This window comes from Cavia porcellus, unplaced genomic scaffold (assembly GCF_034190915.1).
Source record: "Cavia porcellus strain 051 isolate PalLab524CR breed Dunkin Hartley unplaced genomic scaffold, mCavPor4.1 scaffold_8, whole genome shotgun sequence".
NCBI lineage: Eukaryota > Metazoa > Chordata > Mammalia > Rodentia > Caviidae > Cavia > Cavia porcellus.
Window position 1 is genome coordinate 10,791,920 of NW_026947491.1, and position 70,337 is coordinate 10,862,256.

The window sequence follows — 70,337 nt, forward strand, 5'->3', positions numbered from 1 at the left end:
GCTCCAGATTTCCAGGCTGACTTGCTTCCTCTTAGGTCTTACTTACTGAGAAGTGCGGCACTGCTGTGTGCATGCTCAGGCCTTGGTACACCTTGCCGTTCCATTTCCTCCCAAGGCGGATGTGACCTCCAAGTTAGTTGACTAAATACGTAACTTGTGGCACAGTGGGTTTCCCAAAGGTGACCACAGGCTGTGGATCACTGTCTGGCTGTGGCACCACTGCTCTCCTAGCCACGATCCGCAGGTCCTGGAGTCAGGCGAGGGGCGGAGGTAGAAGACAGGCTGCGACACCAGTCACCCATACCGAGTTGCCACCTCCATCCTTGTGCTTTGTGTTCTCCTAGCGTAGCAGTCCGGCTTCAAGGGAGGGCCGCATGTACCTGGAGGCACAGCATGGAACGGCAGCTCTGGCTTCCACTTGGTCACTTTGAGGTCCTCATGTCTCAGAACCTGCAGGTGAAGAGGGAACTTACCACACTGCTCCTGACTGCCCAACCAAGTGTGGTGGTTTTGTTTGTTTGCTTGGTTTTTTACAGTACCGGGGACTGAACCCAGGGCCTTCACACCAAGTCACACCCTCAGCCGTTTTTTATTTTTTTGTTTCAAGACAGGGTCTCACTAAATTGCTAAGTTGCCCTGGTTGGGCTCCAATTTGAGCTCCTCCTGCCTCAGCCTCCCAGAATGCTGGGGTTACCAGAATTTATCACCATACTTGGCATAAATGCATGGTTTTTTTTTTTTCTTTTTCCTTTTTCTCAGTACCATGGATCGAACTCATGACTGCCTGCTTGCAAGGTAGGCGCTTATGCCACTGAGCTAAATCCCCAGCCCCCATAAATGCATGTTTTTAGCTCTCCAATTTGGGGGTTATTTATTAGGCAACCATTATTCAGAGCTACACATGAAGCAGCCTTCACAAATTCCCACTTTTATTATTGTATCAGCATAGACACCAGGTAGTATAAACTTGTGTATTTAGAATTATCATCCCCGGGAATTTTAAAGAATTCTGAATCATCCTTTTTATTACTTATTTTTTTTTCTTTTTGAGACAGTGTGTCACTATGTGTTCAAATTGGCCTTGGCTCACTTTGTACCCCAGTTGGTCACAAACTTGCAAGGATCCTCCTGCCTCAGCCTCCTGAGTGCTGGGATTACAAGTGTGTGCCACCATTCCTGGCTCCTGCTCCCTTTTTAACACAGCAAGTTGTCTTGTTTGACCCTGCAAACAAATAATCACAAGCCTTATTCTATTTTGTTTTGTTCTGTACTGTTTTGTTGTGTGGTTTATGAGATTGAACCCAGGACCTTTGCACAGAGCTATATTCCAGCTCTTTTTATATTTTGAGACAAGGTCTACTAAATTGCTCAATTCCCTAGACTGGCTCAAACTTGCAATCCTCCTGCCTCAGCCTCTCAGGGTACTGGGATCATAGGTGTGCGCCACCAACGCCCAGCCACAAACCAGCCTTGCTAACAAGCAGCATCACAGATGGAGGTATAGATGCAGTGTGTCCATGCTGAAGCAACGGAACTCAGACACCCTGGCGACTTAGGGTGATGGGTCTCGTCTGTCCTTAAACCCTCACCCCAGGGGGCCATGTTCTGCTCCTTCCCCATGCGCTGCTCTGCTTCCCCACGGATTCCCAGCATCACTTATGGGGCTGATGAGCCCCTGGAGTGGCTGCACTGAGGGAGGGCAACACTCATGCCTGCCGGCCTTTTGGACCCAGCCAGGAATCCTGGCCCTACCTGGCTGGCCTGTAAGGAGCCGACAAGTGTGAGCTCTCTTGTGCTTTACAGTCCTGGGCAGAGGCTGCAAGCTGCCTTTACCCCCTCCCTCCACATATGTGGAGCCAAGGACTTTACGGCCATCTCTCTGGAGATGTGGGCTAGAGCCCTCTGGATGGGTCTGCCAGGCCCCTCTGGCCCTTTCCATAAGGCCAATGCCAGGCCAGCAAGAATGATGCTGCATTGCAATAGACCTGGCATGGATCCTGACAGCTCATTTTGACAAAAGCATAAACCTCAATGCTTGGTGTTCAGCTCAGAACACTGTGGGAAACGCAGGAAAGAAAAGAGGAAGTTTAGATGTTAGATGTCCCACGCCACCCCTCCAAACACAGGTGGGCAGTAACTGTCAGAGTCACTGTGCTTGTCCCTGGCCCAGTACCCGACGCCAACACTAGGGGACAGGTTTATTCAGGCTCTTGTGTTGAGCCTCAGGTGGCTACGTCCAAGGCAGGAAGGTGGAGGGGTGGGGTAGGGGACTGAACCCAGGCCCTCTGCACTGAGCTACATCCCCAGCCCTTTAAAAACATTTATTTTGAGACGGGTCTCCCCAAGTTTCCAAGGTAAGTCTGGGCAGCAGCACTGATGGACAAATTTGAGCCTGGGTGTGGCCACAGGGCTGAGCAGAGTCCTGTCCAAGGCCCGTGCTCTGCACACCGCCCTGAGCATGGAAAGCCATCTTTGCAGAACCATGTCTGCAGAAGGAGCAGCACTTCGAACTCACAGACACAGAGCACAGTCCACGTGCATCACAGCAAAGCCACTGTCACATGGTCAACGTGGTCCCAGGGACCCAGTTCTGTAAAACTGGGGTCTACAGGGGTCTACTGTGAGGTTAAAGAAACAAATGCTCAGGGCAAGCCCAGGTTATGAGGTTTTCATTTGGTTTTTTTTTTTTTTTTTTTTTTTTTTTTTTTGGCACAGTACCACACTTGGTAGCTCAAGGTGGCCATGAACGCTCGGTAATCCTCCTGCCTCAGCCTCCTGAGTGCTGGGAGTTCAGGTCTGGATCACAATGCCTCACTCCAAGTTATGAGTTTTAAAAGTGCAACACAATCTCTTCCCTGTCTCACTGCAGTTTGGTGCCTGTCTCCCATTTCACTGGGTTTCTAGCATCAGGCAGGGACCCCAGAAATCTCTGTTAGTTGGCAGCTATTCAATCAGCCTGTTCCAAGGAGGCTGGGCTGGCAGCACTGTATTTTCTGGTTGGTGAAGGGATTGTCTGAGGTTTCTCTACCTGGCCTTATATCTGCCAGTACAGAGGTCACTTGCACTGGATTCCATTTCACACTAGCGAGGCAGTGTAACAAACACACAGACATTTATGTGCAACTTTTACAGGAGCTGAACTTAATTCAGTGTGAACAGAAATTATTATTGATTGCCTTAAATGGTCCTTATTGGTTACTTGTAATTTCTTTTTCTGAAGTAAGTCAAGTCCCTGGCATCCTTTTCTTGGTTGGTTGCTTTAGTTTCAGGAGATTGAAACAGGGGCTCTGTGCTGAGCTACATCCCTATCCCTTTCTATTTTGAGACAGTGTAGTCAATAAGTCACCCAAGGCCTGGGCTTCAACTTGAAGTCCTCCTGCTTCAGTCTCCCAAAGTGCCAGGGGATGACTGGTGTGGACCGCAGCAGCTTCCAGCTGTTACAGGCAGCTTCTAGAGCTTTGCTTTTATTCTCATCTGGTTAAAAGTTGTCTGGTTCCTCTCAGCACTTCCAGTTTGTTTCTGTAATGAAACTGAGGTTCAGTATCACAATGAAGATGGACAGCTCTCATTAAGGTGTAGCTTCTCCCCCACCCTGCCTGCTCCCAGACAGAGGGCTGTGATGGGACAGTGTTGCCCGCCTTCCCCACAGCCTTGCTCCTCCAGGCATGGAGAAGGAAGGATAGATGGGGGCAGCTGTTTCCTCTGCATCTGGTGGGGAGGATGTGGCCACCCTCCTGCATGCACTGTGTGTTGGTCTGAGATTCTCCTGAAAGGCCTGGTACAGGAGCTTAGGGAGCCCTTGAAGCTGGAGATTGATCACATGTGTGGGGCTAAAGCAAGGCCAGCCCTGCAAACTCAGAGAGCCCCAAATAAGCTAAGTAACCAAGTTGTTCCAGCACCAAGAAAGCAAGGGGCCCAGGCCAGCCATGCAAACAAGTTGCTCGGCAGGGGGTTGAAATTGACATCCTTCTTGGGAGTGAATAAACAAACTTGCTACAGTGGTTGAACAGTTCCTTCTCTCCCAGCAGGAGAGTAAGTGCTCCACCTGACACCAGCTTTGTCTCTTCAAGAGCTGCATGGGTCAGGGCAGAGGAGGCAGTAGCTAGTTCCACAAGCAACAGGTTTTGGGGGGGGGGCAGCACACAATGACAACGACGACACAGACTACAAGATCATTCAGCCCCTGCAGGCTGCTCCCTTGGCAAGGTTCCCTGTGACGTGTCCTTGGTGGCTGTGGAAAGTGACGTTCACTGTCTCTCTGCTCTGCTTTTCTGCTGCCTCAGGACTTGAACTCTTGAGGTCAAAGCTTCTCTGAGAAGCTCTCTGAAAATCACCTTCTTTCCAGAGAAGGGAAAGCACAATAGCACTTCTGCACCTCTCTCGGGGTCTCTGCACTTGCATCTTCATGTGTTTAAGGTGACTGGTGACCAAAGGCACCTGTCTTCTCTGTTTTTATTTTTTGTTTTTGTTTTGGGTAAGGGGTCAACTTGGTCTTTGTCAGAGCTGTGCTTCTCTTTATTTTCTTACTTTCTAGTTAAAGTTTTTTCCTTCACTCTTCTGCCAATTGCCTGTTTTAATTTCCATTATCACTAAAGCAAGGGCCCTGGCTAACAGATGACAGCTTTGGGAACCTTCAGACCCTTCCTCTGGTTTCAGGTGACTCTTGTTACATGCAACAGTAACACATATATGAGTCACTGTATCAGTTTTGAGGACCTTATATGTTTTATTAAAATTCATAACAATCCTATGAGAGAATACCATGCTTTAGAGTAAACTAAAGCTTAGAGAAAGTTTCTTGAGATCACACAGCAGCAAGTGGCACAGGTAGAATCCCAATTAGTGAGCACAGCGGAACATTTGACTTTCTCCGTGATACTGAGTCACACCAGAGCACAGAGTGGGCCCAAGTGAGGCGGGTCAGGCCCAGATGCCTGGTTTTCATTTAGTAGGTCTGTGGCATTAGAGAAGTAACTAACTTTCCTAATCTTGGGGTGTACATTTCAAGATTTTAACACCAGGCACAGCGAGTGGTGGGGAGGATTCATTGTTTGATTGGATTTCTCATCTTCTCAAAGAGAAAGGAGTCCAAACTGCCTGGAAGTCAAGCCCAAAATTATCATTTCTACATCATTGTTGAAGGTAGGGAAAGAAATCTAAATCATTAATTATTTCTGTCAAACATATTTAACACCTAGGGGTGGCCAGGCAGTCAGGAGTGTCTGCTTCGAGGTAATCAATTTAGCCCGTTGCCCAGATCGGGACTACTGTCCCTGGCCAGGGAACCCAGGGAGACAGCAGGTCAGCCTGGTGCACTGCTGGCATCTAACCACCCAACATCTGCTTTCTCCTGTGAGGAAAGGTGATACTGATGACACATAGCGTGCGCTGAGTATTAGCTATCAGGAGGGTTAGCAGTGCCCCACCCAGGCCACTTAGACCTACACGAGCTTGTGCTGGGTGGGTGAGCGGAAAGGGCGGGGGGAGGGGGTGCAAAGGCGGGCAGGAGCATGCGCACTGCTGGCCCGCGGGTCTTTTTTGCCTCAGCCGGAAATCGGAATCTAGAAGGCCGGGGGGCCGGAAGTGCGCGCTGAACCGCTACGGCACGTCAGGGTGGACAAAAGCAGTGCGCAACGGAGCCCTGCGGACCGTGCAAACATGGCGGCCTTCTCCGGTGCGTTGGCAGTTGCTGGGGACCGGGGTGGGGTGGGGTGGGGTAAGGGGGTGGTCGCTACCGGTCTCTGCCGGGGGTCAGCTGGTTGGAGGATGTGGGGGCGCAGCCGGCCGGAGGGCGTTGTTCCCTACAGACCCCTGGGGCTCCTTGTCTTGGCTGCTGCTGCTCTGGCAGCGCGTGGGCCAGTCTGGGCTCCACTGTACCGCCGTGTTCGTGACGCCGGCGTGCGCTCTAACACTGAGCCCAAGCAGGGGAATGCGGACTCCCGGGCTCATAGCCTAGGCTCGCTGGAGTCGGGGAGAGCGATCGTTGCGGTGCGTTCGCCTCCCCTACCACGTTTGCATAGCTCCACTCAGCCCGAAATGGGATAGGTTTGTAGAATAATCCCAAGTTAGGCCTGCGCTGTTTTAATGTTCTTAACCTGCTAAGATGACTTAGCTGCTGTGGAATTGAATGATTTTCGGTTTTCCTCTGTATCAATATTAGAAATTCCAAATATAATCATTCCAGCGAGCCTTTGGTACCCTTACATATTCCAAAAGGAGCCTTGCGCAAATCTGCTCAGACTGCTTGCTGGTTTTTATACCTTATCTCTCACCTAAACATTTTTAGAGCCAACATCCATAGAGTAGTTGGAGATTGTTATTTTATAGATTCCAGTGTTAGGGAATCATGCACATATTTCAAGAATATGAGCACTGGGGGCTGGGGATTTAGCTCAGCGGCATAAGCACCTGCCTTGCAAGTAGGCGGTCGTGAGTTCGATCCCTGGTACCGATAAAAAAGAAAAAGACAAAAAAAAAATGAGGACTGGAAGGAGAGTGTGATTTCATGAAATGGAGACAAAAGAAGAGGTGAAGAACGTGAACGTTACTGGTTTTCCCTTAACAAAAACGTTATACTTGAAGAGACATCTTTTCAAAGAAAACATGTAGAGCACCTGACCACAGTGTGGAATTTGCTGAAAGAAATCCATGGTTGCTGCTCGTAATAAAACAATTTTTTATAAAGCTTCAGCTCATAATAGTTTGCAGCCTATTTAAGACTACAACGCCCTTACAACTTTTGGGGGGGAGTTTAGAACGAATATGGTTGGACCATAATAGACATAAACCTTAGAAAAATCTGCCTGGTTCTCCCCCTTTAGTCTTTGATTGTCTATTTGTAGATTTTCTTGGGAATATTTTGGAAGTAGAGGAACTTTCTTTTTTGAAAGTGATGATTCTGCTCACTTCATGCAGGAAAATTTACTTCTGCAAAGAATGTAAGCCTTTTGTAGATTTGCTTTGTGCCTTTTCACAGAATTAGAAAATTTATGGGGCTTGGTAATATTTGAGTATTCTTCACTTTTTATAAGGATACATACCTTTACGAACAGATAGTGAATAGTGAAAACTGTATTTTATGAATGCAGGCTTAAAGATGACTTCTTTGGAGAAGTTTAAATAATCCGGTTAATGGCCCTGTGTATAGTTCATTTGATAAAATTAAAACCCTCTCTGGAGCAACCAGTCCTTTTAGACCTGGCCTCCAGCTCAAATTACTTATAAATATATGTGCAGTTAAAAAAAATGTACCCCTAACATTTCCAGTTTTTACCAGCTTTTTCCTTTTTTGGTGAACTAGAATTTTGATTACAGCCACCAGCAAAATGTGGTCTGTTAATTTCTCTGAGATCCTTGAGGATATTCCTGTGATCTCGGAAGAGCCAGATCACTTACCTGCTACATTACTACAAATGAAACAACTGAAATGCTGACCTGGAACCCCTGACTCTGGTAGATTTTCACTAGTTAGTCCTGTAATAGGTGCACAAGTTCTGGGGGTCAACACATACTGAGTGACAACTGTGTGCCAGCTGCATTACTCCATCATTAACTGTAGCCTTCTGTGTCTCTAGGAGATAGTTTCTGTGTAGAAAAAAAGCCAGATTTATGGCTTTGCCCAAAGTCACTTGCTAAGAAGTGAGAGCTTGAATTCAAATTGAAGTCTGGCTATAAAATATAAACTCTTGGACCACTGCCACATGCAGTAAAGCCCTTATATCTGAGCCTCCCTGGAGTCTGTCATTCCCCCCACCCCAGGCCAGGTCCCACTATTCTGTTCAGGCTATCTTTGAACTCACTCTGTCCCCACGCTGGCCTTGAACTCACGGTGAGCCTCCTGCCTCAACGCCCGAGTTCTGGGATAACCGGTGCCTCCACAGCTAACTTGTCAAAAGTCATGTTAAGAGTAGTGTAATTTATGGTGAGTTTAGTCTGTGGTTTTTAAAATTACCTTTTCTTTGCAGAAATGGGTGTTATGCCTGAGATTGCCCAGGCTGTAGAAGAGATGGATTGGCTGTAAGTACAAAGAAGCATACCTGTTTCCAAGGATGTTTTATGATTTAAGCAGTATGTCATGTTTTTAGTCTAGTAGGGTAAGCAAAATGGAGCTTTTCTGGTGACTTTACCTTATGGAATATTTTCTTTCTAACTTTAGCATGTTTCTAGCTTTAAAAAATTGGTTGCATTTACCAAGTGAAATTCTTTTTTAAATTTAAAGTTTAGCATGACTGAGTTAGGCTGAATGGTTTTCTTTCCTAACTGACAAAGTCCTTCTCCTGGTCCTCTCCCAGTCTCCCTACTGATATCCAGGCGGAGTCGATCCCGCTGATCCTCGGAGGGGGTGATGTGCTCATGGTATGTTCAGGTCAGGGTGCTGGGGAGCTGGGGCTGTGTCTACAAGGCTTGTTGTTTGTCACGCACTTTAGAATGCCCTGTGTATAACAGTGATTTTTTTTCCACATTGACTTTTATTTGTTCACCAGTGTTCATTGTACATGTACTGTGCCCAAAATACTAGAAGCTGTATTTGGTCTTTGCCTAAGCAAAGAGAGAAACTTAAGCCAGTAGGCAGTGGATACAGAGCAAAGACCTGCCTGGGTGATGCCAGGCACTGCAGGGCTTGGGTGGGGCCTGCCTAATCTTTGGTCAGGGACTGCTTGGAGCACAGGACGCTGGGAGAGGAACAAACAGAACAGTGTGAGCTTGGACTACTGCAGTCAGTTGTATAAAGTGTGCATATGTAGGTGGGAGGTGTGGCCTCGGGTAAAATGGGAATATTCAGTGGGTCGGATCCTTGGCAGAGGATGTGGGCGTCTGTGGGCAGCAGGTGTGTTTGCGGCCAGCTGTGCTCTTGTGGGGACCTGCTGGGAAGCAGTGCTGTGTGGCCCTGTGGGGCAGTTGGAAGCTTCCTGCGTCTTGATAAGAAGGATGCAGGATTCCCTTGGAGGAAGAAAGGACAGAGCAGGTGCTTCGGGGGTCAGGAGAGGTGACAGACTGGCAGCAGTGCAGCCAGGCATTGTAGATTTCCACATACTGTGTTAATTTGATTTCTTTATTCGGCAAACTGTGACACCAACTCTTCCTCCCATTCCAGGCTGCAGAAACAGGAAGTGGGAAAACCGGGGTAAGTAACAGGTTACAATTGACAGAATCTTCGAGGGCTGCATTTTAAAGTGTCGTTGAACAGAAGGTTTTCCTTTGAAATAGTAATAAAGCCACGGTAGAAAGTAGATGCTTTGCCATCACGAGTGAGATCCCCATTGCCAGCAAGCTGAAGATACACAGAAGAGGGTGGAGAGTTACGTATTGCTAGGGTTTATGAGAATTTTAAGGAGCATCTCTTATAACAAACATTGCAAATAGAGGTTGATGTACTGTTGGCATAACCTGGAGAAACAGTTTATTTTTCTTCTTTGGGGTTAATCCTTTTTTTGGTTCTTTGGAACACTATCTTAGTATGTGGTCCTGGCTGGCCTTGAACTCACCGTGTAGCCCAGGCTGGGCTTGCATGCATAATGATTGCCCTGCCTCAGCCTCCCAGGTGCTGGGATGACAGGCACGTGCCACCACACACGGCTCTCTGCGTTCATCCTATGATCTTACTGTTTGTGTTTCTAGCTGTCAACATCTGTGTTCCTCAGTCAGCTCACTTTGATCTTACTGGCATTTTGGATTTGGGTAAATGACATTGGAGCAGCCGGGTGAAGGAGGTGGATTCTCCAGTGTGTGTGCCTGACTCTTACCATTTATGTGGTAGTGATGATGTGATGATTTATTTTATTATTATTTATTTACTTTTGGTTTTTTGAGACAAATTCTCACTGTTCAAGCTGGCCTCAAACTTACTTGGTCCAGGCTGGTCTTGAACTCATGGCAGTCCTTCTGCCTCAGCTTCTTGGGAGAGAAGTCTTGGGATTACAGGTGTGTACCACCAACGCCTGGCTATAATTATTGTTAACTTCTGATGCTGAATACTGACCAGAGAACTTCTTTGATAGGCATTCAGTATTCCAGTTATCCAGATAGTATATGAAACTCTGAAAGACCAACAGGAAGGCAAAAAAGGAAAAACAACGATTAAAACTGGTGCTTCAGGTAATTTTTCTAAATTGGTGTTTCTTTTGTATGCATTGGTTGTTCTCATTCCTGGCGTATGGAAAGGTGGATTTGGATAGACCTTTTTTGCTTGCCTGTAAGTAGGGGTGGCATGGGCCCAGGGATGCTAAACGTTGAGAACCAGTGGCCCCTAAAATAGGGATAGTGTACTTTTGAGGAAACCCTGGCATTTTAGAAATGATACTGATTTTAGGATTTTCCTTAGCTGTGATGCTTTATACCTAATAGAGATAAATTGGCACATCATTTTGCAAAAGTACCAAGAAAGGATTTTACAAATAAAAGCACATAATGATGGGAAGTACTGTATTGCCCTTATGCAGATAAAAGAGGCTCTTTCCTGTTAAGGTACTAAGAGCCTGAAAAGTTAAAAATACATTGTAAATTGTAGAGTAAGTTTCTTATTTTCAATCTAATCTACAAAGAGATTGGTCCTTTTAGTAGGTCTCAGATACTGTCTCTATCATGAACCCTCTTACATGAGTTTCATTTTTAAACTGTTGCTTTTGTTAAATGATTTCTAAATCTTAATGTGTGGTTTTGCTACGTTTGGACACAGTGTATCTCCTGTAAAGCTATCCTTGTTTGAGATACAGGACTGTGACAAAATAGCAAGCTTCCAGGGGACAGACACTTGTTGCCAAGTGTTTTGAAATAATGTTACATGGTTCATAAAGTGAATTTACTTGTGAATGAGTTGTGAGGTAATGGCAATGCCATTCAGACTTGAGGCATTGTAAAATAATTTCAAAATTTATAATTGTCTGCCATCAGTTACAGAGCTGATGATGAAAGACAATGCTTTTAAAGGCTGATGACAGCTGTGAAAACCAGGCTGTCTGAAGAATAAATACATAGAGGTGGAAAAGAAGTACAAGAAGATAGCACAGCTATTGACTTGCTGAAGAGGTCCGGAGAGGAAATAATTGTGCTGGACAGCAGGACAAAAACCAGTCGAAGTGATGTAGATGAAGACTTCTGTGTAGTGTACATACCTTCTAGTAGCCCAGTGGGGGCTGGCAGGAGGAGAGAGAACCTCAGGAATGTTTTTTCTCCAGATCCATTGGTGGCGGGTATTTCTGCACCAGAGATGAGCTGGAGAGGGTTTCTACTTTGAGTGGGAAGTTGGGCTTGAAAACACGCAGGGTTCTCTTAAACTATTGCAGTTCTCTGATTGTCCGTACCATTAGGATGCTTCAGAACGGGAAAATGCCAGTCCCAGGAAGTTAGGAGGCAAAGATGTATGACTTTCGATTAAGATTCTGAATGACGGTGGAGGAGTCACTTTCCTTTCAGAATGATTGAGGTCCTTGGTTGGACTTCGAAATGCTGGGCTGTTTTTCCTTTGTGGTTAAGCTCAGGCTGAGTGGTGACCGGTAGTGAAGGGCAGTGACTGTCCCCTGTGCCGAGCGCACTGAAGGGGAGCAGGGGACGCTGTTCCACACAGCCCGGAGGTTGTGATCCTGACGTTTTAGTCCCAGTTTTCCAGTTTTGCTTCTAATCTAGGCAGCATCACTTTATATGTTTGTTCTAAGCAATGTGTGAAACCATGTTGATTCTGCAGTATTGGCTGTCATTTTTCTGACGCATTTCCTGTGTTCAGAGTAACTTTTCTTATTTTAATTTGTATAGTGCTCAACAAATGGCAGATGAACCCGTATGATAGAGGCGCTGCTTTTGGTGAGTACGTTGGTTTCCCTGCTTGTTTGTAACTCAGAAACTTTAAACAAATGTAAGAATACCAAGACAACGATGAAAAAGTCTAGCAAATGGCATGAGGTACCAGGTGTTAGAATACAGTCTGGAAGGCAATAAACAGAATAGTAAAGTGGGGATAGTGGGATGTGATGGAAATCAGGGTGAGTACTTCAGGTAGTTGACACACAGGAAAAATAGTGTTTGTTTCAGTGGGAAAAGGAAGATTTATTCAGTAAAGGGTGGGTGTGGTACAAGGATGAGCGTCTGAAACAATGTAAAATTGACTTTTAGCTCCTGTTATAATTGGAAATAAACTCCATGCTCATTCAGATTTAAAATGTGTATGTATATCTGTATATGTAAAGACCATTAAACGTAGAAGATGATATGTACATTTTAGCAGTGTCCTGAAATGGGCAGAGTATTAGCAGGCAGGTGATGGATGAGCAAATCCACGTGGTCACAAAGCACTTAGTGTTCAAACCCAGGGCAAAGGAAAGGTGGGAGTTCAGGTCACGGTGAGGCTCGCTCTGGGCCCGTCTGAGGTACCAGGTGATGGTGTGAGTCACTTGGGGGGGTGACAGCCATCAGAATAGCTTGGCCTCGCCTGGGCAGTCAGTGTCCAGCAGAGGCTCGCTGGTAGGGCCCAGTACACACACACAAAGCTGTTGGCCACCCTGCTGCCTGTGGAGAGACTGCTGGGACGTTGGAACTGCAGCTCGGGGCGGCTGTGCAACTCAGGGACCTCCCAGGAGTGCTGAGAACCGTCCCTGAAGGAGCCTGTTTATTTATAAGCCCTTCCTACTTTTCCATTCAGGTTTCTGGATTGGAGAACAGGGCAGGCAGTTCCAGTTACGGCTAGGGCCACGGTGACTCCAACCCTAACCTAAGTGTGAACTCGGCAGGTGCTGTGTCCTCCCAGGCACCTGTTACTCTAAAGGCTTCTGCAGAATTGGTGTAGCTTCCGTTAGTGCAAGTCAGATGGGGACAGCGTTGGTTCTGAGACTGCTGCTGTCAGAGCTCGTCCTTTCACAGGTGACAGTACAGAGACCAGCGCTAAGGGAGCTGAGGATGTCCAGGGGATGACGGGCTATTGACCTCCAGGACATAGCGCCATCACCTCGGATCAACCAGATTCTCTCAGCCTTGAGACTCATACTATTGCTCAATCTGTGGAACTGGGTGCAACTCGGCATCCTGTGCATGCCAGCAGGTGTTCTGCTGAGAGACGCTGATTTCAGATGTGGTGTATGTGGGGCCTGTACTGAGAAGTTCTGTGTATTCTTTCTCAAACCCAGCAATTGGGCCGGATGGGGTTTGTTGTCAAAGCAGAGAAGTAAAGGAGTGGCATGGATGCCGAGCTACCAAAGGACTGATGAAAGGTACTGGGCTGTGTCTGTGCTGGCGTAGACCCGAGACCCTGGGGCGGTGCATGTCTCTCCCTGAAATAGCTTTAAACCCAGGACATGAAAGGTCTCCATGTGGGACATGCAAGGGTGGCTCAGAAGCAGTGGGAAGCAATCATTTGGTCAACGGATTGTGCATTGTGTGACTTGTATGAACCAGACGTGTCTTTTCTTTAGGGAAACACTACTATGAGGTATCTTGTCACGACCAAGGGCTCTGCAGAGTCGGGTGGTCTACCATGCAGGCATCCTTAGACCTTGGTGAGTGTTTATTATTTTGGAAAACAAAGTAATAGAATTAACCATTAAAGATTTCCATTGCATTCTGTGGCCATAAAAGTAATACTTAGCTGTACCTCTTTTCTGGGAAAGATTTGAAAAAACTCACCAAAAAAAAAAAAAAAAAAAAAAAAAAAAGCATACATACTTATATTTACATATGTATTTTTTAATTTTATTTTTTATTTTTTTGGTACCAGGGATTTGAACTCACAACCTTGGACATGCCAGGCAGGCACTTGGTGCCACTGAGCTAAATCCTAGCCCCCAAAATACAATGCTGTGAAGTTGGGGGGAATAAGGTTAAGAATAAAAGCTGAGTCAGGTATACTAGCTTTCCGTTGCTGGGGTACAATCCCTGACAGCCACAGCTTAAAGAAGGAAAGGTTTGATTTGGTTCACTTTTGGGGAGTTGCGTCCATGGGTATCCTGTTCCCAGGAAGCAGCATGGCAGAGGGGATAGAGGAGGAAAGGGGCTCACCCTGTGGCAGCCAGGAAATTTCCCTGCTTTTTTGCTTTGTTTTTTACATGGAGCTATAAAATTATTTCTTGCTCTGGGCTTTTAATTTTCCATCTATTCTTACCAGATCACTGCTTTTCACATGTAGGTACTGACAAGTTTGGATTTGGCTTTGGTGGAACAGGAAAGAAATCCCACAATAAACAGTTTGATAATTATGGAGAGGTAAGCTCTAATGGAAGGTCCTAAGCATAGAATTAGTGTTTTTTCTTGCCTATTTGAGAACTGAGGATGTAGAAATGATTCACACAGACAAGTGAATTTTCTGTATATTTTCCACAGAAAATTCAGATTTGGATTTCAGTGGAGAAACAGTACAACACCAGATAAATAAATATGTTGTAGTTATAGTTCTTTTTTTGTACCATTTATTGATCCCTCCAAAACATACTGCTTTATCTTTTATTTTTGTACTGGGGATCAAACTCATGACCTTGCACTTGCGCTTATGCCACTGAGCTAAACCCCTGGCCCACACATTGTCTTTCTACTCTTCTAGTTTTGGCTTTGGCTTGTAGAAATGTTCCTCTCGTTTCTTACTTTTGGTCACAACGGCTATAAGGACAGTTGTTCTGCGAGTCTGAGGCCACAGTGTGGAGCCTGACTGAGCCGATTCCGAGGAGTCTCAGGCGTCCATTGCCCTGTGTTGACTGCCCTGGCAGGCACTTTGCCACCCAGATTACCCCCTGGAGAGATTCTCTTGAAACATTGGCTCCTAACTTCATGGAAGGTTCTGTTTTCTTTGCACATTTCTAGGAATTCACTATGCATGATACCATTGGCTGTTACCTAGATATTGAGAAAGGACACGTAAAGTTCTCCAAAAATGGTAAGCTTCTCAGCACAGAGATGTGCTCGCCACCTGTGATTCATTCACCCCTCATCCTAGTCCTCGTCCTCCTCCTCCTTAGTCCTCTGTCCCACCCACCCGCCTTGGATTTGAGCAGGTGTTTACCGAGTGCTTGCTCTTTGCCGGGTGCCCTGGTGAGTGCTGGGTGTGTGGGTGAAGGCAGGGCTTATGTTTGGGTGGGAGGCAGGCCTGGAAACAACACTGTAGTTGCTAGTAAGGGTCTGGAAGAGCACATGAAGCAGGGGTGGGGCAGACCTCGGTGGCAGCAGGGGACTGCACTTTGTGCAGGACAGTGGAGGACTCTGCTGAGGTGGCACTGAGCAGGATGGTGTGCTTCCTGGAGGAGTTCCAGTGGAGGGCACAGGGGCTGCAGGAGGCCCTCGGGTGCCTGAGTAGCTGGGCGGGGCCACAAATCCTGCGCTTTGTTTTGAGTGGGATTGGGGCAGAGGCATGACGTCCTCTGTCTGTAGCTACCGTGTTGTGGGCAGATTGGGGAGGGGCGAAGCTGAGACACCAGGGAATGACGAGTGGCCAGGGACAGGACAGATGAGAGCTGAGCTGAGGCTGCTGCAACACTAGAGCAGGAGTAAGGACAGGGAGACGCAGGAAGAGGAGGCATCTCCAGGACGGGGGAGCATTTAGATGGCGTTTGTGCTGCCCAGTTAGGTGGCTGAGATCCAGGAAGACCAGATGAGCACCAGTGGCTTGTGCAGCAAGGGGAGAGGATCCGAGAGCAGTGGGGTGGGCAAGCAGAGCCGGCTGGGATGGGGTGAAAGGAAGTAACTGAAAGCAAAGTCGGCAATCTGCCGTGAAAGGAGAGGGAGGACAGGACTGCAGAGGTAGCCACGGGAGTTTGCTCAGGTCCTGCTTTGGGGGGCGTTGGAGAGCTCAGGAGGGCTGTGGCCGTGAGCTTGCATGTGGGGATCAGTACACATGGAAGGGGACCAGGATAGTGTTGCGTCAGGAAGAGGGGAGACTGTTCTGGAGAGAATCCTGAGCGCAGAAGGCAGAGGATGTCAGGGGTGTGTGTGTGTGTGTGTGTGTGTGTGTGTGAAGGCAGAGGATGTCAGGGGTGTGTGTGTGTGGCAGTCCTTGCCTGAAGTGGGGAGACTGTTCTGGAGAGAATCCTGAGCACAGAAGGCAGAGGATGTCGGGGTGTGTGTGTGTGTGTGTGTGTGTGTGTGTGTGTGTGTGGCAGTCCTTGCCTGGCTGTCTCAGCTTCTGTTTTCTTTTCACTAGGAAAAGACCTGGGGCTGGCCTTTGAAATCCCCGCACACATGAAAAACCAGGCCCTCTTTCCTGCCTGTGTTCTGAAGGTAATTCTGAGGCTTGGCACCCTGAGGTGTGTGGTCATCCTTTGGTTGGATTGGGCTGTTTGCTGCCAGATCAAGAATTTGCATTTTCTTCTGTGTTCAATGCTAGAATGCTGAGCTGAAATTTAACTTTGGTGAAGAAGACTTCAAGTTTCCACCCAAAGATGGATTTGTTGCTCTTTGCAAAGCCCCAGAGAGTTACATCGTCAAGTCACAGCACACAGGTGTCCCATGGGAGGATGTGGGGCTCTGGAACGGACAAGGGGAGACCCCAGGGAGCAGGCTTCCTGGTGGTGCAGGGCCATCAGCTCCTGGCCTAGTTTATAAGCTCTGGGTTTCTGGGTGGGCACTGGACACGTCTCAGTCACATGGAGGTCATAGAGAACGTGACACACAGCTGCCTCTTCCCGCCTTGTGGACAGGAAGCCTCAGGAATAGGGCCTGGGTGACCGACCAGAGGTCGGAGCAGTGGGCGGTAGAGCAGAACTGGGTTAAGACCCGAGCAGCTTCACATGGAAGCAGGCAGTCTGTCCCGTCCTGTTACCCGTTTAGTTACTTACGTTTCCTAGCTTAGTAGGATATGCCAAAACAAAACAGTCATTTTTACAGATGTGCTGATCACTTGCATTATTCCAAGTAGATTTAATTTAGAGGAATTTCATCTCCTTTGAGGATTTCTAACTCTTATTTTGTTTGACTACCTCCTTCCTTTTTGATAGTATTAACAGTTTGATCTTGGAACCTTTGTGTTCCCGTTTTACCATTGCCAGTGTGATTAAATGAGTTCTGGTTTTTTGCTCATCTTAGGTAATGCACAGGTGACACAGACGAAGTTTCTCCCCAATGCTCCAAAGGCACTCATCGTTGAACCCTCCCGGGAGCTCGCTGAACAAACTTTGAATAATGTCAAGCAGTTTAAGAAATACGTTGATAACCCTAAATTAAGGTACATCTTCCTCTGTGCTCAGATGTCTGTTGAAAAATGAGGTGGCCATTCAGTCATGTAACACGCACATGTAAGTGTGCAAATCCACTGAACTGCAGTGGATAGGAATTCTATGTGCCAGGTGTGGTAGTGCACACCTGTAATCCCAGCACTCGGGAGGCTGAGGCAGGAGATCATTTTGAGTTTGAAGGCAGCTTTGGCTACGTAGTGAGTGCAAAGCCAGCCTGAATGATTTTAACAAGATACTTTCTCAAAAAAGCAAAAAACAAAGCTGTATTTGTTAAGTAATTTTAAGACAATCAAATTGTGTTTTTTTTTTCCCTTGCATCTCTTACATGAAGTTAAACATCATTTGAATAACAATTAGATTTTTAAAGGGAGTGTTTCATTCTGTCTCAGATTAGTGTTATCACTTAATCTACCTAGGACACACTGCTCTGTTTCCATGGAAGACTCACTGGAGAACTCAAGTGTTTTTTCCCATTCCGTGACTTCTGTTTTCTCCCATTCTAAATCTTGTCCTTTGATGGGCTTGATTTCCTGGAACTACTATTTATCTGTTTCTTCAGCTGCTGGTTTTGGTCTTTCTCAGAAGGGCTTTGCCTGAACCAGAGTCTCCTGTGAGTTTTAGGTGCTGCCTGGAAGCCTTGACTCACAGGCAGGGAATTTCTGCGCCTGGTTTGAAGAGGGGTTGCGCTCAGTCTTGCTCATGTGTGATTCCATTTGTCCCAGCACCCACTGGTGAAGTGAGGAAGAGTCTGATGACATCTGAGTGCTTTCTGAGAAAAGCGATTCTTCTTTCATGTCCTCCTTCAAGTCCCAGGCATGGTCATGGAGAAGGCTTGCTGTCCTTTTTTTTTTTTTTTTTTTTTGTCTTTTGAGGTAGGGTCTCACTATGCAGTTCAGGCTGGCCTTGAGCTCCGGTTGTAGCCCAGGCTGGTCTCAAACTGAAAATGATCCTCCTGCCTCTGCCTCCCGAGTGCTGAGATGACAGGTGTGTGCCACCATGTCTGGCAAGATGGCCTTTTAAATGGACTTCCACCTGCTCTTTCAGAGATACGTGATGCTTATTCAAGTGTGCCCATCAGAGTAGATGGAAGCCAGGGTCAGAGGACTTTGAGTTAGCTTGAAGTGGAAGGCGTGGGGAGGACTAGCTTTCTCTGTTTGGCACTTCCTACACTTTCTAGTTATGTGCTGGGTGTGGCTGCTGGGAATGAAGAGCTGTTCGAGCCTTCCCGCAGCTTAATTCAGATTCTTTCTCAGTGATTTACTTAACCTTGGTTTCCACTGGAAAGACGTGGTTGATGACCCAGCAGTGTAGAGCAGGCCATCTGGGTTACCCCCACATTGCTGGGACACGATACCCAGCACCCACAACTCCGTGGCTGTTGGAGTCAGCCCAGTCAGCTGCTCTGCTGCAGGTGGAGAAGGTGGAGAAATGCAGCTCCCATCATGGTGACCAAAACAGAGCACGGAGGAGTAGGGACAGGAACACATCCTTCCAGGTCACACCCCAGTGACCGTCTCCTACTAGGCCGTGCCTCCCGCAGCACAGTCAACCCTGAACTCCTCCGCAGTGGATCCACCCATGAGCACGGTGCCCTATGACCTATCACTTTCCACACAGTAGACACAGGAGACACTGGAGGACATTTTAGATCCAAACTGGAACACAGACGTCAGTGTTGTGATCATTGTCTGGTGTTTTCTTTCAGGGAGCTTCTCATAATTGGAGGGGTTGCCGCACGGGACCAGCTGTCTGTTTTGGAAAACGGGGTAAGTTGTACTTCCAGTTCTTTTTTTTTTTTATCTTTTTATCGGTACCGGGGAGTACTTCCAGTTCTTAAAAAAAGAGTGTCCTGGGTCATCGCTTGTCAGTGTAGGTCCTTTTTTTCTAGGAGTAATCAAGTGTGTAATAACTGTGTATATCGGGCACTTAGGACACTAGACACAGGCTCTGTGTGCCTGGTTTGAATTATCACACTGTTTAACAGAGCAGACAATTGATAGGTGGTAAGTCAGGGCCACGTAGCTTAGGAGTGGTGGGATTCAGATTTGAGTCCTGGCTTAGTTCAGAATTCCTATAAACTCATCTGATTTTTTGGTTGGTAGAAATTGTATTTATTAGACTGTGCATATCAGTTAAGGTTGTCCAAACCTAATTGCTAAAATATCTCCTGTTGATTTAAACCAAACACAGGCTTACTGTATGGCATTATCTCTAGTCCTTTTTCATACGTTGAGCACTGACTTCTAACCGGTGGGAGGCATGTCCTAGGTGGACAGCCAGTGGTTGCCGAGCCAGCACCACAGTTCCCATGGAGTGCCTCTGCCATTTGCAGGTGGATATTGTCGTAGGAACTCCAGGAAGGCTGGATGACTTGGTGTCAACTGGAAAGCTGAACCTGTCTCAAGTCCGGTTCCTGGTCCTGGACGAAGCAGTATGTTGAAACACAGCCACGCTTTCAGAAAAGTTTGCTTATATTTTCTGAGGGAAACATTGTAAAGTGAAGAAAACCGTAACTAGGTCCTGGCCCCACGATTGGAGATTCCCACTGATACTAGCTCAGTTAGGTTCGTGCTGCTTTGTACCGACACAAGTACCGAGTGCCCTTTAAGCTGTGCATCCCACTTCCTGTCCTGACCTTCTTGTCTTTTCCCCTAAATGACACAGCACCTGGCGTCCACACAGCATGGGCACTTCGAGGAATCTGGGAATGCAGAGCCTTGGATAGGACCTGCACGGCTTGGTGCAGATACTGCTGTTGTAAGGGCTGTGAGCCTGGTGGAGTTTGGTATCAGGAGTCTAGAACCAGTGCCCCCTGGATATAGCATTGAAATAAAATCCCATAACTTTTTTGTCATTATTTGTGAACTTGGAGGCTAACGACCTATTACATGGATGCTTCCTGGCTTACTCAACTGCTCTGACTAGATATGTAGATAGGTCTGATTTTTCCTCCAAATAGTTGACTTTGTACATAAATTACTTTCACATACAAATTATTTCTTACTACAAATTATTTCTTTATGTCGGGTTACAAAATGCAGACTTGATAGGGCACAACTGTGTTTGAATCTTTTGTGATCGGCTTCCAAATTGTTTTCAAGATAGGTTGAACTAGTTTCCTAGCACTGAAGCTTTTTAATTTTCAAGTTACTCTTAATCTTAGGGCATTTATTAGTAAGTATTAACTCTTGTGTTAATCCTAGAACACTGGAATATGGTTTTGGATTGTTTATTGTACCTCTTTATGTTTTAATCACAACGGGTCCAAAAGTTGAATTGGTACCTGTGTCTGTTAATACCCCCTAAAAAATAATCCTTTTGAAATACATGAATTAGTTTTATTATCTTGGATGTCAATTTCATTTAAAAAAGGAAGTGTTTTTTCTTCAGCACTGGGGACTAAACCGGGCCTTGCACGTATAGGCAAGTGCTCTACCCCTAAGTTAAACCCCAGCCCTAAGAAAGGTTTTAAAGTAATGCTGGTTAAAAACACTATTCTCTGCTTCTTCTGCAGGATGGTCTTCTTTCTCAAGGTTATTCTGACTTTATAAATCGGATGCACAGCCAGATTCCTCAGATTACTTCTGATGGAAAAAGACTCCAGGTACTAATGATGACTAATACAGCTTGCAAGACTTGTAGGCAGTTGCCCTTCTGGGTATTTTCCCAGAAGAATTAAAAACATCATACCACAGCCATGTATGTGCATCCATGTTTATACCAACACAGTTTGTAATAGCCAGACCTTGGAAATAGCCCAAATGCCCATTAACCAAGAAGTGGATAAAAAGATGTGGTCTTTTTATACAATGCAGTACTACTCAGCTATAAAGAAGGCTTAACTGGAGACTTTTATAGGGAAATGCATGCAACTTGTAATCGGCAACTTGTGATAAGGGAAATAAATCAGACTTCCATGTGTAACCATCGTATTGTCTCTCTAGTGTAAAAAGCTAAAAGTAAGTAAGATTTAAAATGTATAATATTGTGAAATGAGAAGAAACTGTTTAAAAGGAAAGAGAAACTGCGATGGGGGAAAGGAGAAAAGGAAGGGAAAAAGAAAAATAAGTACATACACAAAATAGTTAAGATATACTACTAATTACTATTAGTTCATTGGAAAGAAAGGTTTGTGCCTATATTGTTTGATCAATTTTTCATGTGTCTTTTTTGGTGGGGGGGGAACTGGGTTTTGAACTCACAGCCTTGCGCTTGCCGGGCAAGTGATTGTGCCGTTATCCCCAGCCTGTCTGTATCTTGTAGTGTGAGCAACTACTTTGAAGATAACAGTATGCATTGTATTAACCAGTTACTCTTCTACAATCTTATTTGGAGATTTTGTGCATTGTTTTTTCTTCTCTAAAAAAAAAGACTTAGGGCCTGGAGATTTAGCTCAGTGGCATAAACGCCTGCCTTGCAAGCAGGCAGTCGTGAGTTCGATCCCTGGTACCGATTCAAAAAAAAAGACTTAGAGATGGTTGTTACATATTAATGTAGAGTCAAGGCTTTTTGTATTTATTATCTTCTGATTTCTGCTTTGTAAAACATTTTGTTACTGACTGATACATACAAATAACACTCTCAGAAGCTGCTTTTAGAAGTAAAAGAAAATCACTTAGGCATTGGCTCTGATCAAGTTCTTCCCATTGGAGTGGTTGGCATTTATATTCTGGATTGTTAGTACTGCTTACTGTTTGAAGGGAAAATAACTGCAGACACTGAAAAACAGTTCCCTCCTGTAATTATGTCTTGAAATACTGCTCTTTCCTTAGAAAGCAATAGATAGGGAGAGGCTTTGAGAGAAAGATTAGAGGATTGTGATTTGGGATCTCTGTGTGTGACACGGGGAAGAGATGATGGGTTTCCTGGAGTGTGGGGACTGACAGAGCACACGGGGAGCTGCTGCCGCTGAGTTTGGGGATGACCTGTCTCTGTCCCAGCCCGCTGATTAACACTTCTTTCCTGCCAGTGTCCTTTACAAATGTGGGTTTCCTGTTCCCAGGTGATCGTTTGCTCTGCTACCTTGCATTCTTTCGATGTGAAGAAGCTGTCTGAGAAGATAATGCATTTTCCCACCTGGGTGGATTTAAAAGGAGAAGATTCTGTTCCAGACACCGTGCACCATGTGGTGGTCCCCGTGAACCCCAAGACCGACAGGCTCTGGGAGCGGCTGGGGAAGAACCACATCCGGGTGAGTCCTGGCCTGGAGTGCTGGCCAGGCCCGCAGGCTCCCCCCACAGAGCAAGTGCACACACTTGGCTTCCATGGGGCATGGGAGGAAAGCCCGACTCCATGCGGCATTTTTTTCCTCTATAAAATTTTTCCATCAGCATCCTTGGCACAGTTCTTACAAATGAATAATGTTATATGTATCTGCTTTCCAAGGCAATGGTTTCCATTTTTGGTGATACCTTAGTAGGGCCTGTGCTGTGCCTCAGTCTCCTATGATTCCATTTCTTGTGGCCATTTGTTGTTTAACCACTGGGCCTATGCTTAGTTCTATGGAATAAGGAAATGATTACTGTAATTAGGCAACATTCTGGAAACCACATTTGCATTTTTAGTATTACTTGTAAAACTTACTGCCTTAGACCTACAGTTCATATTGGGGTTTTTCTGAATCTGAAGAATGGTTTTGCCTAAAAATAAACGTTTAAAAAGCAATCTAAAGACAAATTTATCACTCCTCCTTTACAAAATAACCCATTGTTCTTTAACATTTCTCTCCCGTGCCTGTGATAGACTGATGATGTCCATGCAAAAGATAACACGAGACCTGGAGCCAACAGTGCAGGTGGGCATTGGGCCATCAGCTAGCGAGGGTGCTGGGGGCTTTGGGAATGAACCTGCTGGGTTAAGAGTATGCCCATCAGCTGTCACAGAGGATGAGAGAGGACCTGCCAAACTAGAATAGGAAATTTGAAAAAAACCAACACAAAGAAGTGGGGAAAACACGGATGCACTCAGCATATAGGAATGGTTATTCCTGAGCCTAGAGATCAGTGGGCCTCAGTCTCACAAGTGTCATAAACTAGGGGCTGCTCAGGGGTCCCAAGACACCAGCACATTCCTCCAGGGGCAGGTGTTTTACTGACCCTCAGTCTGCAGAAGAAAGGTAGACGAGAATACCTTTAATTACATCCACGAAAGTGCACAGCAGTGACCTGGCCTTGTTTACTGATGAGTTTTAGTGGTAAAATGTGCATAACATGAGCTTTGCTGTTCAGCTGTTTGGCATATGTCCCAGTGACCTTAAGTAAATTTACATCATTGGGCCGCTACCGTGATCCACCTGCAGAGCTGTCTCTTGCTCCTATGGCAAAACTGCACCCACTCGACGTTACCTGTTCTAAAAAGCCTAAGGTTAAGTTAGCATGACCCCTTCTGCACAGAGCCAGGGCAGCTTGGTTCATGCACACAGTGTTTGACAAGTTGGTGAAAGTGCAGTGGATGCCAGGACGGTGCCAAGACTAAAAGTGCAGTTCTTGAGCCCAGTGGGTTGCGCATGGCTAGATGTCCCTCGTGGACCCAGGGCAGTGTCAGCCTATGTTTGCTCCTTGGTTGAGCTTGCTGGTGTGTGTGGGACATGGGTCTGGAATGAGGATCTCTGAACTCCAAAGAGCGTTCCCTTGAGCTCAGTTTCCTGTCCAACTAGGTTTACACGGTGCATGCGCAGTCACGCTTGCTCTGGGAGAAGAACAGACAAAACCTGCTGTTCACTGTTGGGAGTGCATTTTCTAACATTGCAGCTTTTACTGCTTCCTGTGTTTTCCTTGTAAAGTTTTGCTTAGCTTATGCTACAGTCAGAGACACCAGAGTGAGGTCAGGCTGTATGTATGTCAGGAGCTGTGGAACAGCCTCATGGGGAGGGACAGGAGAGGAGGGGAGAGGAGGGGAGGGAAGGGGAGGGGAGGGGACTACTGGAAAGCTGCTGGCCATGTTCCATGTTAAGCTTTTTACCCTGTGGAATCCTCTGTAGATCTCCTGGTGTTCAGACTGAGTTAGTAGATTACTTTTAAGCAAAGTTAAAAGAATCAACATAGCAACTCCTCAGGAAAGCTGATGCTGGGGTGGCTGTGCCTTTTTGTCCTCCACAGTATATGTTCCAAGGAATGGCTATGTTTGCTTGCAAGAGGTGTGGTTGTCTTTGTGAACCCCACAAAGTAGCCTAAGAAATGGCAGAACGGAGATGAGTGAACAGGTTTACCCACCATGTCACTGTCTCTGGGCATCTTGCCTGTCACACTGAAAGCAGACTCTTAGGGGAGTCAGGCAGCAAGTGTGTGACTGACTCCGCTGGTGACAAAGCTCAGATGGAGATTCTGTGGGTGTCGCGCTGACACTGTGGTGCTCATGTTCCAGAGATGTGGTCTGAAGCTATCAAAGTCCTGAAGGGGGAGTACACTGTCCGGGCCATCAAGGAGCACAAGATGGATCAAGCAATCATCTTCTGCAGGACCAAGATCGACTGTGACAACTTGGAGCAGTACTTCATGCAGCAGGGAGGAGGTAACGTTTCTCATGGGGTGCATGTTGGGTCTTTTCCTCCTTTGTGGTGCTCACAGCAGCATGCCCACGATGCTGCCAGAAGTGACACATTGTCAGCGTCTGTGTTCACCGAGTTCTTTGCATGAGATCAGGCCCAGGAAGAGCAGAGAATTCTCCACTGGGCCTGCCCTGCAGCATGCTGAGGCCTTGCGTTGTTTGCAAGAAGTATGAGGTCCTTAATGCTAAAATGTGAAGTGGAATCAGTAACTAATAGAACCTGTGTGTCCTAAACCAATAAATGGGGACAGGGACACTGAGGGGAAAATCCCTAGAAAGGTTGAGGGAAAAGTGGAAGAGGATGGTTGGGGATTACAGAATAAGGATGGCCTGTGGGAAACTTCTACACATGTGAGTAAACACTGTTTCCCTTGAACAACGCCATCTGCTGGAAGGCAGAGGGTTGTGTCAGGTGACACTGAGCCGTGTTATGTCTACAGGGAACTTTCCTAAAACCAGAGGACAGGGAGACAGTGAAAGGAAAGGGATCAAACAGATTATTAAACTAGCAATGTGATTGGCCTGGCTGTGTCAGTAAGAGATGCCGTGGGTGGTAAGACAAATTACTGCCCAGCGTGAAGGGTCACTGGTGTGCCGAAACAGTCTGCTGTGAGGGTGTCATGACTGACCGTGTGCGTCTTACAATATTCAGTGTATGAGTCAGGGGGAAGTTGTTCTGGAAATGCAAAGTAAAGTCAGGACACGATGCCGCTGTACCCACTAAAGTAAAAATCACAATTTAACAAGGATGTGGAGCAACTGGAATATTCTTGCCACACTGAGAAGAATACATGATGGAACCATTTTGGTTATGTTTTGGTTTCAAGGTCTGTTACACAGTTAAACATTGCTGTCTTATGGCCTGGTAGTTCAGCCCACATTTACTGGATTTATGAATGAAAATATGTGTTAGCAAAGCTGTGTGCAGGAACAGTCACAGCAGCTTTGTCCATAGTAACTGAGAACATGTGAAATGAACAGAGAACGACACAGCCAAGAGTGCAGTGCACTGTGGGGTTCTCTTCGGTGTGGACCGAAGGGACACAGTGGCCTTGGGGGACCTCGGGAGCGTGGTGGGCAGGAGAACCGTGGGGAATCTGATTCTGGAAGGTTCTGGAGTGGTCACATTAATTAGCCCAGATAGAAGTCCGATTATTCTACAGAGCGGGGTGGGAAGAGAGGGGACAGAAAGGTCACTGGGCTCCTTTGTGGGTGATCCCTGTAGCCTGTACCTTGCTGTGACTGTCAGCGCATAGCAAACTTGAACTCAAGTGTGTGTGCTCCTCGTGTGCAGCCTCGCCCCAGAAGAGGAGCCAAGCAGGTCCCAAACTTGCTGGAGCTGGGCGCTGACGTGGATCCTTTACCTGTGAACCGAAAACACAAAGAGGAGGCGTGGGAGGGTGGGAGGCCGGGAGGCCGGTCGGGCAGCTGTAAGAAGTGTGAGGTGGTCTCTGTGCCGAAAGCTGGGGGCGGTGCACAGCCCTTCACCTTCCAGCTCCACCTTTGAAAACATGAAAGCTGACAAATACCTGCACGAAACAGCGACACACGCATGTGTTAACAGCTGAGGCCTGTTATCATGGAGGGCATACTCACACCCTCCTGCCTGTCTCACATGTGTACACCTTCAAAGAGGAACTCAGCGCCACATAAGGACCTCGTCACACCTTCCTCTCAGGGAATGGCACAGGAACAGTATTTTCCCAGGTCCAGTAAACACATGGCTGGGTCGCTAGCAGTACAGTGAGGGCTTCGGGGTGGTTTCTTCCGGGCAGGTTGTGAGCAGCGTCAGCTCTTACAAACAATTCAGGATTCAGGAGGAGCTCAGCTCTGCACCCCAGGAAGTTCTGTTCACTGTTTTCTCACCTCTGCTTACCTGGTTTTTGTGTTACGTAAGCCAGCACCTTTAAAACCGCTTTCTTGGATTCTCGGCATGTGGCTGAGCCTGACTCACCGCAGAGAGCAGTTTCACACTGGAACCGCTCTTCCAGGCTGCCCCCCGGTGGTGCGCGGGTTCTGTGGGGTTTTGGAAGCCCACCGGCCTCACTCTGGGTGTTCCTGCTCTGTGTTAGTATAGCTGCGTGCAGTGCTTCCTGTTAAGGCTGGCCTTGCTGCACTGGCCTCTACAATAGCACCTGAGCGCTCTTGTGAAAGCCGGATCCCCACGTCACTGAGACCCCTGAAGGGCACCAGGCCTGGTGACGACTTGTAGCCTGGGTGGTTCTTCCGAGAGTGATCTTTTATTCTTGGTGTAAAGGGAGCTTCCCGGTGTGTGCAGTGCGATGCAGTGATCTGCGTGTCTACTTATTGCGCGTGTTTCCTGCAGACTGGGAAGAGGAATTTAAAAGGCAATTTTGTTGCGCCCCAGAATTTATTTTAATGGCATTTTGCCTGTGACAGAAAGATGTTACAGTCGATGGCGAATTGGGGTGTACATTTCATTGAATTATCTGGCAGCTCAGAGCCTGAATTTCACTGGCTCTGTGACAGCCTCAGGCATTCTGCTTTCCAAGGTCCAACATGCAGTGTGTTCCTCACCAGGCCCTGACAAGAAAGGACACCAGTTCTCCTGTGTTTGTCTTCATGGTGACAGGAAACCTCACGAGAGGAAGCAGAACTTGGAAAGATTCAAGGTACCCACGCTCAGTTGTCTGCACTTCCTTCAGACCTAAGAGGAGAGTCAGTTCCAGCCTTAGTGCCAGTTACTACTGCAGAGGCAGCTCTTGACCTAGACATTCCAGAATATTCCTGTTGTGATTGGCCTATCTTCTTCATGGCAGGGATTAGGCAAGTTTGACTCAAATCCTGGGTATCGTGTTCTCTCAGCACACTATTAAGAATTTGAATTGGGGGCTGGGGATTTAGCTCAGCGGCATAAGCGCCTGCCTTGCAAGCAGGCAGTCGTGAGTTCGATCCCCGGTACCGATAAAAAGGAAAAAGACCAAAAAAAAAAAAAAAAAAAAACTTAAAATTTTTTTTGAATTTAAGGAAGTTTAAAATTTTTGGTAGGGATTTTTAGAAGTACCATTGGATGGATAAGCCTGGCCAGTGAGCTTTGGAAAGTCTGTAGTAATATCTATGGAGAACTTAACTTGTAGACGAAAGATAGATATTTTTCCTACTGTCTCTCTTTTATTTTCCTCCGTGTTTCTACTTTGGGCTTGACACGTAAGAGAATGAACTGATGTGTGTGATTGATTTTATGGTCACTGTGGTCTCGAAGTGCTCCGTACACTGCAGTTGTTTGGCATTGTTGGGGGTGGCCCTGTCAGACCTGTGCTCGCAGCCATGCGGGTCACTGAGCTTTGGCCTGGCCGGGGAGGCAGAGCTGCTGGGAACTGAGGGGTGGTGACTGCGCCGTGAGCCTGCGTCTTCCCCTGCTCCGTGGTCAGCCCAGTTCAGCTTTCCTCCGGGCAGCCTGGCCCCTCCCTCCTCCAGTCTGTTACTTTTGTGGGGCAGAAGACCCCCAAACCTTGCTTTTATTTTCTTGGGGAGCTCTAGTGGCCCTCCTTAAGCCCTCCTCTAAGATTTCAGCTGTGGTCACTGGAAATGTAACCTCAAAGAACTACATTCTAGATTTTCTCCTTTTTGGAGACAGGGTCTCCCTGTGTAGTCCAGGCTGGCCTTGAACTCACTTCAGTCTCCTGCCTCAGCCTCTTCGGTGCCACCACACCCGGCCAGGTTTATTTTAATCTGAGAGTAAAGACAGTGGTTATGTGTATGCATTTTGTTCTTCTTACCTTTTTCTTTTTTCTTTTCTTTTTTTTTTTTTTTTTTTTTTGGTCTTTTTCCTTTTTATCGATACTGGGGATCAAACTCACGACTGCCTGCTTGCAAGGCAGGTGCTTATGCCACTGAGCTAAATCCCCAGCCCCTTTACCTTTTTCTTGAAGTGCCAAAGATAATTCTAAAGATTGAGAATGTCTAAAGTTAAAGACCAGTTTAAGCATGGGTTAATAGCTTTGATGTCAGGAAGAGAAAAACAAGACTTACTCAGTCATTGGTGTATTTACCTTTAATGTCATGATGCATATGCATAAAAAGTCACAATTGGTCAGTAAATTATGGGTCTCTGAACCTTATCTGGTAGGAGCATTTAGTTATGGGGGTGTCAGATAGTGGGAAGGTAAATATTTGCTTTCATTCCTAACAGACTGCATTCCCTTTGTTCTCTTTAGAAAGGAGATGTAAGATTCTTGATCTGCACAGATGTAGCTGCTAGAGGGATTGATATTCATGGTGTTCCTTACGGTAAAAAGACTTTCCTGCTACAGTGTGAATTTTACACACTCTAAGTAAAGCTACCTCGTGGATCCTAAAAATTTAGAAACTAATGGCACTTGGTGACATTGCTTTTAACTTTAGTTATAAATGTGACCCTGCCTGATGAGAAACAGAACTACGTGCACCGCATCGGCCGCGTGGGAAGAGCAGAGAGGTATGGCCCTTAGCCCTTTTCCCTTTAGGCTTCTCACTTGGCAACAGTGTCTGACAAGGACTTCTCACCCCTCCAGGATGGGTCTGGCCATTTCCCTGGTGGCGACAGAAAAAGAAAAGGTAATCTTTCCAGTGTCCTACTGTCACCACTGTGTGGCTTGTGATTTCAAACGTTAGAAGGCTCTTTGGTTTTTTCCATTTAAATTGGAGTCAGTTACAAATGGAATAGAAGTGAACTTTGTATGACATCTTTTTCTCTGTACCTACTGACTAGAAAATAATAAGATGAGGTTTAGGGAAAAAACCAAAAAACCGTACGAACTGCTTTTTCCTAATGGTTTTAATGTAATTATTTTCATGACAAAATGTTTAAGTGCTCTGGCGTGGTGCCACAGAAGGCTGTGCGGAGTGAAGTAACTTGCTTTAACATGGTGGCAGGTTTATAAAAAAGTATTCCAGTGCACCTGTTTGCCCTGTTTGCTTGTTAACTTCTTATGGAGCACATTTCTACTTGATTTTTTGATTCAGGTCTTGAGGTAGCATTCTCTAGTACTGCCTTGCACATCTTTGCTTTAGCTGAGCACTCCTTTCTGTAGCTTGCGTCTGTTTTAGGAAAGTCTTTTAGTCTCCATAAGCTCAGCAGGTCCATGTAGGGAGCTGCGTCTCAGCAGTAGTGGCGGGAGAGGTTTATAGCCTGTTCTGGTGCCGTACTGGGTGAGAGCTTCCCGGAAGCAGAAAGCAGACCCCAAGTGTGCGGCCCCCTTACCCGCCCCGGGCGCTTCTCTACTCGCTGCAGGTCTGGTACCACGTGTGCAGCAGTCGCGGCAAGGGCTGCTACAACACCAGGCTTAAGGAGGACGGTGGCTGTACCATCTGGTACAACGAGATGCAGGTGAGTGCAGTGCCGCCGCCCTCGGCTGTGCTTGCCCAGTAGGTGGCAAGCTGGACTCTCCAGCTGTCCGAGTGGGGAAGGGGAATGTTGGTCCCATAGCTGCGGCTTGTAAATGGCATCCTGGGCAGGCTGACTTCTACACCAAGCCTCTGGGGCTCGTGGTCTCCTCTAATGCTGGTAAAGTGCAGCTCTGTCGACATGAACTTTCTGTTTGAGGATTGTTCACTTTCTGCCTTTTCAGTTGCTCTCAGAGATAGAAGAGCACCTGAACTGCACCATTTCCCAGGTGGAGCCCGACATCAAGGTCCCAGTGGATGAATTTGATGGGAAGGTTACCTACGGCCAGAAGAGGGCTCTTGGCGGTAAGCCTTTTCCGGCCGGGTGTGGGTGTAGGCTTCGGCTTCAGGGGATGTGGGCCCGGGCTGTCCTGTGTCAGTCTGTCCTTAGAGTCCGCCACAGCGCGCAGTCCATGCTGTCTCCAGCCGCCATTGTGTGGGCACAGTGGGTGAGGGACAGCACTGTAGCTGTTTCCCATCAAGTGTTTGTGTCACACAAGTACCTGAGCTGTGACTGGAATTGTGAGGGGCGGCAGCCTTTCACAGAGCTACGTGCAGCCTGGTTTCGTCCCCAAGCCCAGGACGCTGCCCGCTCATTTGCCCTTTATCATTTTTGATTCAGGATAAGCCGCTAGTTTGCAAGAGGGGAGGTGGGGGCGGGGGTGTCGGCGAGGCCTTGTCTTCCATTCACATTGAGACAACTGACAGGGCCTATGGGAGTCGGTGAGCCCCGCAGCGCATGCTTGGGGGAAGCAGTGTCGCAGTGGGGACCAGCCAAGTGTCGCCCACAAGCCTGCCAGGCTCATCCCTGTGCTTTGTGTGTGTGACGCAGGTGGAAGCTACAAAGGCCATGTAGACATCCTGGCCCCTACTGTCCAGGAGCTGGCCGCCCTGGAGAAGGAGGCCCAGACGTCCTTCCTGCACCTGGGCTACCTCCCCAACCAGCTCTTCCGGACCTTCTGAGGGGCAGTCTGCATGAACCCCGCCTGCCGTGGCTCCCCTCACATGCGCCAGGTACTGGCCCAGCCTTGCAGGTCAGGAGCTGCCAGGCGAGTCCAGTGAATAAAAGAAGCGCATTGTCACGGCTGTGTGTCTTATTTCACAGCTTCACTTCCACACTTTGCCTTTCTTTTAGGTCGGCATAAGCTCATGGTGCATCTTCTTACCTCTCCTTCCTCCATTTCTTGGTCCCTTTCTGTTTGCAAAAGGTGCATCTCCCCACTTCCTGTCAACCTGTCTTACTTTGCTCTCTGCTTACACTGAGTTTCTCATGTAAACCATGCAGTATCTAAGGTCTGGTTTAGTTCACTTACCATTCTGGTCTTACCCGCAGCCCTTCTTCATCGGCCGATGACTCTAGTTTGTGCTTTACAGTAGAGTAGTGCTCGCTATAAAACCCCATTTCCACTGCTGGCTCATTCTAAAATCCTTCAGAGGGCTGGAGGAGCTTTCGTCAGGAGGGGTTTGGGACCCCAGGGTGGGAGAGCGGCGTGGGGTGTGTCGAGGCCTAGACAGTCTGAGAGGCAGTGGCGAATGTGGAAGGCCAAGCAGTGCCTGGAGGATAGCTTCCTCTCCAGATGCCATAACCAGGGTAACAGGATGACTGTGGGCCCCACCAGCCCTAAAACCAGAGTCCAGTCAGTTCTCTGGAATATACTTTCTAAAGATTGTGTTGCCTTAAAAACCACAGGGAAAGAGGAAAACTTAAGTACAATTGCACTCTTTTGTTCCTTTTGATTCTTAGTTTATAAGGTAGTCTTTTTTGAAAATTACTCTTGCCTGAAGATTTCATAAGGGCATAGGCGGGGTGTCATACACCTGCTGTTCCAGTACCCTGGGGGGCTGAGGTAGGAGGAGCTTGAGTTCAAACCCAGTCTAGGCAACTTAGCAAGACCCTAGCTCAAAAAAACGAAAGAGCTGAGGCTTAGTTCAGCACAGAAGCCATCCATCCCTGGCACCTAAGGAGAGAGGCACGCAGGCTGCTGTGATGTGTGATTGTCTTCAAGCCCCTTAGCGCTAGTCTCCAGACACTGGACAGCAGGCAAGGATTGCAGTGGCAGAAGCAGCCCTGCTGGGTGCGGTGCTGGGCGAGGCCACAGCCCACAGGACACCTGGTCTGTGAGGACGCTGTCTGAGGCTGGCGGTGGCAGAGGTGGGCTGACAGGTGGTTTGGGGGTTTGCACTCCAGTTTCCAGGCAAGGGCCTGGATCAGGGAATGTGGTTGCACCTGGCAAGGACCAGGCACCCCGCTGGCCCGCGGCCAGATCGCACAGGACGGACCAAGGGGAGTGAGAGATATGGGACATAGCCTGGAGCGCCACCTGGCCCCTGGTGTCCCATTGCTGCATGGGACACTGGGATAAGCCATCCCGACAGGTGCAGAACCACTTTGCCAACAGCTCCCCTACCTAACTACCAGAGGGGCAGCTGAAATCTGCTTATATGGTAGCATCAGTTCTGTGATTGGGCCACAGTGGGCTTGCTGATTGGTCTAAATTCAAGATTGCTGATTGGTCTAACATGGAGCGAATGCAAGCCTTCTGTGGCCCAGACAGGTACCTGCCACCAGCGGCTGAGGGGTGTCCAGGACAGCTGTCAATCAACACGTGCTCTCTGCAGGTTGTGTGTGTTGGGGGGGGGGAGGTGGAGATGCATTTCTCTGTCTCAAAGACTGCAAGTCAGGGTTGCTCTGTGACCTAGTTTTAGACGTGATACCCACTCATCTTAAGCCAGGGTGCCCTCGGTGAGAGCCCAGGTCCACAAAGAGTCCTGGAGAGGCTCCCATCACACCCACCCTTTTGTTTTTATTTTGTGAACAGGAACACTCGGCCTTCTATCTTAGGGTGTGTGGAACTGTATTAGCGCCGGAACCCAGGGTCTTTACACTGAACTATGTTTTAACAGTTTTTTGTTCTGGGGTGGAGTTTTACTAAGTCACTAAATTGATCAGGCTGGGCTCAAAACTTGCAGATCCTCCTGCCTCAGCCTCCCAGGGTGCTAGAATGATTGGCATGCGCCACCACGCCTGGCTACAATAGTACCATCTCGCATAGCCATAGTTACAGTCGTGAAAGCCAGAAAATTACCACGGGCACTCAAGACAGCCCTGACTCAGTTTCCAGCTGAGGAACTGTGTGTGCAGTGTGTGTGCACTGAGTGCCGCACAGCTGCGCGACCCGCACTTTTGCACAGTTGCCCAGCGGTCGACCGTTCTCAGGCCTGCAGGTTTTGGGAAACAGCATCTGCGGGGCTTTGATACACTCGAGGGGAGCCAGTGCTGCAGTTCTGTGCTATCCTGCACCCCAAACTCTGCTCTAATACAGCCTGTGCCGCCCAAGTGTGCTCAGAAGAACAAGAAGCCCACGCCCGCTGCAGCCCTGCAAGGTGGTGCAGCCCTGGTGCAGGCACACTCTCCTCCACGCCAGCTACAGCCCTGCAGTGCAGCCAGGCCTGTCGCATGCGCACTCTTCCCCGCGTCCTTCACGTGGAGGTGGAGGACAGGATCCTCAGCCCTAGACCCGTGTGTCCAAACTTGGAACAGCACTCCCAGGGAGACTATACCGTTGGAGGAAACACGTCCAACCTCACGGCCCAGCAGAGACGAGAACTGCTAGGATGCTTCCTTTCACCGTGAAGAAGTCGACCAGAAACCCGTGCTGGTGAGCCGCGGGGAAAGCAGCCCTGCTCCACCGCTGGGAGTGTGGCCCACTCAGCCCCTGGGGAAATCAGTGTGGAGAGTCCCAAAACTAAAAGTGGAGGTCCCATTCAACCCACATGTGCCCCTTCTTGGTATCTTCCCCAAAGAGTTGAAGATATCACATTACAGAGACCCATGCACACCGTGTTCAAAGATGCACAGTTCTGCGTATCTGTCCATCAGCAGATGAGCAGACAAAGAATGTGTTTACACACCATGGAGCACTACTCTGCCAAGAAGGACACATGCAAGTCATCTGTAGGAAACAGGTGCTTGGAGACCATTATGCCAAGTGAAATGCAAGTGACAGCCAGCTTAGATATCACATGGTCTCTCCTTCTGAGAAGGAACTGTAAATAAGCTGAAGAGCAAAATACAAGACACAGGGAACAGGGAGGTAGATTTTTGCACATGGAAAGGGACCGAGAGATGGAGGAGGGGAGCGGGAGGAGCAGGGATGGAGTTCAGAGGCACCGTGATCATGCATGGGCTCCTGCCAGGAGTGCCTCCTTTGGTGCTATGGACAAAGAAAACAAAACAAGGCAGCTGGACAACAGCCTCAGACCTGCTGCCTCCAGACACCGGAGGGCACTGGCCCCAGCAGGAGCAGCCTGGTGTGGTCAAGGAGGCACAGGATGCTGGCGGCTGAGCCCACGTGCAGGGCACAGGGATGGAGCCTGGATAGGACAATAGGGACTGGCTCCATTATGTCCTATCCATCCCTCTTCAGCTACATGACCCAGACCCAGCGTAGCTCTTAGAGGCTCAGCTTCGAGACCTGGGGATGCAGACGGGGCCTCAATGGGTGCCTGGTGCAGCTGTTATTAAGGGCCATTCCTATGTATGAGGCGAGGCCTAGGACAGGCTCAGTTTGTAGGGGACGATTGTGTGGTACAGCTGGGTACATGAGGGAGAGAGCGCTTGAAATGTGGGGGCAGGAGAATTTCACAGATGAGACATCTCAGCTGGGCTTCATGGGATAGATAGGAGCTTTCCAACCAAAGGGCAAGGGTCATCCGGGTGGGTGGTGCACACCTGTAACCCAGTACTCTGGGAGGCTGAGGCAGGAGGATCGAAAGTCCAAGCCTAGGGCCAGCAACCTAGTGACATCAACAAAGCTGTGCTCAAAATAAAATAGAGCTGGAGCTCAGTGGAAAGACCCAAAGACGGGGCACTGGTGTGAGGGGTGGTGCAGGAGGCCCCAGAGTGTCTCTGGGACACGAGGTGGTTTGCGTGGTTCAGGCCGGGCTGGGCCAGGGGCTGCGGACCCTGTGCCACTCAGGGATCCTAGGCACTGGCCTTGTTCTGTGCAGCTGGATGGGACTCTGGGGCTTGGGGAGATCACGAGACTTCCCTGTGGTCACACACTGGCGGAGAAGCTGGGGGACACGAGCCAGATGTGCGGTCCGATGTCTCCTCGGCAGCTGCCGTCTTCTGGGCGCCTGTGACACCGTGGGGGTCACACGGGCAGAGCCACGAGTGGCCGAGGGTGCCTCTCAACCCCGCACCCGCACCAACCTGGGGTAAAGGGGGTGTGAGGTTCAGGCTCCAGGCCCAGAGCTGGATCCCTTGGACGCACCCCAGCAGAACAGTAATTCGCACTGTTCAGTGTTACGCTCAGCACACGAGAGACATTTGCGCTGTATTTTATAGCACTGGGTTTCCCTGAAAATAAGACCTAACCCGAAAAGAAGTGGGTCGTTACCATGGTGACGGCCAGTGTCCTGCGGCACAGTTCCACTTCCCTGAGCCCTAACTCGCTCTGTCAGGCAGGTGAGGCCAGGGGATGGGGCTGGCAGATCTGAGCTCCAGTTTTCAAAGCTGATTATTTTCCAGTTATGTCTTATTTTCGGGGAAATGCACTATTTTCCACTTAGCTTTTTCCTGTGTTACATATAACAGTGCAGGAAATATCTTTCTTCTGTCCTTTGGATTTTTTTTGCGTTACGGGTAGCCCAGACTGGCCTTGAACTTTCAGCGAGCCTCTTGCCTCAGCCTCCCGAGGTCCTGTACCACTGGGATGGCAGTTGTGTGCCAACACGGCCCTCTCAGATCTATTTTAAGTAAGTCTCGGACTTTTTTCTGTTTTCTTTCCTTTTCTGCTTTTCTACCGTTTTAGAGGTAGATGTACATGTGGCACTCAGGACTGCCCGGATTTTAAAAAGGAAGTGAGTGTCAGTTGCTGGCTAGTGGCAGCAGCAGGGTCACCAGCGCCTCGGGAAGGACCACGTGCTGCAGCTGGCGGGAGCCGCATGGGTCAGGCCCAAGGAGCGGGCTCGTCTCTGCCTGTGGATGTTGTGAGCTCTGGGCGACACCAAAGCTTTCTCCAAGCGTCCTTGTCTAGAGGAAAAGTGCAGGGCGCAGGACAGGAAGGGTGGGCGGTGGCCTGGGGGCCCTGCAGGCACTGCTGTTTCCCACTGTGTTACTTTGAGCCTTGCCTCATGGTCACCTGAGACCCTGGCTTGGTGACAGCTACCCCACCCCTCCCCTCATGGGTGTCGAGGGGAACTGGAAAGCTGGGGGCTGGGAGGCCTGGGTCACTGGGCAGTGGCTCCTGGCTGCCCTCGGCCGAGCCACATGTGGAGGCCATCAGGAGCAAGGGCCCAGGACCAAGCATGGTGACAAAACCCCCCACCCACCCACGCTCTGAACAGTGCTGCTCCTTACACAGCCTTGCTGTGCAGCCGGGCTGCATGGGACTCACTGTGTCCCTCAGGCTGGCCCCGATCTCAAGGCGATCCTCCTGCCTTGGCCTCCCACACTAGGATGACAAGTGTGTGTCTCCCTGCCCTGGGCTCCTGTACTCCTTCCCTCCAAGAAGCAGGGACGTAGAGGTGGGTGCTTGCTCTCCAGGAAGCCTGTCCTTTCCCAGCTATGGCTCTCAGACCACAGCGGTTCCCCTCGGGTCAGCAGCCCAGTCCAGGCCTCGCTGGGGTCACCTAAGGGCTGATGTGAGGACCCCACTCCCCGGGACCCTGAGATCTCTGTGCTGAGCAGGCCGCGGGGACCAGGAGGCACCAGATCTCAGTGGTCCTCAGTCTGGCTGCGGTTGTCATGTGTCCAGGTGAACACACTGGGCCTCCCAAACACAGCTCACTCATAAAAATATACCGGCTTGAGAAAGTCAGCTGGATGAAGATTATTTTGAAACTTGTGCCAGTGTGGTGTGGTGGCACACTCCTGTCATCCCAGCAACTTGGGAGGCTGAGGCAGGAGAATCTCAGAGTTCCCAGTCAGCCTCGGCTCCACATTGAGTTCAAGACAGCTTGGACTGCATGACGAGGCCCTGTCTCAAAAATCCAAAAACAAATTTTTTGAAAAGGGGAGTTTAGTTCTGTTGTTCGCCTACGTTTTTGCTCTTAAACTATGCCCCCCCCCACCGCCCCCGGCCCCGCCCCCGCCCCCCCGCTCCCACGCTTTCCTGCAGCGTCTGCTCCTAGCCTTTGGGTGAGGAGCGCCTCCTGTGCAGCTGGGCTTGTGCTTCGCGGTCCAGTCACCAGGTGGCGCCAGTGTCACGCCGCGGGCCGGCACAGTGGCTCCAGTGTGCCTGGACTACCGAGCCCTGCGCCCCTCGGTCCGGGAGGGCTCGAGGCTACAGCTTAGGAGTGACCTCGGGGGCTCGGCCCCACCATCTCTGACTTGACTCAGGAAGATTTCCACCTCGAGGGCTGGGAGCCAGGAAACAGCCCCTCTAAGCTGACTCGCCTGAGAGCCCAGTACTCAGGAGGCTGAGACAGAAGGATCCTAGGTTCAAACCCAGCCTGGCAAGCTTAGAGACTTGGTAAGACCTCATCTCCAATACAGAATAAAAAGGGCTGGGGGTACAGCTCAGGACCAAGACCCCAAGTTCCATCCCCCATGCTAGAGAAACAAAACCAAACACAATCTCTTGAACCTGTGACAGGAGCGCAACTAGCACTGTGCATGCACAGTGAGTCTGGGCCCCCTCAGGGCCTGCAGTGGCAGCAACCACCTTAACAAAGGACAAACTCGTGGGGGTGTAGGGTCCCCACGGCCTGACCCTGTCTCCCCATTCTTGGGAGCCTGGCTCCTCCCTGTCAGTCTTGCCTTCGGGTCTGCGTGGAGTGACGATGCTGGGGCCCAGGTGCTGTCCTGTCCGCCTGGCTGAGGAGTTCCAGCATCCGGGCCAAGCTCCAACGCACTGTGGCCAAGGTGGCAGAGATGGGGCGGCCTGTCCTGGCTTGCACACCACCTGTGACTTCACTGTGCCTCTTTCAGGTCCGAGCCGTGGTTTCTCAGCGCTGGCACTCGGGCCAGAGAACCCCAGCGATGCCCTCCTGCCTTCCTCCCTCTCCTCCACTTCCCATGGGGTCTCGGGGACATGGGAAGGTCACTGCATTCCAGGTGAACTTGCTGCTTGGTGGCTGCCCCAGCTGTGTCCCCCAGGCAGGGATTTCTGGCCATGTCACCAGACGTCTTGCTCTCCCTGTGACAGCGTTATCCCCCCTCTCATTATTTGCATTTCTTTGTTGGTTTTTGAGACAGGGCTCACTGAGTTTGTACAGGCAGCCAGCGTGACAAGCTTCCCCAGGAGAATCAGCAGCACCATGGTCCCCTACACCATCCTCAGGTGGGCCCTCCACACCCAGCGCCGTGCTGACTCAGTTCAGCTGGGGCTACCGGATGGCCGTTAGCTAATCCTGCACACTCGGCTGCTGGACTTGTTCTCCGGGGAGGAAATCAGACTAGAGACAAGCAGAGCCCAGGGTGGCCAGCATGTCTTATTGCTTGGCAGGTACAGGGTTTGCCTGGAAAATGGAAGCTCCATCAAGCAGGTATGCTGGTAGCAGCACATCATTTTAATGCTGCTGAATGCATGCTTAGAAGCACTAGAGATAGTTGGGCTTGGTGGTACATGTCTGTAATTCTAGCACTCGGGAGGCTGAGGCAGGAGGATCACCCTGAGTTCAAGCCCAGCCTGGGATACATAGTGAGTTCAAGGACAGCCTGATCTATATAGTTACACCTTGTGCCTCCCCCAAAGTCAATCAAATAAATAAAAGACCTGCTAAAAATAACTGGGCACAATGGTATAGCCTGTTGCCCCAATACTTTGGGAGGCTGAGGTAGAAGGATTGCAAGCTCCAGTCCAGCCAGGGCATTTAGAGACTTAAAGAGATGCTATATCAAAACAACACATGGGGGATTCAGGATTACATTAGGGAGCTGGTGAGAGAGGGCAGGGTGGCGGCGGGGGGTGGGGCAGGCCCCCTTCTGGAAACCCTGCTGTCTGGGCCCTGCTGTGGGCTGTGGCCACGCCCGTGGGTTCCCAGGGGACCCAGGCACTGTCCCTTCTGTGCCCATGCTGGGGGTCTGTGAAGGCTGCTCCGGTGGGCCTGGCAGCCCCCAGGATGCCGGGGCAAACAGGCAGGACCCCCACCTGGACAGGCGAGAGGCCCCGCAGGTGGATGTGCCGATAGCTGGGCAGTACTCAGCTCTGGTGCACTGCACACTTAACCTCACTAAAAATCATCAGGCCAGGTGGCGCATGCCTGCAACAGGGCAGTGTGACATGGAGATGTGACCTCCTGCCATGGGGACAGCTCCCTGGGAAGTCAGGGACCATGGCTCCAAGTTAGGGTCGGGGCAGCCTTTGTGGCAGCCGGAGATGCTGGGTGCCAGTATTTGTCCTGGCTTGTGCTGGGAGGAACTGGGGCTCCTCGGGAGGGGTTCATGTAACCAAAGAATCTGAGATTCAGGGAGAAGAGAGGCCTCCACGCATCACCTTTCAGGGTCTCTCCCCTGTGAAGTCCTTGCGGAATGTGCCTGTTTCGGTTTCTACCTAACACGTCCCCCCAAAAGTCTAACGTGTGGAAGGTGATGGGTCACGGGGCACTGTGCTCATCAGAGGATCCATCAGGCCAGGGCTGACAGTGGTATAGGAGGTGGGGCCTGGTTGGAGGAGGTCACTCAGCTGAGACTTGAAAGGATGGGTTCTTGTCCCCTGCTCCTCTCCTCTCTCTCTCTGCCCCCTGGTGGCCATGAGGTGAGCAGCTCTCTTCCGCCAGACCCTTCTGCCATGATGCTCCTTCCTAGGGGCATCACCATGGGCTGGACCCTCTGAGACCATGAGTCACACTACCTCTCCTCCTAAAGGCTGTGGGTGTCAGATACTTTGTTCACACAGTGGGAAGGAGACCAATACAGGGTCCCCTGCACTCTTCTCCGGACCCCACAGCCAGAACCCCTCACCTCTGCTCCACAGGAACTGAAAGCTGTGGTCTTGTCACTTTGTTTTGATTATGCTCAAAATGACCCAGATAGATGCCGCCGAGCAGGGTCAGGCTGGTATGGATGGAGCACCATCTTCTCCTCATGCAGCCTGGGGACGCCCATGGCTGGCAGCTATCAGGTCTCAGGCAAAGCCTGGTGCCCCTGCTGCCCCAGCTGTTACAGGTCCTGCATGGGGACAGGACGTGGCTCTCTGGCCACGCCAGAGGCTCCCTGGAAAGACTCTGCAGCTCCACCCATCCTGTTTCCAGCCTCTGTTTTCAACCACAAGGAGGACGTTGTCCTCGCTTGCGGCCACGTGATGGTGAGGGGCCACGTGATGGTGAGGGGCGCACCTTGTCTTTCAGGGGAGAAGCCTCGCCCCCTCAAATGGGGCGGGGCCTGAGCTCAGTGTGCCTTGCTGCAGAGCTGAGTGGATAAGGCCCCTGCGGGGAGAGGGTTGCGCCTGTCCCCTCCTCCGCCCCCTGGGCCAGGGTTGCTGTGTCGCCCACTCAGTGTAGGTGAGCATTCCCTCTGTACCCCTTCCTTCTTTGCATTTTTAAAAAATAAATAGATATTTAATATATTTAGTCTCCTTTCTCATAGTACTTAAATTTTCCCTTTTTTAGAGGGGTGTGCATTGCTATAAAAGAGAGCATTTCATTTGGAAAATAATTCCCCAAAGCACATTTGATCAATAGCCTGTCATAGGCCCTGATTTTCTGCTTCTCCTCCTCCTTCTTCTTCCTATTTTCTTGTCATCAGTTTTTAGATTTTGTATATCAGGGAGAACATGGGATATTTGTCTTTCTGAGTCTAGCTTATTTTGTCCAACATGATGACCTCAAACCATGGAGATCCTCCTGCCTCAGCCTCCTGACTGCTAGGACGCCCACCGCAGTCAGCAGCACTTTCTCAGTCCCCTTCAGTCCTCCCCTGTGCCCATGGGCCATGAATGGGCTCGGAAGATGGGACGGGGCAGGCAGGAGTGGTTAGAACCCAAGCTGTCTGGGTCCCAGCTCAGGGACACTGGCTGTTGCCACCTGGAAGGCCCCTGCAGCCCTATTTACCACTTTTTCTCCCAGGGTCATGGACCAGGCCTTGTGGGCAGGGTGGCCTCCCCGGGGAAGCTGCAGGGAGGTGCTCAGCATCCTGTCCTCGGTGACGCGGATGTCCTCAGGGCCTCCCAAGCCTCAGCTCCTTTCCTGGGAGAAGCGAGGCTCCGCCCCTCCCAGGGGCCAGGGACATTGATGGCATTGCTAGCTGTGAGTTGGGCCTGGACCCCGCCCAGCCTCCTGCACCCGGGTCTCTCGCAGTCCTGCTCGTGCGGAGCCCCTGCTTCCAGCTACAGGGCTGCAGATGGAGGCTGCAGGGAGGGCGCTGACCACACCCTACGTGACCGGGGATGGTAAGGGTGGGGGTAAGTGGTGGTGGGTGGGGCTCAGGACCGAGACTTGGACTGTGATGTGCACCTGACTCTGCCTGAGTGACCTGGGTTGCAGGGCCACTAGTAACACGGGGTGGAAGCAACTGGACGGGGACCAGACATGCACCACTCCTGGGTGGTCCCAAGCAGGAAAGGATGTTCCCTCCTGCTCTAGCCACAGCAGTTCTCTGTACCCGTTTAAACTTCCTAGGCCAGAGTGAAATAGGTGTTACTATCTGTATAATTATTTGTTTTTTTGAGACAGTCTTGCTGTGTAGTCCACACTGGGTTTGAACTTGCAGCAATCTTCCTGCCTCAGCCTCCCGGGTGCTGGGATGGTGGGCCGCACCTCTGCTCCCGGCTCTGAAGGCCTGGGTTCTGGGACAAAGCCCAGGTACAGCTTCTCTCCTCACCCCGGGCCTGCTTTATCTGGCAGCCTGCATGCAGTGACCCCCGTGTGTGACAGCCAAGAAGATAGGAATGTCTCATGAAAGGCACCTGTGGGGGTCTGGCCAGCGTCCAGCTGTGGCCAGTTCCAGGTGGTCAGCACACACAGCGCTGCGGTGGGGCGAAGCCTGACACCCTGGGTCCTGGCAGGAGTGGGCAGTGTGGCTGGCCTTGGCTGTGTCGTTGGCACCGGGGGCCCTCGGGTCCCATCTGTGGCTGTTCCTTCTGGGTGACGCAGCTTCCCTGGGTCCATCCCTGCCGCCCTGCTGGGCCGTCCTACAGCTGCCCCATGGCAGCCCTGGCCTCGGCCCTTCCCCAGTCCCCAGCTCCCGTGCACCTGCGCGCTCGCCAAGTGACCAGCAGGGGTCGCCAGCCCAGCGGGAAACCCTGCATGGTGGCCCTTCTTGCAGCAGCTCTGGAGTCCTTTCCTGGCGTCTTTAGCTGCGCTGTCCTGGCTGCCTCGGTATCCTGAATTGCTTCTAAACATCTCCCTTTCCTGTTCATGGTGACTCAGGGAAGAGCCAGAAGTCGTCCGGTGACTGAGGTGGATGAGGACACAGCATCGTGATTTTACAAGCCTGCTTTTACAGTGGATGGTGCTGGGCAGCAGCTTTCGCTGTATTTTTGATCCCACCTGGTAAAGACCCTCAGGAAAGAGGACCCCAGAGCTGCTGCAAAAACAGCAAGGACGATGGGATGAGTGTTCAACGCGAGGGGCAGGAGTTTGAGGAGATTCATGGCGGTGTGTCTTTTACTGTCATTAATTTTTTTAAATGTAAGCATTCTTCCTGATGCTGGTTTCTTTACCTTGCTGGCTGTGTCCCGCAGAGAAGCTTCTCGCGCCCAGCACTCGGCCGCCCTGTGCTGCCCCGAGTCCAAGTCAGGCGCCCCCAGATGGTGCCTGGCGAGGTTCCTGGGGCTGCATCCGATCTCAGCTGACAGCCTGGCCGGGAAGGGGGCAGAGGCGCAGCACAGGCCGGAGGGCTGGGCCAGGTCAGTGCCTGCTTCTCAGCAGGTGCAAAGTGCAGTGTTTTATTTTTAGTTTTGGCACTGGAGCTTGAACCCAGGGCCTTCACCCTGAGCTGAACCCTCACCTGTATTTTTTATTCTGAGACAGGGCCCACTAAGTCACTAAATTGCCCCAGGCTGGGCTGTGATCCTCCTGCTTCAGCCTCCCAGGATGCTAGGATGACAGATGTGCACCACCATGCTCGGCTTGCAGAGTGGTTTTAAGCAGCTATTAGACCCCTTTTGCTTCTGGGAAAGTCAGACCGGCAGCTCCACAGAGAACTAACTGGCAGGGGATGTGGGTGACCAGGGAGAGGGAGGTGGGAAGGTTGCAGCACTCGGTGGGAGGGTTCCAGGCGGCTCCACAGGACTGAAGTCACCTGGGCCTATGCTGGGGGCCGGCTGGGGGCCGGCTGGGGGAGGAGGAGGAGGAGCTCTGCGTGGGAAGAGAGGCCTTTGCCTTTTAATCAGGATCTCCTCAGAACACTGTGTAAAAACTTGGGAGTCTGCTCCACGTTGCAGCACCCAGGGAGGCTGAGGCAGGAGTACAACAAGCTGCAGCCCAGCCTGGGCAACTTGGTGAGGCCCTGCCTCAGAAAATGAAAAAGGCCTGGTCACAGCGCAGTGTGAAGGCCGGGCTCAGCCCTGGGACCTCATTCATAGGCAGAGCCTTCTGAAGGAGCTCCGAGCGAGTGGGAGGGGCCTGGAGGCTCTGGGCCATGCTCCCGGATGGCACAGAGGGACTGGCTCGCTGCTGGGACTGAGTCCGGGTCAGCGGGTGTCTCACCACCTTTGTGTGCCCAGAACCCAGTTCACGCCGCGGCTGTTATTTGTTGAGTGCAGGAGTGATCACCAAACTGAAACCTGCGACTTCCGCTGGGCGCTGCAGAGGGGCATGGCTGTCTGCTTCCCTCTCACCCACGTTTCATTCTGACCTTGTGCTCCCCAATGCCTCCCTGGGGTCTGCAGTCTTCACCAGCTCCCCTGAGCTCCCTGCTTTCAAATGTGAACCCTAGGGACCCCACACCTCAGCCACGGAGTCCAATGACAATGGTGAAAAATAATTTCCTCTCTCTTTTCCTAATAAGAGAGGAAATGTTAGCGATGGTGAGGACTCTCAAAGGCCCCTGCGTACCCCTACTTCATCTGAAAGCCGCACTCTTCCTAGAAGCCGGGCTTGGTGTGTTTCTGATTACACGGGTGACCCTCGGCCTGGAAGCCCTTTATCCTCGACAACCTACTGATGAGCGAATGATCTAACAGATTTCACACCACATAAATTCAAGCCTAAGAAACAGCTTTGAATTCAGAGCTCCTCAGTCTGGGCTCAGAGCTGTGGACCCCTGGCAAAAGCAATCGTGTAGACGATTAATAAACCCGCCCACCACACTGGAGAGGGACCAATTCCAGTTCTAGTCGCCTGCCCCAGACCAAGCTCTAGAAAATAGAGATTTCCTGTGGCCTTTTGTTAGGGCAGGAGATGGAGCTGTAGGAAGAGGTCACAGGGCCATAATTACTGTCTGTCACGTCCAGTATAATCGCAACCAGCTATTGCTGCTTAACTACATGGCTGCTTAAATCTGTATTAACCATGTTTAAACATAATCCTGGCCACATTTCACAGATTTAATACTCAGGTGTTGCTGGAGCTCCTCACTTACAGCAGAGGACAGAACATTTTCTATCATCACAGAGCGTTCTCCGGCCCACGGCCGAGCTCTCAGGCCCAGTTCACTGCTGTTCTGTCTCTGTTGTCAGGAATTGTGCCTCTCCTGGGGCTGTTTGATTGCATTCATTTAGATAAGCAAAATAAAGTTCATACTGAAGAAAAGCACAAATTAATAAAGAAACCCTATTGTTAATGGGAGAAAGAGAAACTAAGTTTCCTTCAACTGTGGAGCTGTTTTCTTCAGGCTCTTTGCTATTTTGGGTGATATATTTACAGCTTCCGGTGGTGGACAATCTTGATTATTCAGAGCCAGAAAAGAAAACCTGCTTTTTTCAACCTCATTAGACAAATCCTGTCTAACTTTGCCCAGGGAAGGCATGCGTAAGAGGCTGCTGGGGCAGCAAGGTCCTGGACCTTCTGATGTCCAGGTCCGGGGTGGATGGTGAGGCAGGAACAGGCACTGAGCTGAACCTTAGACTGGTTAAGCAGAACAGCTAGCTCTGCTCAGCAAATAGTGCTCTGCCTCTCCTTCTGGCCCTTTAGCATCAGTTTGCTTAGCTAAAGGCCGAGAGGAAGACGGATGTCCTACCGTATGGCAAAGAGAGCTAATGTGACATGGAGCTGAAACAGAATCTTGTGGGACCTCAGAGGTCCTGGGAACTGTGGACTCTGATCTAAATTGTTGTGAGTCACCTCCAGAGGCGAGCTTTCAGCTTGTGCAGGGGAGGTGGGCTTTGCTGCATCACATAGGTGCTTCTGTGCAGCAAGTGGCACTCAGGAGAGACAGCCCAGAAGAACAGCAAATGCTAGCAAACCTCTGTGCACAGATTATGAAACTTCACAGTCATTCTAGTGCAGACATTGCCTATAAACCCTGGGCCTCTATAGCTTGCTACTTGTTAATGGAGGGTATTTTAAAGGCTTTTCAGGTTTTCAGTCTGTGGGTGTCTTTCCTGGTAATATGAGTTTCTTACAGGCAGCATATGGTTGGGCAGGTCTTCTTGTCCAGTCAGGTGGCCTGAATGTTTTCACTGGGGAATACAGTCCATTTAGATTCAAGGCCATTATTGGTAGGGAAAAACTGACTCTTGTCATTTTGGTAATTCACTTTGTTAGTTCTGGGTATCTTTTGTTCATGTTTGTGCTTTGATAGTGTACTGAATTGTTAAGATTTGATTATTTATTGTACAAAAGAAAGGAAAAGAAAGTGCTCTAAAGAATAAACTGCATATATATTTAAGTGTATAAGATAGACCATAGTACTGAGGTTTGTTGGATCATTGAGCAAGACTGCTTCCAGTCTCACTGTTTGAAAGTCCACTTTATATGCTTCAATTTTGTAACTTGAACAACTATTTCTAAGATAACAATATGTAATCTATTAACTAGTGATTTCCTACTGTTTATTTTTTCTGAAATTCTGTATAACTTGTACCCTTTTTCTGTTTTTTTTTCTCCTTAAATAAAAAAAATCCCACCCCCAAAAAAGATTGATTATTTTCTATTCCTCTTTTGTGCATCTGATATGTAGGGGGCTTTATACTTTAATGTATTTTCATGATGGTAGCAATTTTCCTTTTGTTTGTGAACATAGCGCCTCTAAGCACCTTTTGGCTGGGCACACACCTGTAATCTCAGCCATCTGGGAGACTGAGGCAGGAGAGTCCCAAGTGTGAGCCCACCCTGGGAAACTTAGTGAGATCCTCCTGCACAATCAACAATCTTTTGCAAGCGCTGTAGTGATGATGAATTCTCTTAGTTTTTGCTTGTCTTGGATGGTCTTTATTTTTGCTTCAGTCCCTAAGGATAACTTTTGGAAATTATTTTTCTACCATGTTTCTCTGAAAATAAAACAGCTGGAACAGCCACTGAGCAAGGGCACAGCAATAGCAGGTGAGGCAAAGATAGGCTGATCAGGGCTGGGATTTGGATCTCTAGTTTTCAAGGCTGATTCTTTTCTGGCTGATTCTTATTTCCAGGGAGAGAGGGTGTATCATTCCATTCTCTCCTAGCACACAGGTGTCTGTTGAGAAATCTTCTGTTAAAGAATGCAGCCTTAATGTACCTTGGCACACTTTCTTTCAAGTTTTAGAGTTCTCTCCTTGTCTTGTTATTTTGACAATGTCACTAGAAAATGCCATGGTGAGGGTTTTTGATGGCAGAGTCTGTTTGGGCCTCACAGGTTTCCTGCACCTGGATGTCTGCATCTTTTCCAAGATGAGGGAAATTTCCAGGCATCAATTCACTGAATCGTTTCCCATGCCTTTCCTCTTGGGCCTCACTTTCAGAACTCCCAAAATGGAAATACTTCCTCTATTTATTGATTTGTTTCATCTTGTGTTTGCTAGGCAGGCACTTATGCCACTGAGCTAAATCCCTGACCCTGGAGTTCTTAATATCTAAGATTTCTGTTTATTTCTTTTGCAGTACTGAGCATTAAACTAAGGGACTTTGCACTAGCTACATCTCTGCCCTTTTTATCTTTTATTTTGAGACAAGATCTTGCTAAGTGGCTACATTTGCACAGGTTTATCTTGATAATTTGGTCCTCCTGCCTCAGCCCCTATGAGTGCGGGGACTGTAGCAGTGTGCCACCACACCCACATATTTGTCCCTTTTTAAAATAAAAGGTATCTGTCTTCTTGCTGGATAGCTGATTAGTATTACGAATTGTTTTCCTGATCTTGTTTAATTGTCTGTCTGTGTTCTCTTGAATCTCACTGTTTTCTTAGTCATTACTTTGACTTCTTTTTTCTGTTTGTTTTTTTGAGACAGTCTTGCTATGCAGTTCAAGTTGGGCTTGAACTCACTGAGTTTGAAGAGAACTAACATTTGTGGCTCAGTAGCTCACACAGTCTCCATGGTGCCATTTTCCTTCACATTCTAACTGTATTCTAACCATCAGAAGGCCGAGGCTCAAGGAGGTTAATAAATGAGTCTAGGGTCACCAGGCCGGGCAGGGAGGCCTGCATGGGACCCCACGTTCACCAAGCCAGGATTTCGTCCTGATTCCAACACTGCCCATGGCTGGGGTTGCTGGAGATGATTTTGTTTGGAGCTGGCTGTGGGCCAGGCCTCTGACTTTACCGAAATGTCCTGCAACTTACCTGGAGGGATTGATCTTTGAACTTGCCTAATATAACACCAGCTGGTTCTCAGGATCATAAACGTATTTCTTACCCTAATTAAAGAAGCTCAGGCAGAGGATGTGGGTGGAGCTGAGATGTGACAGTTGGTCTACAGACTCCTCTCGGGGCAGGAGCTCAGCGACAAGAAAAGGCCCTTTACAGTCCTAGCGAGGGACCCAACCATGCAGGAGGAGATGTAGGAGGTAGAATTGTGGCTTGTAAAATCATTTCCAAACAAAATCAGTTGATGTGTTTTGGAGATGAAAAAGCACCAGCGCCATGCTCTGTACACAGGTAGCTTTCTGCAGTCAGAGGGGCAGGGTGGAAGGCATCAGAGGCTCAGCCACGGCAGGGCTCCCTGTGTCCCGTGCAGCTGCCTGTGGATGTGGCTCTGGGCTCACGGCCCTGCAGTAGCAGACCCCAGGCTTGGGATACCAGCACCAGTCTTCACTGGAAGGCTTGGGCAGCTTATTTATCCCACTGGGCCTCAGTTTCCTTCCATGGAAGATAGGGTGTATTCATCAGCTGGACAAAACACTTGCCACCCACAACTAACAAGAGAAGCTTGGTTTGGCTCATGGTTTTGGAGAATTCAGTTCATAGTTGGCTCCAAGGCAGAAACATGATGGCGGAGGAGTGGGAACAAATCAGTCTGGTGTCGGCATCAAGCCAGAACATCATGGTGGAAGGACATGGAGAATTCAGTTCATGGTCACCTTCAAGGCAAAATATCAAGGTGGAAGGCCAGGAACAAGTCAGTCCATGGTTGACTTGGAGCTGGAATATCATGGTGTAAAGGACAGGTAAGTCCACAGTCAGCTTCAAGACAGAACCGTGTCGTAGAAAGGCACGTAGAGGTCAGTCCATGGTCAGCTGGCTCCAAGGCCAGCTGGAATAATGTGGTGGAGCAAAACTTCTTTGCTCCTACTAGCCAGGAAGCAGAGCAGGAAGTGCTAGAGAAAGAGAGATGAACCTGATAGAGTTCCCTAAATCCATGCTCCACCCAGACACACCCAGAAGTGTGCTTTGCTGATCCCCTACGCCGCTCCCAAGACAATCAAGTTGACAGTTAAGCTTCTCCATCACATGGAGATAAAATAGCCCACATCACAGGCTTGTGGGGAGGCTAACGTAGTATTCAGATGTTCAGACAATGCCTGGTTGCAGGAGGGAGGTGCTTATACAAGTGTCCTCAGTTTTCATCCTGCTGCCTTGGCTGTGGGCTCCGACCAGTCAGGACAGAGCAGTGTTTCTTCCAGAACAATCTGCCCAGGGAGAAATTCAGGCCTTGACCCAAGGCTTTGGGATTCTTTCCCCAATTTCCCCAGCTCCCAGCACTGGTTACTCCCATCCATTATCCAACAACCTCTTTTCCAATATGATTCTTGGACCCACCTATGCCCTCCTCTCAAAATCTTGATGACATCCTAAGTCTTTTGGGCTGAAGTTCAAACTTCTGGGTGCTTTGGAGCCAGTTGATGTTTCTGGGCCACATCTAGTAGTGTCCTCTGCTAGTGTCGCCCTGTGTCAAAAGCTTCAGGTTTCCCCTCCTCCTAGACAAATGGAAATGCAGGAAATACTGCATTTCCTGGCTCCCTGGTGGTTGGCTGGGACAGATGACTGGTTTGGGCCAATGAAGTGTGAGCAGAGGAAGCATGCGGCGTGGGGATTTGTTTCTCTCTCCATAACAATGGGCAATGGCCCAGCCCAGGTACAAGAAACTTCCTAAAAATGCGTTCAGCCTGTGGTCCACTGTTGCCACATGAGAAGAATCCTAGATGGTACCCCACTGAGCCAGCAGGAATCTATTCTAATACAATTTTTATTTAAAAAAACAAAATAAGAAATAGATTGGATTTAGACTACAGGCTAAAGTTTGCAGACCAGGATTCTAGACCAGGCCGGCCAGCAGAACTCTCCAAAGTGGAAAACGGTCTGTGATGTCTATGCATCCAATATGGCAACCCAGTGAACAGCCTCACGTGGTCAGTGGCTTCAATACTAGATACCAATTCTGGATGGTGGCTGTTTTATCAGTCAGTGCCCTGGAGTGAAGACAACATGGGCAGTTACTGCTGACTGTTCCCCCTCCCCGCCCCTACCCCTTGTGTGAGAGAGGACAGAGCAGGAAGGAGGTATACAGGCCCTTACTGAGGGCACGGCAGGTCTGCTGAGGACACTCCTGACCTGAGGAGACGCTGGCAGCCTTCAGAAGCTTCAGGAACAATCACGGCCTTTTTATTTGGACCTAAAGGGGCGGGCAGAATAACATCCTGACAGCTGATAGGAGGATATTCTGCGCAGGCCCAAAGGGCGGGAGATTTGACTTATATGTTTGCAAAATTAACACAAGGGGGCGCTGTCCAGCAACAGGGGCAACTCCTACAGGAGGAAAACCCTATCACTGACCACAGTGGCCATGTAGTCTGATTCTTGGTACTATAACTGAGATTTGGGGATGTTTGTTACAATGGCAAGATATAAAACATTCCTGACTTCCACACTCCTCATCCAGTCATTCCATGTACATCCAGGCCTCTGCTCATGCTGCTTACCCAGAACGTCCTCTCCTTGACTGGAAAATGTAGCCTCACGGTTCAAAGTTCAGCTTGAAGGTCACAATGTCTTGGTGGTTTTCTGCTCACCCCCATACCATCTCCGTGGTGTAAGAATTGCCTGCAGTCTCCTTAGAGTGCTTTGCAAGTTCATCAGGAACAAAATGTAATGTGATCATTCTTTTTTCATGTTTTCCACTAGAGGGTGAGCTCTTGGGAGCCCCTGTCATACTTTAATCTTACCGGTGGGAATGTCAACAAATGTTTGTCAAACTGACCTGGGCCATGGGGTCTCAGTCCTCCCCTGACACTGGTTTCACTTTGGAGCATTTCATCATGTCTTCTTGTCCTCTTGCCCACAGTTTTAAGCTTTGGGCTTCAGAAATCAGGCAATGATATTTGTGAAGGATAAAGACAAGGGGAGAAAAGAGATAGCTATTAGTTAAACCTTATTTAAAAATATCAGTTCTGCCACTTCCTAAAAATGGGCAGCCATGACTCTAAACAGGGCAGTATCCCTGCTAATGGCTCCAGAGCTTTAGGAGCTACTGTCCTCAAAGTGGGTTGGATTTCAGAGACTGTAGTTCAAGGGCTTACTTCTGAAAGTTTTTTCAGTATGTGTGGTATTATGTTTTCTATCTATATGTCCCCCAAAGCCTAATGTGCTCATAGGTGGGTCTTTGGGGAGGTGATTGGATCATGGAGGTGAGATACTCTCACTGGATTTGTCCACTGATGAGTTGACAGCCAAGCACAATGGGAGGTGGGTCCTGATTGGAGGTGATAGGTCCTTGGGGAGCATGGCCTTGGAAGGGTCCATCTCCCTCCTCTTCCCTTGATCATTCTTTGCTTCCTGCCTACCCTACCATGGACTGTTTTGCCTCTGCAATGGCCCTCTGCATGCTGCCCTGCCTTGGACCCAGCTGACTAAAGACTGGAACTTATACAAACAATGAGGCAAATTAACCTCTCCTCCTTAGAGTTGTGGGCGCCAGATACTGTATCTCAGCACAGAGAGAACTAAAATGTAGCTTAACAAAAATTTTATTTTATTCTTTCAGTGTTTTTTGTTCCACATGGCAAAAGGATGAAGGAGATAAAGAAAGAACAATAAAAATACAGCTTAAGTCCTCTGACTAAAAAAAAAGTCGTTGTGTAATATCTCAATTATTTCTGCTACACCATCCTCTTATATTATTAATCTTCAAAAAGAGAGAGGAAGCTACGTTTAAACAGGGTTTGGTTCCTCCATTGAGACCAGGGCAGGCCTGGTATATATGTGCTATATATCTTAGCACTGACTTAACCAGTGACTTAAATGATCTAATGTTGGGTTTCTTTTAAAATGAGGGGGAAAGGATTTGTTACGATTTATATCTGACTCCCTTGGTCTATATCTATATCTGATCTCCTGCTTTTGGGAGATGACTGGGTCACCGGGTGGATTCACCCACTGAAAAAAATCCATAGCTGCCTTGCGGAGGCGTGGTCTGTTGGGAAGAGGCAGTCCTAGGGGCGTGGCCTGCAAGGATTGCTTTCCCTCCTCTAAGCCTCTCTTCTCTCTCTGCTTACTCTCCTCCATGGTGTGAACGTCTCTCCTCCTCCAGACCCTTCCACCCTCCCCTTCCTGCCTTCAAGCCAGCAACTATTGACTGAAAAAAAAATCTCTGAAAACTGCAAGCCAAAATAAACCCCTGCTCTTCTAAGCTGTGAGTGTCAGGTGTTTTATGCAGTCACAAAAAGTAACAAGACAGGATTCAGTGTGCCCAAAGGAAAGAACAGAATGAATGGGGTCATAGTATTCCACTTGGCTTGGGTCTCAGATCAGGGAGGGAAAAACCACCACTGTCACCTAGTCTTGGTTCAGCCACAGTGACTTCTCAAAGCACGCCCACCTGCGAGCACTTCTCCTTGTGTCTGCTTCCTCTCCGGGTCAGGTCTACCTTCTTTCTCAAACTCCAGCCACCCTGCACATGCCGCATTAGTGATTAAATGAGCTTGCGGTGGTGGCCTGTGTTCCTGCCTGACAGGTGGTACCTGGGTCTGCACACACCCTCCACAGCCAACTTGGAGGAAGCCACCATCCCCAGTGATGGGATGAGAAGGCAAGAAGGGAAAGTTCCCCCGGGCTCTACTCACCGACTTCTCATGGACACAGGCATGGTCCCAAGCCAGCCAGAAGTAGGGCTGTACTGTGTGCTTTGTTGGAAAACAATCCTCAAAGAAGGCAAAAAGGAAGAGAAAGACCCTAAAACAGGCAGAGTGGTTCATGCCTATAATCCCAACACTCCAAGAGGATGAAGCAGGAGGGTCACAGGTTGCAGCCCAGCCTGGGCAACTTAGGGACTTAGTAAGACTCTATCTCAAAAAATGGAAAGGGCTGGGGAGCAGCTCAGGGTGAAGGACTTCAGTTCAGTATTCGTATGCAAAACTAACTACTGTGCATTTTAAAGAAGTAATTATCTTTCACATTCACTCAGCGTTGTCATTGGTAAGACAATTTCACAAGCATGCCTATATTTGATGTTGATAATGATCCATGGTATGTGAAGTTCTAAAACAGACTGCACGTCCCTGTGCCTCTGGTGTGTGTGAATATGAACAGGACTGAGCTGAATCCCATGCCTGGGTGACAGGTGAGGCAGGAGATGCTGTGGCAGGTCTGCCTATCATGTGTGTTCTTTAAATTGGGGCTGGTATCAGACAGAGACGGTTCAACCTGAGGGATGCGTGCCATCACTGGCTCTGACAGTGGAGGGGCCCACATGGCAGGGAGTGCACATGGTCACTTGGTACAGCATGTGACCCTGGATGGTCACTGGCCAGGGAACAGAGGCCTTAGCCCTTCAGCTACTGTGAGCTCCAGACGGACCCTGAGGTGTTGCGGTGAGTGTGTGGCCAGGCCAGGGCTTCATTTTGGCCTCTGAGAACCCAAGCTTCCTGCCTTCAAAGCAGGAAGATCATATGCAAGTGTTGCTTCTTGCCACTGAGCTTGGAGTAATTTGTTACGCAGTGGTAAACAATGTATTAGCTTCCTAGGACTGACCTCACAAGTCATCCCCAAGTGGATGGCTTTAAGCAACAGAAATTGATTCTTTCAAAGTCCTAGAGTCCAGAAATGTGAATTCGGGTTGTTGGCAGGGTCACATTCCCTCTGTGGGTTCTAGGGAAGAACTTCAGGTTTTATAGGCCCTGCTCCCCCAGTTCGTCGTCTATGCAAGGCCTTCTCCTCCTTGAATGTTTGTGGCTTCTCTCTCATAACTACGTCTGCCATTGGTTTGGGGGTACACCTGGATAAGCCGGGATGATGATCTCATCTTCACAGCCTGTGTTAGTTAAGGTTCTCAAGAGGAATAGAATCAATATGAAATATGCATGCACATATAAAGGGATTTATTGGTTGGGCTTATGGGGTCAAAGCAGAAGAGTCACAGCAGCTGTCTGTGGGAATCCACAATGGTGGCCTTCCAGCTGGAGAGCTGGGGGACCCAAGGGAGCTGGAGGCAGAAGGACCCCTGGCATCACAAGTGTAAGTCTACATTGCAGGGCTGGAGTTTGTGTGGGGAGGTTGAAGAAATGAGCTCAGGGTCCAAAGGCAATGGTAAAACTTGGAGTTTTTGAAAAACAAAGGGAAATGCTTTCTTTTTTCCCTTTTCATTCTGTCCAGGCTCCAAGCACATTGGCTGGTACCACCCACATCTGAGGCAGGTCTTTCTTTTTTGTTTGCTGGCTTACACGTCAATCATCCACCAACCCACTCAGTGTTTACCAGTCTGCTAGGCGAAAGGGTTCTTACCGAAGTCAAGTCTGTATATGACAACTGATGATCACACGGGCTTAATTTAATCACCTCTGCAAAGGTCTTCTTCTTTTTTTGTTTTTTTTTTGTTTTTTTTGTCTTTTTCTTTTTTATCGGTACCGGGGATCGAACTCATGACTGCCTGCTTGCAAGGCAGGCGCTTATGCCACTGAGCTAAATACCCAGCCCCAAAGGTCTTCTTTTCAGATAAGTTTACATCGACAGGATCAGGTCGTGCGGGTGTGGCCCTGCTTCTCTGGAGTCTCCTCCAACCCATTCCAGTGACTCATAGCCATTGGTCTCCTTACCATTTGTATCTTTTAGCCCAGGGGAAACTACAGAGCGAACAGACAAGGATAGGGTTCCACACTGTCTCGCAGAAGTCTGTTTCAGCATTTAGCACAGCGCTGTAGAGAGGAGTGCTAAATAAATACTTGTTGATTAATTGAAATTGCAAATTAATCAGGGGTGAAGTCGCACCGCATTCAGAAAAAGACTCCCTGCTAAGGGGAAATGATCTCTTCTGGAAATCCTCTGAATCCATCTACAGAGGCCTGCGTTGATGAGTATTTCCGTTCTTGATTAAAATGATTAAGGTCCTTGTGAGTGGAGGGTCTTGGAAGCTATCCAAGAGACACTTTCCCAGAAGGGTTAGGAATAAGAAATGGTGGGGAGCTGCCCTTGTCTCGTAGAGTCTGGAGTCAGACAGCTCGGGGATAAAATCCAAGGTAACGTCCCAGCCAGGTGGTGCTGTGTAAGGCCCTTAGCCTTTCTGAATCTGCTTCCACTGCCGGGTAAACATGCCCTTGTGTTCTATTGCCATGTGTCTGAGGACACACTGAGATGCCAGTGATAACAGCACCCTGCAATGTGGCAAACACTCTTACAGTGGTTTTACACGTGACGTGAACGTGCTTCTTCTTCTCCTTACCATTCCACAGATGGAGAAGCTGAGACAGGGAGTGGCGAGATCAAAGGTCAACAGCCGTCACGGGACTGCATTGCTGGGATCTGAACCCAGGCTGGGTGGTTCCAGACCTCCTCCTCAGCCACAGTGCTGTGCCAGGGTCCAGTAGGGCTCTTTGGGGTCACATGACGACAGAAAGTGATGCAGAAGGATTTGAGAAATGCGAATTAGGCTCGATGAAACTGTTGATGCTGAAAGCTGTCCACACGAGACTGTGTATGGCCTTGGCCTAGGCCTCAGCAGGCCAGGGGGGACAGGTTTGAAGTAGGAAGAGCGAGACCATGTTGGAACCAGAGTGAGGAATTGGGAACCTCTGGCCCTCACAGTTTCCTGTGAGGTTTGGAAGCCTGGAAGTATGGTTTGGAAGCCTGCCAGGGCACCAGGGCACCTGGGCAAATCAGGTGACATGCAGGCAATTGCATGCACAGCTGGACCTGCACCTGGCTGGGCTAAAGAGGCCTAAGGAGTCAAAGCCTAGGCCATGTCTGGGGAAAGGAATCTTGGAAAGCAGGGTCCAGCTCAATTAGGTGGACACAACACAAACTTTGTAGACCCTCAGAAACAAAGGGTCCTGAGAGCAAGCAGACTGCTGGCGTCTTCCCTTAGGCTTGGGGCATGTTTGTTCTTTTCTTTCCTGCTATTCTTGAAGGGGAGCAATGGATGTGCCTACCTGTGTGGAGGGGAGGCTCCAAAGGATCTAAGGATCAGGGCCGGGAGAGGTTAATGATGGGTTGAAGAGGTGGGGGAGGGGCATTAGGGTTCACTAGCAAACCAGAGCAGTATAAAATATAACTACATAAGGGTTTACTAGGTAGGCTTAAGGGTCAAAAGGAGAGCAAGCTCAATGGCTGTCTGTGGAGTCAGAGGCAAAAGAATCCAGACTGGTGGTCTGTGTGCTGGAAAGATAGAGAATCTAGCAGCAGTGGAAGCTCCCTCCAGCATCACCAGTGTGGGTTTCTGCCAAAGAGTCTGCACTGGAAAGCTGAAGAGTATGGTTTGGAAGCCTGAAGAACTGGAAACCAGCCTCTGAACAGTGAAGACCAGTGGGCTTCTACAGAAGAAACGAAATTCCTTTTTTCCCTTTTTATGCAACCAATGCTACAAACCTATTGGCTGGCACCAGTCACTTCTGGGGTGGGTCTTCCCCTTTTGGTTTGCTGGCCCACGTGTCAGTCATCCACAGACACACTAGGGTTGACCAATCCACTCAGCCATCTTTCTCAAGCCTTGTTGACACATCCCAATTAATGATCACAGTGAGAGACCAGATTTCCTCTATCTTCCTCCTCATCTTCTCAAATAAGCTGTAAATAGAGATGTTTCCCAACAAGTCTTTTAGTGATGCCTCCTTTTCTGCCACCTCCCCTTCCTGTCCTGGGCAGAAGTTCAGGGGACGTCGGCAGTGCACCTGGAGAGGGTGGTGGCAAGGCTGGGGACCCGACTTCAAGGTTCTGGCTTGGGCAGATGTCCTCCCTGGAATGATGTGGCACTGGGAGATGAAAGTCTTTAGTAGATGGCATGGGGGTGGCAATCCTGAAACAGTGCCTAGATGAGATGGCAGTGAGCCAGGAAGGTACACGTGTGTGCAGATGGGTCAGGCTGGCCTTGTGTGTATGCATGTAAGTGTGTACACATGTGTGCCTGCATGCATATATGCATGATCACACCATACTCCTACAGAATGGGGACAACCATACTGAACCTAGATGACTGTCACTTCTTGCATATTTCACTGAGTCCAGTCTCTGACTATATAAGGAATGTCTATCTGAACCACCAAGAGTCACTTCACAGCTCTCTCTGAGGACACAGCCAGTTCTGAAGTCTTGCCAAAATTATGGAAGTGAATCCTTTCCTTATCTTTGCAAGGAGAGATCGTCAGGTTTTTGTATGTGTTAGAGCTTGAGGTCAGGACTTTGGCACTAAACTATACCCACGTCATTCTAAATTTTTAAAAAATTTTATTGCAGTTTCAAGAGAATAAAACCAAACAAAATAAACAGAATAAAGCCAATCAAAACAAAACAGTGAAAGCAATACTACAGCACTTCAAAACAAGACAATGGGGAATCAACAATGGCTACCATAATGTATCTCGTTATCTTCAAAATAGCTGCCCATAACATCAGGTGTAATAAAATCAAACAAAACAGAGTAAGACCAAACAAAACAAAACAATAAAAATAATACAGGACTTCAAAACAAGATAATAAGAAATTAACAATGGCTACCATAATGTCTCTTGTTGTCTTCAAAATAGCTGTCCACACTATCAGACATAAGCATGTAAAATTAACCAGACAATACAAGAACTAAGTTGTTTCTTTACTTCAGTTGTCATCTGTCCAGAAGTTTCAGATGTGTGACTTCTAATGTCTGCTGTGTCTGTGTCTCCTGAGCTTGTTCCGTGTGGGCTAAGGTCTGAGATTCCATTTTGTTCCTTCACCTTGGCATTTTCCTGTGTTCCTTGGAATCTACACATTGTTGCATCCTGGATACTTCCTACATCGGCTGCCCATCTTTCAGTGTAGTGGATTGGACTGGGCACCTCCGATTCAGGGTTCCTGGAGTGGCAGAGAGGCATGGGACAGTGACTCACTGATGCTCCTCTGGTGGTGGTGGAGCCTCCGTATATAGTTTCTTCTCCAGGTCAGCACTGGGCTCACTGGAACTCCCCAGGCCACTGTCCATGGCCTCAGGGTGTGGCTTCTTCTCCAGGCTGATGATGATGGGTTCTTCTGGAGCGCTTTTGTGTGGCCTTGGAGCATGGCTTCTTCTTCAGGCTGGTGCTGGGATTGTTCTAAATTTTTAATTTTATATTTTAAGCTAGGTTCTTGCTAAGTTGACCTGACTGAACTTGAACTTGGGATCTCCTGCCTCAGCCTCCCAGAATGTGGAATTATAAGTATGTACCCCTGTGCCCAGCTGTCATCAGTTTACAGAATTCAGGAGCAGTTGGTAAAGCTGAGATTTAAACCCTAGCTAGTCCTATTTCAAAGTTTTTGCTTTCTTCAGTGCAGAAGGGATCTAGAAGGAGCTGGAGCTGTGGCCTTGAGTCCTCTGAGGTTCTTCAGCAGTAAAGGTCTCTGAGATTCTTGGCAAAGTGAGGCTGGGTCTTAAAAATATTTTTTCAAATATTTAACTGAGTTGCTTCTCACCTGAGAGGCCAGGCTGAGCTGTCCCTTTAGAAACGGAGCTCTCTTTGAAGGCTGTATTCTCTATAGCTTTTGCTTGCCTCCTTTTCAATCTCCAATTCAAAGCGAAATGTTAACAATAAACTCTGGCTCTAGAAATCAATGGCAATTGCCCTTTTGTTCCTTTACTTGAGCCGCTTTGCAGTGATTCCGGTTTTTTGTTAATGAGCATGTTTTACTTTTCTTATATGATGATTTGGAATCTTATTTTGAGAAGAAAAAAATAGGCCTTAACTGGTACTTTGGGCTCAGATCGCAAAGAGCCAAGAAGTGACAGGGTTGTCTTAGCAGGGCCTGTGTGGCCAGGGCTGAGCTGGTCCTGCTGATGCTGGGAATCAACCCTGGGGTGACACAAGGGGGTCCCCACCACCCTGGCCCGGGTAGCCCAGTCACCCAGCACTGTCTCTCTGCTCTTCGATCCTCATCTATCATGCAATTCTGCATTCCCATGTGGTCACGCTGGGCTCTTTCTTGTCTCACTAAAACCTGTCCTGTGGAAGCAGAATCTTTGCCTCTGTGCAGCTGGGGCATGTGCTGCTGCTGTGGGCATGGAGGTGACAGTCATCGGCTTATCTGATGCTGACGGCACATGACCTTCCCCATATTTAGGATGGTGGACACTCCTGGAGCACAGTCGAGAAGCTAACCCTGCCTGATGACAGCTCCACAGCCCGAGTCACCTACCACACAGATTCTTACTGTTCCAACTGTGGATGGCACAGGACTACTGAGCTCATGGAGAGACCTGGATGTCAACCAAGCTCCTCTGGGACCCCAGAGCCTGCAGCTCTCATGCCTGGGGCAGTGAGCCCTGTATTCCTCTCTGCCTCCACTGTAGCTGATAGCACCACAGCTTAAAGAGGAGATTCGTCTGGTTCATGATTTCAGGGGATTCAGTCCAGGGTCAGCTGAGTCCAGGGCAAGAGCATCATGGTGGAAGAATGTGGGGGAGAAAAGCTGATCAGTTCATGGTGGCTGGGAGGCAGAGCAGGGGGAGAGTCAGAGAGGAAGGGCAGGGACTAGACACGGACCCTAAGTCACCCTCCACAAAACACCAGACAGTCCTCCCCTTCCTGCTGCCTATGATGTTGCTCCCCAAGCTGGGGCTGTGGTCCCTGGGGAGCTGATGCAATGCAGAAGGGGATCGTTGGTGACTTGGAGGGAGGAGATGCAGGCTGCAGTGGTGTGACCATGAGAGTGACCCTAGGGGATTCAGGGAGGTGCACCACCACGAGATCTGGCAGAGGGACAGCATTCATTGAATACACTCAGTGAGGACCGAGGACAGTCTGATTCCAGCAGAGTGACAGAGTGGCAGGCGTGTCATCAGCTCGTGTGGCTGCCTCAAGAGGAGCTGCAGCCTTTGTCCCGCTTCACCCACTATGCTCCAAGCAGGTGCTGCCCAGGGCAGACCAGGTGCTCTGAGCCTGGCTCTGCCAAGATGGTTCAATCCTCTGTGAGCAAGCCTTCTAAAGCGGCTTCCATAGCAACTAGAGAGCTGCAGATGCCACGGAGGGGCCTGGTTGCTTAGCAAATGCTGGCAGCCGGAGAGGTAGCAGTCATTCTATCCCTTCCTAGGAAGCTTTATGAGGCTGAAGGTCGACTGCTGCTCTCACCAGGCAGGGCAGTGTCCTTAGACTGTCATCCTTGGCAGCCCTGAACCTAACCCCAGATCTGGGAGCTGTGGCCTCAGGGTCCGTACCCAGCTGGGGCTGCCAGAACATCTGCAGGGGATGGCAGTGAGAACTCTCACGCCTGGCTGTTATTGCTTCTCTCCAAAGCAATGATGGTTGTTTTTCCAAGGAAGACGCAAGGGCCCCAGGGCTGCAGAAATCCTGCAAGCTGATCCCTTGTGCTGCACCCTCTTTCCTGATATCTGAGACTGAGCCCAGCAGAGGCAGGTAATGACAGCCTGGGCATTTGAAACTATCGTGTAATGCTGGTATGTTCAGATCTACGGTAGCCCTCTGCAACCACGAAGGGACAATCCTGAGAATAAAAGTCTCTTGTTGAGGTGGCAGGAAGGGACCTGGGTCACGAGGCTGTCACTGACCTAACGGTTAACTACCCTGCCATGGTCCCACCTCAGATGCACTGGGGGAGATGCACATTTGTTTTGCATTGTGTTTACACTACTTGCAGAGGGTTTTGGGTGCAGTGAGAATAAATAGAATATCCCCGTGACACCTCCCCTACTTACTCTGGGCTTTTGCCCAGGGTATTCCCCTCCACTAAACTGGGAGCACTTTCCTATCCATCTGGTGGACTTGTCCCTAAAAATCAGCCCGGGTGTTCCTTCCTGCCAGAGCACTTCCCGGAACCTCATTGTCCCAGGCTGTGTCATTTTCCTCTCTGTCTCAGCCTGCGTCCTCTTGTCCCAGCCTGTATTTTTGTGGCTTGTGCTGGATATTGTAATACACATGTCAGTTCTCGTGTGTGTGTGTGTGTGTGTGTGTGTGTGTGTGTGTGTGTGTGTGTGTGTTGAGACAAGGTCTTGCTGTGTAGTGCAGGCTGACCTTGATCTCACAATGTAGCCCAGCCTGGCCTTCAACTCACAGTGATCTTCCTGCCTCAGCCTCCTGAGTGCTGGGATCACAGGTGGGCACCACCATGTTCATCTCTCTGGCTCCTGGGACACAGTCTGGCCCAGAATAAGTGTTGACTGACCCAGTTGTGTGCCATGGAGCTATAAAGAAGCAGCCCGAGGTAGCATTCACTTAACAAATGGAGTCCCCGAAACATTAATTGCTTTTTAATGAGCTTCATTCAATTAAACTGATGCTTATTTAGCAATGCTGTTATTGTCTGTGTCGTCAGTGGAAAGCACACGTCTTTGACATCTTTCTTCCCTCCTAGCAATGGCTGTGTGAAGAACATGATCTGGTGGCTGGGGATTTAGCTCAGTGGCATAACGCGCCTGCCTTGCAAGCGCACAGTTGTGAGTTCAATCCCTGGTACCGATTAAAAACAACAACAACAACAACATGCTCTGTACCCTGCATTGCCTGGTTTTTTCATGTCCCTGAGAGGCCGAGGAGCTTGTAAAGGTTCTGCCTTTGCAGGCAGGAGGCTTTCTCCGACATTTTAGGGAACACACTGCTGCCACAGGCAGGATCCTTCGCTGTGCTCGCAGAGGTACTTGCTGGCCTACCTGCCCTCAGCTACATGTTTTCTTTCTGATACTCCACATCTGGGAGGGGTGTTCTTGAAGGGTTGTCCCCTTGTTCCCAGGGTTACTGATGCTCAGCAATAGAAGCTGACCAGGTAGCAAACCCAGGACAGCCCCTGCCCCTTGCCCATTCTGCACACCCAGGGCTACGGCCCTGCAGCTGGGGCTCCTTCTGTCGCAGTGCTCCTGACATCGTCCAAACTAACTGCCCACGTATGTCACCTGCCCTGCCACTGCTTCCTTCAAGCAGGCAGGAGGTGCTTCCTGTGTGCCCTGGGGGCTGCGGCGTGGTCCCTCGGAGCAGGGTGACGCACAGTTACCCCACGGTGAGCATCTTCCTGTGTATCCTCATGACGCGTGAAGAACCACACCGCCCCCCTTCACCTCAGCCTAACAGCAAGTGCAGCAGGAGAGGGAGCGATGGCCAGGTCTTCTGCCTAGGGGCTTGGGCATACAATGCAGGTGTCCCCTGATCTACTGCAGGCACCCTCAGCCCTGAGTCCGTGCCACCTTTGGTCCCCACAGTAGGCCCACCGTAGGGGGGGGGGGACAGTGCCTCAGGGCAAAGCAAACTCTGGCTGTGAACTTGATCCTTTCAAATGCAGGGCACCAAACCCCCCTTGTGTTCTGGAGATGCCCTGTGAGCTGCTTGACCTTGAACGTCGACCTGGGAGCCCAAAGCTCTACGCCTGGAGTCAGAAGTGCTACGCCTAGAGCCGGAAGTTGTAAGTCTGGAACCGGAAGTTCTGGGCCTGGCCCTCGCACGGATACCAAAGGCTCTGCCTGAGCTCACACTTTCCTGGGAGGCTTGACTTCTTCTTTCCCCTCTTTCTCTTTCTCTTCTTCCTCATCCCCCTCTTCTTTCTTCTCTTCTTAGTCCTTTTTTCCCCTTTGTCTTCCTTCTCTCTTCTTCCTCCACTATACTGGTGATTGAACCCAGGGCCTTTTCCTTGGGCTACATCTCCACCCATTTAAATGAAAAAAAAAAAAAATTTGCCAAGTTGCCTGGGCTAAGCTTGCTATTTATTTATTTATTTAGTACTGGAAATAGAACTCAGGACTTTGTGCTTGTCAGGCACTATGCTCTGAGCTATAGCCCCAGCCTAAACTTGCAATCTTCCTGCCTCAGCCTCCCAGACTGAGATTACAGGTGAGCACCAGCATTTTGGCCAGGGTGCTGCTCCTCTAAGCATAGTGGCATGTTGGGTGGCGGGGGGAGAGGGGATGCCCTGTAGGACAAGGCTGCCCTGAGGCTCAGAACCTAGGCTCCAGGTACCTGAGGGAGGAGGATGGGGGTAGGGGAGAAGCTTGATGGGTCGCTGGTCTCTAGCGGTTTGTTGGCATCCCTGGGGTGGAACTTCATGGTTGAATCTGCTGCCCCTCCACCCTGGCCTGGAGCAGAGCCTTCCTGCTGCCTGGATACAGAGATCCAGCTGGTTTGGGAAGAGCCTAAACAAAGGGCTGCCACTGACTCACCTGCTCCTGGGTCCCTGTTGCCAGTGTCAACTCAGATGGTGACTTAAAGCACACGATGTCCAGGAACTGAGCTCAGCTGGGCCTCAGGAATTGGCGCCATATTTCAAAGCACTTGGGTTTTCTTGAAGAGGCTCATGTTGGTTACCAAGGATCCCTCCAAGCAGCAGCCTGTGAGGCTCCCAATGTACTTCCACGATGCCTGGACCCCATGTTCCTGAACTCAGGCAACCAAAGCTCCCTGGGACACAGCCACCTCAAAGTACATCTTCAGGGGGTAGGAATAACACCTCCTCAGCCAAGCAAAGCACCTCTGCCGGGTGTTTCCTGCAGTTATGCTAATACAAGTGCTCAGTGAGTCTTTCTTCTCCAAGGCTATGGGGTTGCAGGACCTGGGTCCCATCCGCAACCAGCCATGCGAGTAGGGCCCAGAGGCCCTGAGAGGCCAGCACGACATTCCCTGACTTCCCCAGAGCTCCACACCCATGTTTGTGACAGAGGCTAAACAATCCCTGGCTGTCCGTGCACGGCCCCTGCATCAAGCCACACTCACCGCCCTCCTTCCTGAGCTTAGCCCCTGTTTAGAGAGTGACATCCGGGTTTTTCTTTTTCCTCTCTCTCCCTTAAGGCGAGATGGGAAAATAGCAGAGAGCTGCACCAGCCCCAGGGCCAGAGCAGGCCTTTTATCACCAGAGGCCGTGGAGAAGCACTCAGAGCCCACTTCCTGTCCAGGGAGGAAGCCCGGGGTCTTGACCTCCAGCAAATGCTCGGGCTCAGTCACGCCGCAGCCTGCAAGGCAGGGATCCAGTTTCCATTTATAAAGTCAGCCCAGTGCCGGTGGCCTCCTTCGCTGGGGAAGGCGGTAGGAAGTGGAGCTTCTTCCAAACAATTTGGCCCTATTTAGCTTCCAGAGTCTGTGGGGAGAGGATTTCCTCATGGCCAAGGTGGGGGTGGCTTCTCCCTGGAAGGGGCTGCTGCTTTTCATGCCATGTTTAAGAAAAAAGAAGAGAAGAGAAAAGAAAAAACAGGAGAGGAAAGAGAAGAGCAGAGCTGCAATGGTCGTGTGGCTTGGGGTGGCTTGATGGTAACCGAAGCTTACTTTTCTGAGTAGTTTGTGATTTTCAGAACTGTCACACGTGTTGTCACCGCAGTGCCTCTGAGCACCTGAGGGATGCACACAGGTGTCAGATCCTTGTTTAACTCACTGTGGAGGAGACTGTGCCAATGTCCAGAGCTCTGTGGACACGGGGCCTCGCTTGTGGTCAAGACAGTGGTGGCCGGGGAAGCAGACTGCACAGGACACCCGGAGCCCCGACTGTAGCCTTCCTTGGGCCTCTGTCTCCCTGTGTGCTGCTCTGGACTTTGATTAACTCACTCTGACTCAGGGTAATAGGACAGAGCCTGTGGGATGGGCAGGGAACACATGTGAGGAGGGGATTTGCACTAGGGTGGCCATCATGGTGACATGCAGGTTCTAGGTGGTTCTAGATGGAGCACATTGCTTCTAGAGGAGAAAACCCCAGAGGACCCCTTTAGCCAGGCAACAGGCTCACCAGGGCCCATTCATTGCCAAGGCTGAGCAAGGGACTGATTAATAACCTCAGGTGCCCCCCAGACAAAGTGGGGGTACACAGGACAGAGTTCTTTTTTTTTTTTTTTAACTTTTTATCAGTACCAGGGATTGAACTCATGACCGCCTGCTTGCAAGGCAGGTGCTTATGCCGCTGAGCTAAATCCTCAGCCCCAGGACAGAGTTCTTAAACTCTACCCTGCCTTCAAGGATATGTCCTGTGGAGGGTCCTGTGGGCAGGTACTAAGAAAGTGATCAGACATGGGGAAGGGCAAAGCAACCACTGAATGGGGATACCTGTGACTCTCTTGAGGGGAGGGAGAAGAAGGGTGTGTCCAGCAAGGCTACCAGGTGCCGCTGAGATCCACAGTGTGAAGCATTTTTCCTGAGGCCTCCCTGCAGTCATGGTGGACCCAGCCTTCCCTCGTAGTTACACCTTAGATCCAAAACATGTTTTGATAATCTTGTGTTCAGAGGTGATGCCAGGTTGAAAGGTGCAAGTCATGGAGCATAACCTAGAGGGTATATTCTTGTCCCTGGCTCTTCCTCTGCTTCCTGGCCACCATGCTGTGAGCAGCTCTCCTCCACCAGGCCCTTCTGCCGTATGATGCTCCTGCCTTGGAGCAGCTGACCATGGACTGAACCCTCGGAAACCATGAATGCAGTAGCACTCTCCTGCTTTAAGCTGTGGATGTCTGGTATCCCGTCCCAGTGACAAGAAGGTGACTGAGCCTCCAGTCCTCAAAGTCTCTAGGTTCCCTTCTCCCAGACCTGCTAACATGAGAGCAACTCTGCTATGGACCCGAAGAGGCTGAGGTTCTCTCCTGGGGACTTTCATGGCCTTACATGATGACACTGATTCCGTATTTGGAAGTGTCTATCCCGCAGGAGCACAGGGTAGGTTGCAGTCTGACCTCTCAGGTCAGCAGGAGGAAGGGCCTCAGTGATCCTGGTGACCATTACCCTGAGGCCTCCCTCCTCCTGGGTAGGTAATCACTCTGACATCATCAGGTTGCCCCCCTCCTGCCCACTTTTCCAGGGTTGGCACCACCTGGGCAGGCCAAGCCCTCACTCAAGGTTGTTGCTTTTTTCCTCAGGTGCTGAGCCTGTGAGGGACCTGTCCCCATGTCCACAGGCATTGAGGGTGGCTACTATGGCCAAAGATCTTCCCCAACCAAGGTCAGCTGTTTGTTCATTTGGTTTTTTGAGATAGGGTCTTTCTACGTAGTCTATGCTGGCCTTGAACTTGCAGCGATTCTCCCGCCTCAGCCTCTTGAGTGCTGGGATCACAGACATGTGCCGCCACTCCTGGTGAGGTCATCATTTTTAGGCTTGAGCTCTCCACTGCTGAGCATGTTGCCCTCCCATGGAGTTTTTCTAATCAACAGCTAAACCCAGACATATTTTTAAAAGCCAAATAAATTATTTTCTTCCTGGCACAGGGTAAGGTTTAAAGACAAAATCACTTCTGGTCAGCGTGGACACTCGCCCCATGGCCTGGAGGATGCTTTGGCTCTGCACTGCCTCCGCCATCTCCCTGGCTCTGCCCACAGGGCATCCCTGCCATCAGGACAGCAGCCACCCCTCCTCCTCCATCCTCAGTTTTGAGCCAGGGTCTGGCATGGGCACTGAGCTGGATATGTATGTGCCACTCCCTGACCTTGACACACAGGATCACACTGGTCACAGCTAGGAAGTTTGGGCCAAGAACTTCTGGCTGGAAGCAGTGCTGAGCACCCCCAGGTGCTGGGTGCTGAGATGCAGGAGGAAACTCACTTAGCTCTGACCTTGAGCTGCTCCTGGGCCCAGAAGAAACAGGTACACAATTGTGGATTTGTAGGAACAGCCACAGAGGCATCAGGAACAGGTGTTCATGCATCACACTTTATTCACAGCTAAGAAACTGAGTTACACATGGTGGCACAAAGGACACGGGGAGGCCGAGGCGGGAGGATGACAAATTCTAGCCCAGCCTGAGCAATTTAGCAACTTAGCAACTTGTCTCAAAATGAAAAAGAAATTAGAAAAGGACTGGGATGCAGCTCAGTGCAAAAGCCCTAGATTCCTTCCCCATTGCTACACAAAATAAACGAACAATAAAAAAGAAAAGACACAGAGTCCCAGGTTGGACAAGGGTCTTTGGCATGTGGTGAATCCCTGGCCCAGGACCTGAGGTCATACATCTGTGTTCACTTCAGGACTTGCTGTCCCAGAGCCTGCGGCAGCTCTATGACAGAATTGCTCGAGTGTGCTCACCAGAGCTTCCAGGGTACCTGCATGCACCGCCCATGTCCTCTGGGCTTGGACCTCAAGCAGGAGGAATTTTGGGGCCAGCGACACTGGGAAAGAGGTCAAGGTGCCAAAGTCAGGCTGCTAATCGGACAGGAGGGGCTTCCACCTTTGCCCACATCTGCACTCCCTTCCTGCAATACACATCTGTGCACCCCTAGTCACTTGGCACTTTCCAGCTTTTCCAGTCACACCCACTGTACTTTGCACACGTCTCTGCAGAAAGTGGAGAAACAGAAATTTGGAGCAGCAGAGGAATTCACACGAGTGGGAGCAGCTGATGGGGAGATGGGTGCTCAGGGACCCAATCAACCGCCTCTTGCCTCTCTCCCCGTTTACAGGGATGCAGTGGGTGGGGGGCATAGTGGCTGCTGTTTTGGGGACCTCAGGGACAGAGCTGCAAGGGAAGCCAGCCTGGGGGTCACCTGCCTTCACCCCGATCCTGACTCCCAGTGAGACTCTGGGCTGGTGATGGTGAGCACCTTTGCAGATGCCCCGTGACGCATCTTTTGCTCACTTGTGTGGGTGAGTGTGTGTGTGTGTGCGCGCACAGGCACTGGGGAATTCACTCAGGCTTTGTGAACGCTAAGTGCACACTGGCTCAGAGTGATGGTCTCATATTGCACATGCTCCATTACAAGAAGCCTTTAAGAGCTTTAACCAAGTTGCACTGATGCATACCCAAAGTGTGTAGTGCATTTTTGGACTTTTTTACCCGTAAGTCACCGTCACGGTAATAATGCTCACATCGGCCCCCAAAAGGCACTTTATGTCCCTGCATGATCCCCAAGTTCTGCCGCATTTCCTGTTCCCGGAACACAATGGGTTGGCTTACCATCCTTAAGGATTAACTTTCATCTCCTAGGATTTTATATAAATACAGTCGTATTTTGGGAAAATCTGTCTTCTGTCACTCTTTGTACATAGTGGAGATTTTCCCACATCGCTGCAGGGGAACTGGCTCGTTTTATCCCTGAGTGTTCGGCCGTGGCGTGCAGAGGGACGCTGAATGATATCCTGCTGCGGGTGGACGTGGGGCTGCATGTGTTGCGGGAATGGCGCGGTTGTCACCGGCCACATCTCCGTGAACGAAGGCTCCCGATGCCCTGGACATCTCGAGCCGGCCTGGGTGCACTATATCCCGTGTAAGTGACCATGTCACTCAGCCCGCACTGCCTTCCTTCCAGCACAGGTCTGACCACTCCGCTTCCGCATGGCCTCACCAGTGCAGGGCGTGGGCAGGCCTCCTGGGTGTTGGTCTTGGTCATCGTCACCGGCACAGCACACACTGGCACCGCGCTGAGATTTAATTCTTTTCTTCCTACCGGGCAGCGATGCCGAGCATCTCTTCACGAGCATGCAGAAGTCCATGTCTTACTGTCTCCTCTTGATGACGCATGTGTCCAAATCTTTTGTGCACTTTCTATTAAATTTTGCATGGTCTTACTGTCACTCTGGTTGCTTTTGGAGACAAAGTCTTGCTGGGTGTAGCGCAGGCTGACTTGAACTCATTGAAGGTCTCCTGTCTTAGCGAGTTGCTAAATTGCCCAGGCTGGGCTTGACCTTGTGATCCTCCTGCCTCAGCCTCCCAGAGTGCTAGGACAACAGGTGTGTGGCACCACACCCAGCTGTTAATTTCTTGTTTAATTCCACGCTGAGCCTTGTGTGATTTCAGCTCACTAACTGTGTTAGGGCTGTTTGCTTATGCGCCAGGATACTGTGCATGCCGGTGTGTTCCTTGCTACTTGGAAAGGTGTGAACTTGCTGGGGATGTGTCCTGCTCCCGCATGCTGCTCAGAAGCTGCTGGTCTGCGCTGTGCTCAGTCTGTAAAGTGTTTGCTGCTCTTCTCCCCCTGTTCTTTGTGTGCTGCAGATACGAGCACAGCTCCGAGCCTTCGCACCCACTGGGAAGGGCAGGCTGGTGAGTGCTCACCTGTGTCCTGGAACCAGAGCCTCTGCTGCTTAGCTGCACGCCTGGGTGCTGGGCACTGGCCATCTTCTGAGCAGGTCATTTCCACACTGAACTCTCCCAGTCCCTCCCCTCCCTGGAGCTTGCTGTCCAGAAAGGGCTACCTCATGAGGGAGAAGGGCTACCAGCAGGTCACTGCAGACCACCGCTCACACAGGACAGAGCTGCGAACCTGGCTCCTGCCGTGCAGCCTGTCAGAGCAGAGCACTGTCTCTGGGCTTCTGCCCACAGGACAGGACCACCAGAGCCTTTGCAAATGCCCTATCCCGCCCTAGGCCAGCAACATGGAGCTCGGCTCGCTTCCCTCCCACCAACCTGTGTTCTGAGAGCTCTGCTCCTGGACCCCAAAGACCAATTGAACCCTCAGCCCCTCATTGCTGTCTCAGGAGATGTCACCTTCTCGGGCTGACTTGGTTCCCTGGAACAGCACCTTGCCCTAACCTGGAAAGGGCACCTGGGAAAAACACCGAGTTACTTAGGAGCCTGGCTGGGCACGATGGCACATGCCTGTCACCTGAGCACTTGGGAGGCTGAGGCAGGAGGATCACGGTGAGTTTGAGGCCAGCCTGGAATACACAGTGAGACCCTGTCTCCAAAAACGAAGAAAGGGAATGTTTCCTTTTACACACCCGTGTATCCCGGTGCCTGGATGATCGCACTGGTTCTCACAGTTGCCCCAGTTGAGCTGATACAGCTGCAGCAGGTCCCAGTGCACAGTGAGGAAACTGAAGCATGGAACCGTGCAGCCCTCACCCAGGCTCATGCGGGGGGGGGGGGGGGACCAGGGAGCTGGGACGACCACCCAGGGCCCCACCTGCCTTCCTGCTCCTGTGCCTCGGAGCATTAAATCCTTCTGGAGCCAAACAACAGTGTTGGGCCCCCTTTGCCCTCCTGGGCCATTGCCACAGGAGCTCCAAGGGGCTTTGACCTTGGCGAACCTTCCCCAGGGCCAGCCTGCAGGTGGCCAGCCTGCAGGTGCCCAGCCTCCCAGGGTCTCGTCCCTCGGAGGAGGATCTGGCCTCCTTCCCTGCCTGCCCAGGAGGTATCCAGCAGCAGGAGACTGGCAGAGGTCAACGTACGCTCACCCTGGCCATCCCACCAGACACCAGTTCTTCCAGGAAGGCTTAAGGCCATGCCTTTCAGGGCCCACTGGGCTTTGAGCCCTGGTGACCTGTGGTCTGCAGCTCTGTCCCCTGGAGGAGTGAGCCGCCCTGTCCCACATGGTCCATGAATGTTTGTGGTTGGTTAGCTCTGCAGGGACAACATGGGCCGAGACTGGTTTATTTCCCTCGAGATGTGGCCTCCTAAAGGCAGAGCACATGGGAAGTTTGCCAGGCCAACGCCCAATAGCCTGGGGGAAAGTGCGCTCTCCTTTGCACCCTCAAGTGTCATTGAAGATCTTAGGCCTCGAGGCTGGTGCCTGGTGCTGGTTGAGGCCTCAGATCTGCCACAGGCAAGGGAAGGAGGCTCAGAGAGGGCCAGCAACTGGCCAGGCTCACCTAGCCCCAGAGGGCAGCTTAGGTAGGCTCTGACTGTCCCAGCCTCTGTGTGACATAGAAAGATGCAGGACTCAGACCAGGGGCGCCGCGACAAGACGGCCCTGGGGCAGGGAAAGAACCAAGCCACCATAAGGGTGATGGCACCGCCACGGAGAGCAGGCTCCCGGGAGCAACCCTCA

The 70,337-nt window shown here is 49.9% G+C and overlaps 1 protein-coding gene across 1 annotated transcript; it reads left to right on the plus strand.

Annotated features, from left to right (window-relative positions):
- Window positions 1–5,551: 5,551 nt before the first annotated feature.
- On the plus strand, window positions 5,552–31,150 carry LOC100721277 (ATP-dependent RNA helicase DDX1). Its single transcript, XM_063254354.1, has 26 exons — window positions 5,552–5,674; window positions 7,965–8,016; window positions 8,292–8,355; window positions 9,095–9,124; window positions 9,999–10,095; window positions 11,749–11,796; window positions 13,113–13,196; window positions 13,398–13,481; window positions 14,108–14,184; window positions 14,776–14,848; window positions 16,109–16,185; window positions 16,292–16,406; window positions 16,990–17,128; window positions 18,844–18,904; window positions 19,471–19,569; window positions 20,653–20,742; window positions 22,141–22,329; window positions 22,881–22,932; window positions 24,501–24,647; window positions 27,225–27,316; window positions 28,862–28,934; window positions 29,049–29,121; window positions 29,198–29,240; window positions 29,917–30,012; window positions 30,254–30,374; window positions 30,901–31,150. The coding sequence occupies exons 1-26, from the start codon at window positions 5,659–5,661 to the stop codon at window positions 31,029–31,031; spliced, it is 2,223 nt and encodes a 740-aa protein (XP_063110424.1). The 5' UTR covers window positions 5,552–5,658; the 3' UTR covers window positions 31,032–31,150.
- The last annotated feature ends 39,187 nt before the right edge of the window (window positions 31,151–70,337 follow it).

Bases quoted from the DNA above. Each gene is read 5' to 3' on its own strand.
- LOC100721277 (XM_063254354.1), top strand. The intron at 13,482-14,107 runs GTGAGTGTTTAT...TTTCACATGTAG, and splicing joins GCAGGCATCCTTAGACCTTG to GTACTGACAAGTTTGGATTT. The intron at 30,375-30,900 runs GTAAGCCTTTTC...TGTGTGACGCAG, and splicing joins CCAGAAGAGGGCTCTTGGCG to GTGGAAGCTACAAAGGCCAT.